Source organism: Colletes gigas, unplaced genomic scaffold (assembly GCF_013123115.1).
Source record: "Colletes gigas isolate AHSC1104 unplaced genomic scaffold, ASM1312311v1 Colletes_gigas_Sc00066, whole genome shotgun sequence".
Lineage (NCBI taxonomy): Eukaryota > Metazoa > Arthropoda > Insecta > Hymenoptera > Colletidae > Colletes > Colletes gigas.
Window position 1 is genome coordinate 414,703 of NW_025106695.1, and position 64,494 is coordinate 479,196.

At 36.9% G+C, this 64,494-nt stretch overlaps 5 protein-coding genes across 7 annotated transcripts; 2 read left to right on the plus strand and 3 right to left on the minus strand.

Annotated features, from left to right (window-relative positions):
* Positions 1-6,739: 6,739 nt before the first annotated feature.
* On the minus strand, positions 6,740-19,392 carry LOC122403627 (zinc finger protein 408-like). Its single transcript, XM_043407247.1, has 7 exons — positions 19,362-19,392; positions 12,138-12,467; positions 10,964-11,107; positions 10,048-10,208; positions 8,617-8,904; positions 8,029-8,269; positions 6,740-7,166 (listed from the first exon to the last, which is right to left on the minus strand). Exons 2-7 carry the CDS (start codon positions 12,465-12,467, stop codon positions 6,924-6,926), a joined length of 1,407 nt encoding a protein of 468 aa, XP_043263182.1. The 5' UTR covers positions 19,362-19,392; the 3' UTR covers positions 6,740-6,923.
* An 824-nt stretch (positions 19,393-20,216) lies between these two features.
* LOC122403628 lies at positions 20,217-21,377 on the minus strand. Its single transcript, XM_043407248.1, has 5 exons — positions 21,246-21,377; positions 21,112-21,149; positions 20,714-21,028; positions 20,359-20,626; positions 20,217-20,283 (listed from the first exon to the last, which is right to left on the minus strand). Exons 1-5 carry the CDS (start codon positions 21,293-21,295, stop codon positions 20,217-20,219), a joined length of 738 nt encoding a protein of 245 aa, XP_043263183.1. The 5' UTR covers positions 21,296-21,377.
* Positions 21,378-21,669: 292 nt separating this feature from the next.
* On the plus strand, positions 21,670-23,830 carry LOC122403631 (phospholipid phosphatase 6). Its single transcript, XM_043407254.1, has 4 exons — positions 21,670-21,855; positions 22,273-22,404; positions 22,548-22,647; positions 22,759-23,830. Exons 1-4 carry the CDS (start codon positions 21,853-21,855, stop codon positions 23,139-23,141), a joined length of 618 nt encoding a protein of 205 aa, XP_043263189.1. The 5' UTR covers positions 21,670-21,852; the 3' UTR covers positions 23,142-23,830.
* Positions 23,831-23,839: 9 nt separating this feature from the next.
* On the minus strand, positions 23,840-45,808 carry LOC122403630 (alpha-tubulin N-acetyltransferase-like). Of its 2 annotated transcripts, none has more exons than XM_043407252.1 (8): positions 44,895-45,808; positions 37,448-37,597; positions 34,832-35,003; positions 28,906-29,047; positions 27,889-27,994; positions 27,696-27,783; positions 27,148-27,194; positions 23,840-25,115 (listed from the first exon to the last, which is right to left on the minus strand). In XM_043407252.1, exons 1-8 carry the CDS (start codon positions 44,996-44,998, stop codon positions 24,821-24,823), a joined length of 1,104 nt encoding a protein of 367 aa, XP_043263187.1. In that variant the 5' UTR covers positions 44,999-45,808; the 3' UTR covers positions 23,840-24,820. The 2 variants fall into 2 exon arrangements, with proteins under 2 accessions (XP_043263187.1, XP_043263188.1); XM_043407253.1 differs by having other exon boundaries at positions 23,841-25,103.
* Positions 45,809-48,187: 2,379 nt separating this feature from the next.
* On the plus strand, positions 48,188-54,092 carry LOC122403629 (probable cytochrome P450 4aa1). 2 transcript variants are annotated; one of them, XM_043407250.1, is made up of 8 exons: positions 48,211-48,263; positions 48,854-48,914; positions 50,120-50,288; positions 50,452-50,829; positions 51,892-51,967; positions 52,092-52,627; positions 52,794-52,973; positions 53,054-54,092. In XM_043407250.1, exons 2-8 carry the CDS (start codon positions 48,891-48,893, stop codon positions 53,239-53,241), a joined length of 1,551 nt encoding a protein of 516 aa, XP_043263185.1. In that variant the 5' UTR covers positions 48,211-48,263; positions 48,854-48,890; the 3' UTR covers positions 53,242-54,092. The 2 variants fall into 2 exon arrangements, with proteins under 2 accessions (XP_043263186.1, XP_043263185.1); XM_043407251.1 differs by lacking the exon at positions 48,854-48,914 and having other exon boundaries at positions 48,188-48,263.
* The last annotated feature ends 10,402 nt before the right edge of the window (positions 54,093-64,494 follow it).

Here is a 64,494-nt window from a genome sequence, read left to right on the forward strand (position 1 = left end):
TATATATAATATATATATGCGTAGAGCGCAAGAGTTCTTCTTTTTTCTTTTTTCGTTTTTTTTCCATTTTCGTTTTAATTTTTATACTTAATACGATGAAGCAAATCGTAAATCCGGACTTAGATTTGCCAGCGCGTACTAGAAAACGGGAACGCGTATCAAGGCGACGGCGACGCGACGCGACTCATCCGTCCGTACAAATTTCCAATTGTGTTTCGTCGACGCGCCCGAAAGGCCGTTCGAACGGGCGCGGTCGAGCGATTTAATTTTCTTTCCTCTCGTGATCGGTTTCTTCTCGTTTACGATAATCAAAAAATAAGTTATCAGAGTACTTTGTACTTGTCAAAAAGCCGATCGATGGTCGTAGAAGCTCTTGCACGTGATCCGGTTCGGAGCAAAGGAAGGAGCCGCGATCGCGTCGATCGCCCTGCCCGCGTAAGTACCGTTCGTCGCTATTCTCCTCGTGTAAGACGGACTCCTTAAAATTGCTCGCTTCTTCCGTACGATTCGCGCGTCGTTAATAATTATAATGTAATTAATTACGTCGTAATTCAATAGCAAATATATTATCACATTTAGATTGTATTAATGTTTAAGACGTTCGGCCGGACGTCCTTCGACAAATTCAGACACCTGTCTCCCATTTGTCCATCCCGGAGCATTCGAATCTCCGTCGAATCTCGCGAGACTCGTCGCACGTTCTAACATCGTTAATTAGTTAGGCGTCGATTCCTCGAAGGTTTCCAGAATCGACCAACCCCGACGGCTTCGCGTGGAAAATCGTCGTCGACGGCGTATCTAAATCGATTCGAAACATTCTTGAAAATTCGCGCGGCGATCACTGAGGATATAATTCGTAGCCCGTGAAATATTGCTTAACGAGAGCATCGCCGGTCGGACGATGATCGACGAAAGCCGGCGGTTGATCGTTCGTGTACGTAAATCTAAGAAACATTAATATAGAATATATTATCGTGTAGTTTATATAAGGTATACGTTAAGACACTTACCATCTACTGCAAAAATTCAACAGTTAAAAGATTGTAACAACTAGTTCGTGTTTCGTACGATACGAACTCGCTCGATCAGCATCACGGTCCGACATTTTTACAAGATCGATTGGCGCGTCTCTAATTAACCGACTAACGAAAGGAAGAAACGAACCGCAATGCTCGATCGTGCGATTTCGCTCGTCGCAGCCTCCGTCTCTCTATTCTCTCATTCTCCTAAAACGCTATTCTCTTCCTCACCATCTGTTGCTTGGCGTCGTATCTGTTTTCTTCCGATCTTCATTTGGCACGCATTATCTCTTATTATTGGCACGACATTTACGAACAATGAGCTTACTAGAATTAATTCGAATAAATCTTCGGACGCACCTGAGATCGATCGTTCGGACGATACGATATAATAAAAAGACCTTTATTACACGCATATGCACCGTATACTAAATACTGAATGCCAATAAATCGTCATTCGGCTCGAGGAGGCTCTACGTCCATTCACGAAAGGCAATTCCTTAAAGCAACGATCGATTACCTATGCTCGTGCGTCTCACATCGTCTCGAATATAGTGATGGGATTCTGATGTCTTTTGACACCGTCGTCGATACATGTACGTTCGAAATTTAGAGTTTTACTTATCAATAACGTCAATCGATTCGCAACTCATCTAAAATTAGGAAAACGATGTCTACTGTCGACAATCGATTTCAACGTCGAGTATAATTAGTAACTTTTTGAATTTGGAATCCGATGTGCTTTCTATAATTCATCGTGCTGAATGTATCGAATATAGGAGGAAGTAACATATACAAAAATAACAGTAATAATCGTAAAAAACAACAACAAGCTTATCCTAACTATATCGATGACAATTAAAGTCAATACTTAACGCTTCAATTTGAATAAGCCCAGAGATGGACAGAATTTGATTCGAATAAAAACTTTATACAATGGTTTACTCAAATGCGAAAGAATTTGACTGAACCAATAACGGAACAAGGGTCGTTTATCTTTCATTCGTTGTACGAAATTCGTCGCTTGGACGAGAATTTTGCCCATCTCTGACTTTTCCCATCACTATTCGAAGAGTGTCCCGGCGCCCGTGACGTTTCCCCGTGAAAAGATCGTCCTCGTGCGAGCTTTTTTATGCAACGTCAACGAAAGGAAAGCGATGACGCGCGCGGCGTGTCGAATACGTTCGCGAAATCTTAAAGGCTAGAAATTATCTAAACGCGGCCGTGGACCAATCGTTCTAAATGGAATAATCAATCGAGCGGTTATCAAAAATAGAATATCGTTATCGTGTACGATACACAACGCATCAGTATATACCAACAATCAACAATCGTCGTTCCGCGATATCATCCACCGCGATATCGCGGCGCGTCCGGTACCAAAAATATTACATCTCACGTAGGAGAGCATCGCATCCGCGTGCATTACGAAAGTCCGAAAAAACGAAAGAGACGACGATCCTCCTCAGCTCTGCCTCCCTCCCCAGCCCTCCCCAATCTACGCGTTAACAAGGGAAGTCCGCTAGCACACACATGTAAAATCATGCATATAAAAAGTGTCGCGAACACGCTCCATATGCCGCCTGGAATAAATCCATCACAAATATAAAGTATCATTTAAATACAATATACATATATCAAAAGCAAGAAAGTATACGGGACCGTGGCGTAACTCGTGGCACAATCGATCGAACGAGGCCACTTCCCCGGTAAAAGGTCGGTGGAAAGCGCGGAATTGATTTTCTTTCGCACGAGGCATGGTTTTCGAGATAATTCGCCTGTTAAATTTGTCGGTTGCGCGCGCAGTTTATTGTTGTCGACACAATCGTTTCCGACAAAATTGAAAAGCGTTCTCTCGAGGCTATTGGGAAACCACCCCCCACCATTCGCGGCTCACGGATGGATGCTGCGTCTAATTTTGGTAAATCATCTATCCCGGAAACCACGAACGCTGATACTAAAGCTTTGAATTTCAGTCAACGCGATTCGTGAATCTTGCTATAAATTGCTTCGTTTTGCGCTTGCATTTATAAACATTGTCAAACGGCATCATTCTTAATATTTTATTTGATTCGTAGTTGATGGAATAATCGAAACTATATGGACGTGTCTTCTGGTAGCTTTGGCCCCCATGATCGATGTGTCTCTTCGCACGATTCTTATTTATGAGCTCGTATTAATCTCTTTAAGAATACTGATACTCTAAGTTATTTTTAACATTGTAAAATAGATGTGTTACACAATAGTGTAGCATAATAACAACGTTACAAGATTGATCAAACATTGATTATATAAAAGAAAATAATTCTTTTCCGAAGAGATCAATGCATTAATTCGTACAATAGATTAAGAGACAGAATTGTATAGACCTTTTGACAATGCAACTTATTAAGCCAAATTATTAAACTCGTTCAGAGTTTATCGTAACGTGGCCAATATTTATAAATACATTTTCAATGAGAATTTTCTCGAAGCCTGGATCCTCGTGCAAAGAAAATATGTTCCACATTTCGGACTTATTTTTATACGCGGAGTCACTCCCTTTCCGGTTGTATCACAATTTACGTCACACCCTATATATACTGTACACGTACGCGTACAGAGAAAAGTGCGTATAGTTCTCTTTAGTAATTTTTGCGATTACCATTACGATTGATCGAATTTTAGAAACGTTATTGTAACCAATGAGTAACCATAACCCATATATATTAATTTCAAAACGATTAATATTAAGAATGAACAAAATACTGCACAGACTGTTAAAATTAATTAAGATAAAACTTTACATAATTTTAAAGAATAAATTCATTACTCTAAGCAAAAGAAATGCTGCATATTCAATCCATTTACGACTAAAGTGAAAATTTGAGGTCTCGTAAAACGTACTAGAACATAAACAATAGCGATTACTTTACATACGATGGTTCCCTCTACATACAAACACGGTGCTGCCTCATTTTCTATGAATATTTGTTTTAAAGGTGGACTATATGTAGCATACAAATCATAAATGGGTTAACAGGTCAGTATTTTTATCAAACGTTTCATTTGTATTCCTATTAAATGTAATTTGACTGTGACTCGATTCTAATTGTTCTGATGCTTCGTAAATCGTAATATTGACCGATTACAAATTAATATTACATAATTGAAATAAATATATAAATTTGTTTCAGTAAGTAAACCCCGTAATTATTCTGAGCAGTGTAATACTACTTCCTGTTTAGTCGAGCATTGAAATTGTTAAACCCATTTTATCCAAAATTGGATATATTAAATTCCAATCGCAGTTTGTATAATATTTTTACGTGGAAGCGTTTCGTACGCGATTCGATCAATCGTAACTGCGTTCCTTGCAGTAATTCAGTCGCTTCGGGGACCGATCTTGATTTTCTGAATGCGAATACAGGCGTCTTGGACGAGAAAAAACGTAGCGTACAATCGCGGCCGTAACGTTGCGCATCGAGGAGCATAGATCCTCTTCCCGTGCCTTGTTATCTTCCCCATAAAATCCGTTACCGACTAGAACGTAGTTATGATACATTAAAAATTGACACACATTTATGTTATATGGATCGGCTTCTGCCTTATCGCCTCCTACCCCACTTTCTTTTTTTTTTTAGCAGAAAATGTACGGTAGAGTCGTCGGGGACGGTCTTCGATCCTAAAGAGGAAAAAACTTGCCATTTATTAATTTCTATCCGACGTTAAGTGAGGATAGAGTAAAGCCAGTGCGCGCATCGGGAATTCGCTTGCAGACAATCATACAACTCGCTGGCTTACACTTTCGACTTAAAAGTTACTTGAGACACATAAAAAGTTACTGTTCGTTGGAAAATCCTGCATTCTGTATTATTATTATTATTATATTATTTTTTTTTCTTCGTATAGTTGTACCATCATTCTAATGGTTAATATAAAAACGTTAAATAATATTACTTGAAAGTATCGTATCGTTTCACATAATTTAGGCGGTTATACTTATTGACCACAGCAGAAAACTTTCGAACCTCTTATCGCTATCTCTATGAAATTTGATAAAATTCTCTCGACTACTCTTCCCTCAGTTAACGAACATATGGTACGCTACACCTGTTGCGATCGCAATACTCCCGTAAGAATAGTACCACGTTTTCGTTACACGCTAAACAGTAATAATAGCAATGATAATAATAGCAATAATAACAATGTATATCGTTATCGATAATACGGTATCAACAATCATAGTTACAGATCGGATAATTATAATACGGATAGAGCTAAATACAGGAGGATGAGAGAGTAAAATTATGTTTGCAAAATAGCACCTTTCACATAGTCCAGAGATCTCGTGCCATCGTCAAATTTTAATATAGTGCCAGTACGTTAAATCAGCTCTGTGACTGGTAAAATTCAACAAGTATTACAGTAAAAATGAACTGTAGTCAACGTTAAACGATATCAAATCGATTATTCGTTATAAGCGATCCGCTTTGAGGTTTTAGAAATTTCGCAGTAAGCAATTAAAACTATTTTGAGGCACGAGCGTCTCTTGGCCATTAATACAGGATAGCAGTCTTTAATAATCGCTGATTCTCTTCGAATAAACGGCGATCGACGCAAAGAGAAACAAAGGACGATGACGCGCCGTAAAGCGTTCCTACTTTCAGTCTTCCACTTAGAGCTGTACGAGAACTCGAATGTACCGAGCAGTTCGTTTCTTCCGAACAACTCGAATACAACACGAGCGACTCGGTTGCTTTCGAAGCGCGCGATTGCGTTTCGAAACGCTCGAACATTTGCTTCAAACAGCTTAAATATTTCGAGTAGCGCAAAAAAATTCGACCTGTTCGAATATATTTATTCTAAATTCTATTTCTCTTTATGCGAAGGGAAAGTCCCGTAAATTTAACAAAACAGAAAGCTCAACAAATTGAAACGAGAACAATAAATTGGAGTTGTTAAAATACTTGGAAATATTGGAACATATTATTAGGCCTGTGTGTTTAATTCGTAATAAAAAAAAATAGAGAAATATATTAAATATATAGAACGTATTTTAAGTAGAAACTTCGTTTGGCAAAGTGAGGTCGTATTTAATAAAAGCAAAACGAAAGAAATTCCTCTATAAATTCCAGTCTACGATTCTAGCACCATTGCGCAGCTTTATTCTCGTTCATCATCGTCTGATCAACGAATGAATTCCGATAATTAAATCGACTAATATAAGATCTCGTTAGAATTTGAAGATTAGATTAAATTATCGATGTTCGCATGCAATTCTCTATATGTTTCCTATTTACTATGGGCAAACCTTATCGTTAGTAGTCAGAAGTTGCACTCTTTTTCTTCGTTACTTTCATCCGTGTCTTCCGTCATGCTTCATTTCGCGTCATTAGAATTATATACAAATCGTAACCGCGACAAAGCAATACTTCAAACGTTTCCAAACAGCGGTGAAAAGATAAATTTCTAAAATATTTATTGAAATCATATGGACGATACTGTTCGAGAATCGCGAATCGTCAACTTCTGACCATTGCGGCCGTCACTGATCCTCCAAACTGACACAGACAACAAATTCTGTTCGCACGTTTGCACAGCATTCGCAGAAATCGATGGCATAATAATTACTTTCGTCTTAAAGAGATTAGGAATATAATTGGAATATAATTGAAACATTTACAAACGTAATGTCTCCTGGTATCGGTTATTGGGGACCTCTATGTCGTAGCGTGGGTTTCTCGATAAAGACGTCGATCTCCAGAGTAGCTTAAACGGTGACGGCACGATTGGCTTTGCCGATGTAAAACCTCATCCGCGATTCTAACACCTAAGTCGGAAATATTGACAAAGTTAGGACGTGTGAGGCGACGACTATCCGCTCGAATCGTTCATGTTCGCTTCTATCGACGAGTTACTTCGCTAGTTAGTGGATTCCGTGTTGGAGGACGGCGATGGTTCCGGACTCTGCACGAGAGGAGTATCTCTTCCGATCGTAGGTGTTAATAACATACCGCGTGGACTGAACGTGTCGCAATAGAGATTCTCCTTTTTGTGGACTCGTCTTACGTGGCTTCGTAGGTTGTCGCGACGGGCACTTCTGTACGCGCAGTGAGGACAAAGGTGAGGTTTCTCGCCCGTGTGCATCCGACGATGTTGAATGAGCTAAAACAAAACAGAGAATATTAATAACTCGTTGTTGGCCAATCGTCGATCTTACAGGGAACTCCTCCGACTCGTACACCTACGAATCTTCGATTTTATATCAACTTAGTCCACGTATTTCGAATAACAAATTGCGTGATTATCATGTTTTACAATTTTACATATTAGAAATGTAGCTCGATTCTACCAAAAGGTGATTCCACCTTCCCCATTCTGTGGCCAGATCCTTTAAGATAAAATCGTTGTTCTTCAACAGTGTAACTTTGGGTCACCTGTCTCTTCTGAATATGCATTCTTCTCAACAAATCATCCTTCAAAGTTCGATAGCTACATACGTGATCTCAAGTCACTAACTAGCTTCAAAACTACTCCAGAACACATCGACGCTAACATGTAAACATTACCTCGGAAGAAAATAATACTATCGTATCCTAACTACAAATTATTTAAAAAGAAATACATTACAATATAATTGCACTTTTTCCAAAACTGGACTTGTATATTAGTTTTGAAAAAAGCCAGCTCAATTGTAAGGGAATACTCTCTTGACCCACTACGTATCGATCGCGAATACATTCGAGGATCACTGACAGGATCGCGTAGTATTTACATAAAGCCATACTTTTGATTAAAAGGCAGAATAGAATGTATCCCAGGTATTCTATAAAATTGTAAAGGTCTGGCAGGGTATCGTTGGATTTACGATCGACTGAGGATTATACGGCTGTCTCGCGGATAAAAATCTAAAAACAATCCGAGTCCATAGATTTCGTTCGCTGTCGTGTTTTGAAATTCTACCCGTTGCTCGAGTGCGGAGCTTCGATGCTCCGAGCTACCCTTTCAACGGCGGGAGAAATATTACCTTTTTCAGTTGGACCGTGCGAAAAATGCAAATGTCGCAGCAGAAATACCGGTCGTCGCGATGCCTTCTCATGTGTCTGCTGAGATCGACTTCGGAGGATCGGTCGGCGCCGCAAACCGCGCAGCTCACCCTGGTCTCTGGCGCTGTGCCCTTCGCGTGGGCCCTTAAATGCCTCTGAAACGCCTTCTCGATGGTGCAGGCGTACGAGCACAGCGAGCAACGGTACTCTTCTCTTTCGTATCTGCGCACGAGAGAGCACAATAAGTCGGGATTACCTGGCATTTCCGTTATCCAAACCTCGATTCGGTATTTTCACTTTATAAGATCGTGCATCGAAGCTTTTAAACTCTAATGCATTGTGTGCAAAGTCAATTTTTCTTCTCTTTAACATCCTCAGATATACTGGGTCATCCTCAACATTTATTCAAATTATTATGTCAATATTAGAAACATATCTTACTGACAAAGGAGACAAGTCATCACTGAGAATTTTGTTTTTCATTACTAATTTTTCGATTCGAACTTCGAGTACTTGCGAATAATAAACGAACAGGCGTCGGTAAAATGTTGTAGAAAAATTTTGAGTACCTGTACCTGACGCGTTGCAATGCCAGGCTTCGTTTCTTCCCTGTCGGTGTCATTCCCTGTGCCACGTGCGCCGCCACGTGGGTCTCCATTTCGCACCTGCTGCTCGTTATGAAGTCACAGCCCGAGGACGGACAACTTTTCGTTTCTCCTGTTTCCGTGCTGGAGACAGGTGGATGGCAATCGACAATGTGTTTCCTTAGCGCCGGTCTCGTCGGTGCAACCACGTCGCAGGAACCGCAGGAGTAACCGCGATGAGCATTGCTCACGTTTGGACTGCTACCTCGCGACCTGGAAATCGGTTGGAACGATGCAAAATTTTGCGTACATTGCGTTGCTGATCGATTGAGCAAATTGTATAAAAGACTCGGACGATTCAGGTTCAATTGCATGGTCCACAAAACATTGTGTGCCAACATTCGGTTTCAAATGACAATATGGAACCATCCCCACCAAGTTTGTATTTATTTAGATAGAGTTCAGTTATTGATTAACCTTGTCCATTTACTTTTTTTGTGCTCTTTTCTTGGTTTATTAAAATAAATAGAATACAAATTACTTTTAAAAAATTTTGAATTTTTCTGACTCTAGTACAATTTGTAGTGAAGAAAATTCGAATGGTCTGTATTAAAACTTTTCCTATATGTTTGTAATTAGCATGAAAATAATTTTAAAACAATGTATCACTACATAATATGTGCTTTATATATGGTTTCAAAATAGCAAGAAGCAAAGTGATTAAAATATGTAATATTTTCAGGAGCATCCTAATATATCAAACCGCTATAATTTTTACGTTCATACGGAAATTTCCATTTAAAACAACGTTGGAAAATTCAAACAGTATTCAATATTCCGCAGCAAGAAAAGAACAAGGGTATCAAAGGATTAAAATGCATTTCAAATTTTGGAATCGGTACGCGCGAAACGCCCATAACTCAATATCGGTCAATATCCTTCGAAGCTTTTGATTTACGATATCATTTATCTGGGATGTTTCAGATATCTGAAACGCCCACGTGTCGTTGAATAGAAAGGACCATTTGCTTTCTAGTTCGATGGATTCGTTGGTTTCATTTTATCGATTTCGTAGCACCCTAAATAAAACCTTGCGTTTGAACGTCATACGTCCGATTTCAGTGAGAACCACACTTGGCAATCTATAAATAAAATAAAATATCTAAACCAAGGATTACGTTTAATTCTCACTGAAATCATTCGTTTATTTTATGTCGCGTTACGAACGACTTCTGGCCCATTATGCGTCCAGTTTTGCCCTGAAAGAGGTCCGTGACTTTACGCAGCCATGCAGCTTATCTGACCCGCCGGGATAAAGAAAAATTTAAACGCCTCGTGTGCCGGCCACGGCATTAAGTAGGTTCTTATGTAAACCACTTTGACTGGAAAGGGTTGGTAACTGGCGAGGATGCATACTTCTCGGTGTAAGACGAATGTTCGCTCTCGGAGTCGCTGTCGGAGGGAATGTTTGGGATCTCTGTAGCTTCGAGGGCCGCCGTCGCCGCAGACAGTCTTCCAAGCATGGCGGTGTATGCTCCGAGGACCCAGCCATTTAGAACCGGTGTGACCGTTCCTTCCTATTATAAAATCGAAATATTAATACGATTGCGTGATTCGTTTAATTTTACGTGAACACCTCTAATACAGTGGTTTAAAAATTGTGGAAGTTGCAAATAAAAATTTCGAATAACGAATGAAAAGCAAGCAACTGTTCGCCCGTCGCTCGTTAAGTAAAAATAAAAGTTTCGATAATAGAATAAAATTATTTCACAACGAGCAAACAAAAATTTAACTGTGCGATCGAATAATGGTTTATCTATTAGACCCTGCGTTGGACGCGACGCTATTAATCGTTTAAACAGTTTCCACTTGCTCGATAGTTTATTAGTACATAATTAATTTGAACAGATTATACAAACGACTAACCACGTAATTGCTGTGACCCGAGTTAACTCGAACAACATAGTCGACAGATAAACAAGCGAAATCACGCTGAGGAAATAATGAAGAGCAAAATGAAAGGAGGAATATAAAATTAAGATTAGAGTCGCTCAATTCTCGAGCAGCTTGACCACGTCGAGACTCGAGTAATTTAATTCGCAACATTGCAAAGCTTCGACAATAAAATCGATCCTTGCTGTGACCGGTCAAATCCCGAAATGGTACTTGAATTAAGTGTTCCTCGCCATTGGTCCATTCTGACCGATTGTTTTGCTAATCGATAATCTCCTATTTCAGCCGCATTCGTTACTCTTTTTCTTGAATTACCTACTTTTACGTTTATTGCAATTCGATGAAATTTAATTTGTGAAGTCAATCGAATTCGACGTACCTTATCGAAAGCAAGGTAAGCCATCGGATCGAGCAGCTTCGTCGAAAGATTATTGTTGGCCGAGCGATGGGAACTGTTTGTACTTCCGCTGTCGCTTTCCTCCCCAGCGTCTTCGTTGTCGTTGGTTTCTTTTGGTACGGACGTCTGTACAATCAAAAAGAAACTAATTGCGTCGTCCAATTTTATTTTAATTTACACGGTGACGTTAATGCGACAAATATGTAACTATACTAAACGTTTTAACCGAATTCTATTAACAAATTCTAATTTGTGTGAAATTTATGGAATAAATTTATGTAGATTTATAGTTTAGTACTTGTAGATAATAGATAAATATTCGATATAACTGCATAGACGTTTTCAACAGAAATTACCAGAGACCATCTTATATTTTAGCCTGTTACCCTGACATAATTCCTTAAATCTCTGGGACTTTCTGCAGTTGATATTATCTAAGAAACATCGGATGTAACTCGTGGTCCATTTGGTAAGAATAGCTGTTTTCAACCGGGATTTAGAAGTAGACTGATACTGATAATCAGTATCCTACGATGAAGCTAGCAATACTACTGGCGAAATGCCATGAACGTCTTCCAAAAGGACACGATTTTCTTTCCGCCGGGAACGACATTAACTGCAAAAATCGGAGTCGTGAATACGTTAAGCTTTTCAGTCTCTATTTCCATCGAATATAAAAGTAACGTATCAGCGTACAGTCATTTCGATTTTTATATAAAATATTCCAAGTGTCGTTTCTCGACAAACATAATTGACATTGAATTATTAAATAAATCAAGCATGTTATGTTTGATAATAATTTTACTACATAAATAAATTTAATATTTCAAGCCAAATTCTGTATGTTGGGGAAAACTGGTAGAGTTGCATAAACCAACGTTTATATAATTTTGTTCATCCATGAAGGGAGGAAAATACGATGTCAAAGTTTGACGATCTATTTCTGAAATACCGTTTGTTACTTGCAAAGACCATTAACACTAGAATTGCAGATAATTATAATGTATTTATTTGTAATTGATAGGTGAAGAAATGTATAATTTTCTAGTTTTATTAGAAATTACGATTGGGTCAATTTGACTGCTTTGGTAGTTCTAGTGTTGATATAATACCTAATAAAAAAGTTCGACGACTCCGTGGGCGTCATGGGGTATACCTGATTATCATTCTCGTCTGGTATTTCGATGTTTCCTTCGTTGTCGTCGCGTGGTTGCTGATCATCGTCCTGCTCAGCATCCTTTTTCTCGACGTCGCCCTCGCTGGAGGCGACGGATGGCTTTGTGACCAGTTCCATGGGCCCGTACGGTGGTCCGGGCGACGTCAGCGGTAACGGCACCATGTCTGGCCGATGAAGGGCGCTCAGGGCGAAGGCTGCCCTCGGGAGCAGCTGCGTCGCGCTTGGCGGCAGAATCGGGTGCCTTCGGGCGAGACGCGGGTCACCCCAAAGTTCACCCGCGGCGTGAAGACTCCAGATCCCATATTCCATCTGGAACCGTTCGCAACTGGGTCAGCGAGGCACCGTCGATGATCCTCACTGGCGTCTGGACGTTCGAGTCACGGACAGACAGAGATTCGAAACGACGCCCGTGCGAGCCGTTTCGCGGCGTCTATTTAAAACGGCCCGCCGATACGATTAAAACGAAACCGAAAATAGTATAACCGTTTAATGGAAAAGGCGATATTCCCTTGTTCGTCAAATTATTCCGCCGCGGTAACCGTTACCCTGGCTAGACGAATTTTAGGGATGAAAGATAGATGAGACCACGTACCGAAAGACTGGAATAGAGTAGCCATTAATAAAGGATAAGGTTCTTCATCTAGCGAGACATCGATCGTTCAATGATCACTGGAAATAGGCGGATTCTGATCAAGTAGGTTCTTCGGTACTACAACTTTGCGAGAAATTGTTAAAACGAATAAATAACCGGATAATATTCGTTAGTTATTGAACTGATTCCGAATTAAGTTCATTTAAAATATTATTTAAAGAATGTCTTTTCATCTATACTACATTCAACGTATATTCTAAGTTTACACGATAATCATATGAACTAACAAATCCTCATGCATTTATTCAAACAAATCACCAACATCGATTTTCGTTAAATGTTTGAACGAGTATTATGGAAGACCGCCTCATTGATTTTGGAGTATGGACTTCCAAATCGGCTTTCAGACGCTGCTAATCTCAACCTCTTGTTGAATACATTACCTAGGATCTTAGAAGATATACCTTTCGTTGAAAGATTATGATGATGAGGGATCAGCTCAATTTGAACGATTTGAACACAGGTCAAAGGTGGTGAATAGAGATTCTCAATTCATCATAACGGCGCAAGAACGTCTATACTGGTAGATGTTAGGGCAAAAATATCGACGACCAGTGATAATAAACGAGGATGAACATCAAGCGCTACCCAAACCTAATTTAGGAGTCATCAGAGCAACTTATCGTAGTTAACTATAATCACTTGATCGTGAAACAAAAGACCTGGAGATGATTCTACGTAAAAAACATACCGAATACCTTCGCCCGTATAATCGCTTCCTAAAATATTTACGAACAATAGGCAGACTGGGTTTCAAAATTATTGTATTCGAGAGACACCTTATTTTTCAAATCATCAATCTGTCGTGCTCTCTTAATGATCGAATTGCTAACCAGAGACCGAAACGTCGAACGTCGATTATCAATAACTGATGAAAATAATTCAAAGCTGTACAATAGAGACGTAATTATCGCGCGCGCATTAATGCGTTTGCTTTCACGGCGATTCCTCCAATACGGTACTTAATGAATTAATGAAGATAATTTTCATAAAATGAAAATGGCCCGTGAGCACGCCGCGATAGAGATTACAACGGATTTTCGTAACGAGGCATGGAAATGCGTGTACAATTTCACGAAGAATTCCACGTCAAACGGAATTACAAGATCAAAGTTAAAAACAGAATTTTGTTCGATCATATACAAATTACAGCTAGAATTTCTTGACGATTTATTTATCAAATATGAAAATGCTTTGGTGACTCGAATATTTGTCGAATGAAATATGAATACTATTCAGATATTAGACTATTCAAATATTATATAAATAATGTATATTATTTTGATGCCTAATTATTCCAATACTTAACTACGAAGAGAATCGAAATTATTGCAAATATTGTGTCAACGTATTTGAATAACAATATTGAAATATTGTTCATCTAATGAGAAGGTGAACTCTAGTAATACACCCATGCTACTTGCGAAAATATCGCACCACTGCATTTTGTCCAGGATTATAGTGTAGATTCGACGTATAATTAATCGAAACGTGAAAAAATTGATCAGACGATTGAAAAACCGATAATGAAGCTTATATTAAAAAAATATTAATGCAAATATTAATTTCAGAAATCTAGAACAGAAATCTAGAAATAAAAGTTGAAAAAATGATGTATCGAACAATCATAAAAAAACAATTAATTTATAACTATCTAGGACCAAAAACAATTAATAAATTCTGTACTACTATATTCAGAAAATTCGCCTGTATTTTTTAAGACCAATTAGAACCTTCCAATATTTCTACTTTTCACGTAATACCTCAATTTTGTCAAAAAAACTCGTGTTTTTCGAAATCTGGGGGTGGTACAACAATTCGATTTCCAGTTTCTTGTTTTCCGGCTCTACAAGGATCATCCAGTGGTTATTGAGAGGCAGAGAAAAAGTTTGAATTTGTTGGACAGCGTAATCTATAGGTACGTCTCGACCATAGTACGAACCGGAAGTCCTCCGAGAGACAAATCCCGCGGTTCGATCGCGACAAAATTTTCATCCGCAACTTAGACCGTAACTAATTGTCGTTTACGTCCCAACGTTCACATTTATTTTTACGCGAAATAGGGAGTAGTATTTAATATTTGTTCCCGCGTAACAAAACGAAGCTTCGCAGAATTTTCACGAGCAGAAACGCCGCGTAATTGCTGCGCGTTTTGTAATGTTTAATAAGCGGGCCCCGCAATGGACAAACTCTGAACTCATTATTTACAAAACTTCGTCTGCGCTCATTACTCGTAAAACTGTCCGGGGAAGCGGTAATCATTTTAATGACCGTTTCGCGTTTAAAAATTTTCCAAACGAACTAAAGGACTTTTGATTGCGGAAGTTTCGCGACACGTTTTCGTTTATCATAGCGGATTTGCGTAAAAATAACGCAACAAATGTCTCGACTAATAAATCCATTGATCCGGTCGTTTTGCGAAACGTACAGTCCGCGGGATGAAAATTTCGTACGTTACGATGGTTATGCGATGAATGCGTTCACAGACAGCTGGTCGATACCGTTGTAAATTTAATGAAGCTAACAATTTTCGGAATCGTGGAAACGGTGAAAATTGAAGCACTCCGCGAAAATAGGTGTACGTGTCCTTATTAATTAAGGAATTAATCAGTTTCTTGCCCGCAAGACTTGTCCGACGAACGAAAATATACCGTCAAAAAACCAACTTGCTTAAATGCTTAATTTTTGCTGATATTTGCAACTCAGACTGAACGATAATAGTGCAAATTGTGTAGAAAAATTACTTTTATTCAAATTAATATTTATATTAATATTTGTGAGAAATAAGGAATAAAAACTATTAGATGTTCATTAGCGGAGTATGTGAATGAAATGAAGGAAAACAAATATGATAGTTTCAAATAATTTCCAATTGCGTTGCGATTCTCCAGTTTGAGACTATCTTCAGACGCATAAAAAAGGATCCAAAAACAGAACGATTATAAACGTAAATCGAAGCTCAAGCTTCTTATATGCTGATTTTAAGCAAAACAAAAAATAAACTCTACAATATTGCGCGTACACGACCACATGAAATTCGACTCGCGTGAGTGGAAGTTGACCATCAGAGTCAGACCAGCTGGACCCACTAATCGTGAAGTGAAACACCTAAAGACAACTCGATAAAATAATGAATTTCGCAAAACCTTTTTTCACCGCTTGACACGAAACCTTACTCGCCGGAAGAAGCCATCAAGTTTGTTTCTTCTCAACATTTTTCACGAAGCAGATGCACTTATTCCCCATTGACGATCGTTTAAGCATGCAAATACGCTTCAGCAACTTGGCCGTGGAGAAACAAGCAAAGAAAAAAAAAAGGTGAAATGCAAAACCGTAACAAACCACCCTTAAGCGATTAAACCATAGTGACAGGTTGAAAAGTAAGGCAATCTTTAGAAATTTTTGTCGAGAATGAGAATCTGTACGTTTTCATATTATATTTCAGGTGATTTGATAATTAGATACTTGTCCATTAGTGCTGCAAAATTGATTTTTCAAGATTTCTCGAAATGTGATGTACATATTTACTTCAAATTTTAATGGTACTTTTTAAAATACCTCGTTTATCGTTTTAACGTGATTCTTTCTTATTATTTCATTTCTTTTCATTTTATATTAAGAAGACTGAAAATTTACGTGAAAAATGAAATGTTTGAATCATAGAATTAAAGAAAATTTATTTGCCCTCTAGAAATCATAAACGATTATCAATTTCTGATAGATGTATTGTATGCAATCTTAAGAGCAAATTTGTTTGAGTTTAACTTTAGTTATTGTCTTATAATTACCCGCAGCTTCGCGTTTAGTTTCCTCCAGTTATGTGCGTGTCGAAAATATGTACATAACAAAAAAGTTTTTAAATTTAATTTCCAACAAATGATATCATAAATACTTTCGGTGTGAAAGCACGTATAAGCTCAGAGTACGTCATACATTTTATAGTTGACATTCTCGGCCCCCTCCCCCTACCATCAGAAATTTTGCGATGTTATATAGCTAATATTTTAAGTCAGTTTACTCTAGGGATACGTTCCAAATTTCATCGCGATAACTGAAGCTGTTTTTTCGCGATACAGTAAGAAATAGACAGACAAAACTAAATTTTATTTGTAATAACAATTTCGCTCACTCTTCACCCTCATTATTCGTAAGGTAACGATATATAACCTATGTTACTCGGGAATAAGTGAGATTTTAAGTTCAGTTGACATTACATAAAACAAACTTTACTCTGTACAGTATTGGTATAGATTATTTAATAAAAAGCCACGATCGGACAGTAGCAACACAACTCGAAGTCAATATGTAACAAAAATTTTTCTTTCAAACATTTTAAACAAATAAAAACTTGACAACCAATGAGTTTTCTAAACAACAAGTAAAATTAAACAACCTCAATATTATTTAATCTTTTTTTTTTAATTTTACTCTCAGTTTAACAAATGTTTAATATGTTGATAAAACAAAAAAAAAAGTAAGAAATTACCCAGTCAATAAATAAATTGCAAAGATGACCTTACTTTTCGATCTGGACCTTGGTTATTCCCCTTAAAACGTATCGACTGCATCGCGAGAGGTTCTTTGGCGGATGTAGGAAGCAAGCTTATCAAAAATCGCTAAACGAAAATATAAAAAAGAAAGGAGAAGAAGAAGTAAATGTTAACCGAAACGTGTCCTCGGTGGGAGTAGAAAAAATGTAATAAAAGATTCCTCTTACGGATGCCCGTCCGGTGGCCTACCGCAATTCAGGCCGATCGTCATTACGGTAAATCATCCCCCGGTTACGGTGGCCCGCTACGAGCAAGAAGCTGCCGATCTCTCCACGTTACCGGTCGACCGGAAGTTACGCAGTAGCACCGCGGCTACGAGTGACGTGCACGCGGGCCGCGAGTCGCGCCGAGAGAAATACGTCCGGATACGTGCTGCCGCAGAACGAACTCGCGAGATTCCTGACCATTGGACCGACCCTCGTGCATGCATACTTTAGCATAACGTTCTCTATACAATATCCAGAAAGAGGGACGAGGGGAACGAGAGGAAAAGAGAGGCAGCGACGAAGGGAGCGCGGGCCAGAGACAGACAGAGATATACAACAACCCCTCCCCCGTCACAGCCGCGTCGTCCTACCTCGCTGACCCCTTCCCATTGCCCTCGCGAATCGATTTGTTATTGTTTTTGTGTCTGCGGTCGTCGCGGCGAGCGGAGCGAGCGGGGTGCATATCGGTGGGTGGCAGCCCGGAGACCGGGTTCGCGGGAAGAAGGGTGGATTGGGGAGAGAGGGGAGGGTGGGTGCCAGTCGCAGCTTCAAAGGCTCGGTTTTCGGACCGGCAGAGAGGCGACCAGGAAGGGCGAACGGGGCTGCTACACCACCCTGGACAAAAGGGGAAAGGCGGTGCGGTAAGGGTGCACTTTGGTAGCTCGAAAGAGATGAACGAATAGTTACACGTTCCTGGCCAGTGGTGTAGCCCTTGTGACCGTTTGCGTTATCGAATTCTCGACGAACGCTGCGGCTCCTGCAAAGAACCCGAATGGAATACCTCTTGTCGCGAATCTCTTTCTTTTTTTCTCCATTAAAGTATATCATTCCTCCTGCGTACGAGGTTACATCCCTTCCGAGTGTATAGAGCGCTATATCGTTTACTGGCCGACGTCATGTCCCCTGACGAACAAAATGCTCTCCTCGACGATGGAGAAATCCTGGCTACGCCACTGGGCTTCACTGCTAAAAAGAGCGAGAGAAAATGGGTGGGAAAGGATGGAAGCTGGCACACTGATGAGAGAGCAAGATGAGGAAACGAGGAGGGAGAGGGAGACCAGGGGGAGGAGAAGGTGGGTGGTGAACGGAAGAAACGACAGGGTGAGAGGGAGGAACCGCGAGGGTTAAGCGTAGAGGGGGTTAGTTGCTGCTGGTACTCCACAGTAAAGAGAGGGAGGGTTAAGGGGAGGAGGGGAGGGAAATAGATCGGATTGCGTGGTCGACACGAGGGTTGGTTGGTATGAGTGCAACGGGATAAAAGAGGGAGCAAAAGTGAGAAAGCGGGAGACAGAGATGCTGATAGTTGGCGCGTGTATGAGAGAAAGAAAGGGTGCAAGACGTGGATTGGTCGGAGGGAAAGAGAAACTCGACGTAAGACGAGGGATACGACGGTTTGACAGGTGACAACCGATCGGACCACTGACGTCACAGATCACTCGCTCGGCCGTTTGCTCGCACGCACAAACACGATTTACCGCACACACGGGCGTACGTAGGAGACGACGCGCGCGCGCGTGATGTGTCGTGTATCACGCCGTTACTCGCGTTCCGTGCACAGCTACGTCGTACATAAGTTTCCACGCCGCGAGAAAAAAAAAAAAGGGTTCCGCACGAGAGGGCGAGACAGAGTGAGAGAGCGAGCACGGGACAAGAGAGATGGAAAATTGAGAAAGAAGAAAAAAATATAGGACGGCGCGATAAAGAGACAGGGAGAAACGGAAAGGGAAAAAGATCGAGAGTGGGAGACGAGAAATTTTTCGGCGGAAGTAAGTAGTAACGTATTTACGATGCTAACCGGCTGATAGCCTCGCGCGACGCCTCTATCTGGTTACCATTACACTCGGATGTATGAAATGCGCCAGCAGCATACACCATCCCCCCACAATAGCCCTATTTATGATTGGGCAAAATTGCTTTCCATGCGCAGAATAAAATCGCGCGCGGCCGAGGAAAAATCCGCGGGGGTTGGAAGCACGCGAGTATCGCGACCTGCGCCGCGCTCCTCCCGACGTGGTTCTTTCGAAATGTCGAAATCGACAACATTTTGCGCCCGCGTCCGAATTACACGAATCAATCGCCGGCTCGAGGACGATCTTTGTTCGTTTGATTTTCTTTGCGGTACGTGCTTGCAAAATTTGGGGAAAAATTAAATATGGCGAGAGGCCGCGGTCATGCGTAGACGACGCTTCCAACCCCATCTTCCAGTTCGCCAATCACCGAATACAAGCTGATTTCACAGAAACTCCACCGGCGTCGCTGTCCTCGTTTCAGAAAATTGGTCGAGATAACCTTTTGTTGAATGTTTCTGAACGAAAGAATGTTTTCAAAAAGTTTCTTTTGTTAAACCGACATTTGTTTTCTTCCGTTTTGTTCGAACGAATGGAAACATTGTTCCAGTAGACAACAACCGCGATCGTTAATTAAAGTTTGTCGTAACAATTTCAAAAATATGGCGTCGTTTGCTTTAGTTGTATACGAAATAATTTCGCTATGAGTGTGGTTAGAATCGTCTGGTATGTTATTTTAAAAATTATAGTAAACTTTGCAATTAAATTTTATTTCAAATTATATATTATAAAATGTTATAAAAATATGAAAATATTATCACAGCGTTAAACATTTTTTAATACTGTTTTAGTTATAGGTAGATTTATGCTAAAGCCAAAGATGCAATTTTCAATGCAAGAGCTTGTAACTCGCCAATTTCTTTTCCTAACCTAAAAGCATAAAAATATTTATTTCGAAACAATATGCAATTAACATGTTAAAAGTCAAATCCACATGTACTGTACCTTTTGTGAAGATTTTCAATAGTGCTATGGATATTTAAGAAATTTGTAATGCCATCATTAACACTTTTATATGTATCAGTTTTTGATTCAATTATAGACACACTAGACTTTAAAGTATCACTGCAAGATTTTAATGTTTGGATTGCTTCCTCCCACTCTTCAGGTGTTTCAGGAAGAATTATATTGCTATATTGAAGTACATCGAAACGTTGCAGAAAAGAATGTAATTGAGATAAAGTATTTTCCAGCTTTTCAATATATTCCCTTTCTGCAATTAAAACAATTACCTTGAAAATACACCTCATGATGTGGTATTTAGTATTTCCAAGATATAAGTACTTATTGTTAAACTTACTTATAGACTTCTTTGCATTTGCAATTTGTTTGTCTATATCATTCTGCAGCATAGTTAAATTTATTATATCTCTCTCTCTGGTTTCTAGTTTAAATAATTTTTCTTCAACATGATCAAGTTCCTTAGCAATTTTTGTTAGCTGCAAGGAAAATGACTTCTTCTTCTTCTGTGTTTTCTTTTCTAAGATATTTTCTATCATTATTTTTTGTAAATATTCATCATAAAGGAGTTGTAATTCTGTATTGTTGCAATCAGCGTCAACTGACTGAGTAGAAAATACAGATAATCTATCCAATAGTGCTTTTCTTGAACCAACTAAATCAATAAACCAAAAAGCATGTTATGTATCATTGAGTTTAATTTTATTGAGAAGCTAAAACAAAATATTTTATTCTTACCATTTTGTGGCACAGCAAAGTCAAATGCAGCCATTGTTCTGTGAAAAATAGTAATTTGTTATGTTATTCTGTGTGAACTTATTAAACAATATTGAGAAATTTTAAGAAGAAGCAGGAAATCTTGTTTATTTTACCTCCTATCATGACGTCGATTTGACGCTCCCATAATACTTTTATTCTGCATATTTTGTTAAGATTTTATATCGCAACACTCCTAATTAAAAATAGCAGTTAAGACTGTTCAAATTATTTCTCGTAATTTGAGGTAGCTAAGCTATTTTGACTTAGCCTGGGTGGACAACTCTTAAGGATTAACTGGTCCGTGTACAGCACCACAGGCGGAGTGCATCAAAACTAAATACGTTGAAAAGATGACCTTAGACCTTGTGGCTCACTCATTGGTTGCAATCTTGGGAGAAAAAATATCGTACCACAACAATAACAGCAAAAGTTCTAGAAGTGACATCTTGTGTTTAGAAAGCAAAACAATTGTGTAACTAGAATTTAGAACCAAGAATTTATCTATTTATAGCATCACCATTGATGTTATTTATTTAAATGACTTAAAGTTGCTGATAACGTTGATTAGTGATTATTTGGTTTATTTGATACGTGGACTAATCATAACGGACATGATAAGAAAATATGTTTCTTGTCAATAATTTTATCAGTGTACTATAGAACAAATTATTTTTAAAAAGTTGATCATCGAGGAACAATTTTTACTAAGAATTCATAATCATGGTTAGTTTATGTCAATCAAGTGAATTATTAGCTTAATTTTTTTAGAAAGCTATTTTCTTTGTTCCAAAGAAATAGATAAGTAAAGTACACATTTTTAGTCATACAATAATTGATCTTTAATAACACATTTTATTTTGAAAGTAGGTTATATAGAATTACATGGGGTATTTTGATGCTCTATCAACTACATTTGCTTTATTTAAAATTAATATTGTACTCTATTATTTTGTTTAATAAACTGTATAAAATAAAACCAATTGTACAAGGAAGTCGTTGCTCTTTATTTTTTGATAGTATATTTTGTTGTTCCCCATGATACTAGTTTTGTTTTGAGAATACATGACAATATTTAAGAATTAAAATAAACTTGACTCTGTCTTGAATTCTATTAATTTAGAAGAAATATTTCTTTAACAGGATAAGAGAGACATTTCACCAATCCTAAAGAATATACTGTCTCTTGACATTCGATTAACAAACAGTTTTGTGAAATATATGGGCAAATACATGCCTATGAAACAATTAAAAGTACATTATTCAGCATTGGAGGTAAGTTTAAAAATGTATTTATAGTTATTAATTAACAAATAGTTTGGTTTTAAAAATCAACTATAATAATGATAATAAGTTCTCTGAGATCATAGTTGTATAAACAAATTGCTATTTCTTAATATTTCTCACTACTTATATAGATATCATGTAATGGCCTAGTATGGTTTGGATCAGTATTGGCTCTGGTTTGGATTCTTCATAATAAAGATTTATATCAAATGCAAGTCAATTTATTATTAGGTAAGTATAATGTTTTAATAATAAATACAATGTCTATACTAGTAACACTAAGAATGCAAAATTTTGTATAACCAGCTTTTATATTAATTAATAAAGTCATTATGCTTTCAGGCTTGGTGTTGGACGTTATTTTTATTGGTGTATTGAAAGCAATCACACGACGAAGACGGCCTACATCCGCCGCAGTTCCTTTAGCAATAGGACCTGATAAATATTCATTTCCATCTGGTCATGCTTCTCGAGCTATGTTTTTACTTTATTTCTTTAACCATCTATGGCCTGTACCTATGATTTTCTTCCCTCCATTAGTAGCATGGGTTAGTGCTACAGCTTTGTCTAGAATCATGATGGGAAGACACCATATTCTCGATATTATCGCAGGCTTACTTTTAGGTTATGTTGAAGGTCTACTCATGAGTTTCTTGTACTTAGAACCACAAACTTGTTTGTATTTAGTATCTTTTATGACTGATGAAAAAGTGAGTGATACGTAATATAATGTTTAGGCTTTGGTTATGTTATTAAGTGTGTTATATTTTAATATGTTTTTAAATGGTGACAAATTATGCATTATGACTTTATGTGGACTGTGTATAAAATAATCACGTTTTTAATTTTTGCAAGTATTTTACAATTTTTACTTCAGATGCAACTATTTAATTTTAATTGTTTTAAAGTGTCTTAGAATATTCACGATGACGCCAGATGTATGCACATTACTTCATCCGCGGATGCGGTACGAGAATTTGAATACTAGGTTTTGATATTATTATGAATAATTGATGATTTACTTTTCAATGTAAATAAAAGAATACTTTTATACCCTAAATTTATGAAAGAGCAGGTCGCTTCATGTGTACCTAGTGTACGAGGTGAGCAACCGGTGGATGACGTGAATGTGTTAATCTGGACTGGATAAACCAAACTTTGGAAGTACCAAATTACGAGAAATATTAGCTACGATATTATTGATGTTGCAGTACAATTGTAAAATTTAAGAAATAAATTTTGAAAAACCTAACCTTGAATAAAGTGAATACCAGAGAAAAGTACATACATAAATTTGAAATGTAAAAAGGAATATATGGGGAATGTTTTATATAATTATATTTAATAATTTGGTTACCATGTTATTAAATAAATTATAGTATTTTGTACTTTAATCATTTATTCTCTTGTCACGTGATATAGTTTTTTCGACAACGATTCCATTTTTATACATACTTAGGTATTATCCCGTTATCTAAAATTCATAGATTTCTACGAATTTAGTACTAGAAGGTACAAAATTTTCAAGGCGTGATTGATAAATATAGACTGTACGAAAATTTTCGTTTGTTTTAATGGAGTATCGAACGCGACAAGATTGAAACTGAATAATAATAAATCTAATTATAGTGCACTATTATAAAAAGAAGGAATGATAAGTTCATTTACATAATGAACTTATATATGACTACATTTGCGGTATATGCGAAACGTCTTGTACGTTTTCGTATAGGTATAAAATTACAAGCCAGCTTACATATGGATTCTACACGATTATTGTTAGTCATGTACTACGATTTGAACTCATTTTTTAAATGCAAAGTTACTAACAATTTCAACGTCATAATTAATCATTGAAATACATTCGTTAGATATTTATACTAGTACAAATACCTTTTTTGCAATCATATTCAAGAGAAGTCTAATTAGAACTTTAGAAATTACTTTATAATGAAAGCATTATTTAAAACGATACAAAAAATAGTAATGAAGTACATTAAGCGAGAAATAACTTCCAAATTTTAATTACCGTGATCTGATACTAAATAGTTCTTAGGTCTCATTTTACATTTACTAGCTTTCAGTGCAGTTTCATAATAATATATAATTAAATAAAGATCAATGTTAATATGTTAAATGTTTATATCGACCGGAAAGTAGAGAAAAACTATTTTTGTCAATTGATATAGAGGTTTCTTTGTATCTGTTTGATAATTGTTTAATCACCATCAAACTTATTAGTAATTACCTTTTCATAAGAATCTTATTACCGAAGGTAAAGTTTTACGACATTGTCACGTATGCAAGTAATAACATTTTTCAACATAAATTTCTTCAAGACAACTAACAAATAAAAAATAATTCTATCCAGAGGAATATTAATTTTTCATTTCTTTTAGTTGTATTACCATAAAGGTGAATGGTAAAATTTAAGGTCCAATCGAGTGTGTTGGTTGGTACCAGCTACTTCTTGACTACACGAGGGAGATGGTTTTATGTTCTTTTCAATTTTCTCCGTTTCCCGTAATATGGTAGCGAGGGGAGTTGGTTGATGGTCGGGTAAAGCAGGTGTTGGTACCGTGGACAGTTCGTTTGTGCGTTGTTTTTGTTCCTCTTCAGAGTAAAGACTTAATGAGCGTGGTCGGTCTGGTTTCAATTGCATAGCAGTAGATGTCCTTGAGTTTTCACTGTAAAAATAACTTTCCATGAAATTATAAGGAAACCTCTGTATAAAATACTGACATGCATTTCACGATCATAATTCCTTTGTCACGTATAGTTTCGTATTGTTAAATTACTATGATTCTTTGGAGTCCTAATAGCTGTAACATGACTCCATTCATTGGGTAAGTGCAAAGTTTTGTTCCAGGTATGATTATCAGAATGTTTTACAATTTTCTGATTATGAAAATTGTATTAACATATCGAGATAAGCAATAACAAACAAAAATTTTACACTCACTTAATAGAATTGGAACAAGAAATTTATGGTTCTATTAATCGACGAATTATTATGAAAAACTTATTTATATATACAGGGTGTTCGGCCATCCCTGGGAAAAATTTTAATGGGAGATTCTAGAGGCCAAAATAAGACGAAAATCAAGGATACTAATTTGTTGATTGAGGCTTCGTTAAAAAATTATAGAAGCATTTTCGGCCACACGGTATATTTTCGGTAAAGAATTTTTTTCTCGAAAGTACGTAGGTTTTCGGGGGTATGTTTATTCACTAAAAATGGTTGTAATTGACCCCCGCAACCGAAAATAATTTTTCCAGAAGAATTTGAAATTTTTTAATTTAATTTTTTAATAACTTTTTAACGAAGCCTCAATCAACAAATTGATATTCTTGATTTTCGTCTTATTTTGGCCTCTAGAATCTCCCATTAAAATTTTTTCCAAGTGTGACCGAACACTTAGGTTTTTTATATTTTATTTTTCGTTTTATACTTTTGCAATTACAAAATAAGATAATGCATTGTGTCTGTGACATTGTAACAGAAAATAGATCATGCAGGGATCACAATTTTTGCAAGTAATGCTCAAGAAATTACTTACTCTGCAAATAAGAGTGAAAGGGACATGTTGCCAGTGTGCAGAGGATTTTGGGAATATTGAACTTGTATTTTCATGGGAGTGGAATCATTTAATATCTGCCAATAAAAAGGAAATAAATGTAAATCCATGCTGAGCATTCAATGCAACTGTTTTAATAATATGGTGCAAATGATGATTCAAAATAATAGTATACATATCACAATAAATAAATATAATGAACATACATTGATACATGCGCAAAATTAATTTAACGTGAAATATGATTTTAATAAACCAAGTATCTGTGCGTTAAGAAAGTGTTGCTGAAACAAAACGATCGAACGGTATTTGCTTCTCGTGTTTATCTTTTAAGAATTAAACCCTTTATAGCATTTTCATTTTTATATTATAACTTCATTTAATAATAATTTAAATGATCTCCATAAATTTCTACAGCTAATGTTTACATTACTTTCACTTACAATAAATGCTGTATCGTTTCAGTCACTGTACAACTGGTTTTTATAGCATCTTTAAATACAATACAGAACCGTGACACGTCGAAAAACGCAAATTCATTATCCTATAGTTAGGTGAGTAAATAAATATTAAAATAGAAGGGTTAATCGTCGAGATTCTAAATATAAAATAGATTTTTACATTATCATTGTTCGAAAATTTACAGTCATATCGTTAAGTCTGTACGACCACAAACAAAAAATTTAAAAATTAGGTAAGAAAAGGTCAAGAAATATCCGTCGCGCGTATTAACGTGCGTTGGCAAGAGGTAGCGTGTACACACGGTGTAAAAATAGTGAAAGCCGCTTCTGTTGCGTATTACCGTGTTATTTATTTTTCTTTTAACCCTTTAGCGACCAGACGAAATATTTCGACTCCTCGATAAACGTTTATCTCACTAGCAAGTTAAATTTGTAATATCATCGATTAAACATCCCCGTCGATTACTGTACATTTAAGTTTACTGACGGTGCAATAATCTACACAGCTCAAAACGTTATTTGTTTAAGACAAACGATCTGGGCGTCGAAGGATTAATCAAAGCTCCAACGTTAAACGTTCGATAGAGGCCTCGCCTCTTCGCGTTTCGAACATTGAATTTCACAACTAATTTATTTAAGCAGCTTGCGTAAATTGTCTACGATCTGGATGACTATCTTTCGATTTTACTCACTCAGTACGTTCGGCGGATGGACCAAGCACAGCAGTGTTATGGATTATCTAGAAAAAAGCGTTAATGCGTCCTTAGTAGCGTTACACCGTACCATAAGAGTTAGAATTTGTATTATTTATGCTTTTACGCAATTATTAATTGGTAAGTTTTCATGGTGAAAAATGACTAAAACTATGAGGATATTTAATAACGTAAATTTAATGTAAATTCCAAAGTTCGCGCTATTTTCTAGGGCGTCGCACTGGTGTAACCCTTTAAATAGGTATCTGTATCTCGAACAGTTTATCGACCCATACTATTTCGGCTGTGTCTCGTTAAAGAAACATATTTCTATGTTTGGCCATCTTCTTGCAATTGATCAAGTTCTGCGAGTAATCGTCTAACTATTTCGCACAGATAATAATAAAAGAACATTCAACTGCAAATACCTTTAGTATCTGTTTCTATTACGCCATTTACAAGAAGCTCAGATATTATAGTGAAACTTAGTAATAATTTATTACACTGATTCGTTGGCGGGTTCAGGTGTTTTATGGTGTTGTACTTACATTCGCCATGGAACACGGCGGTCGTGCCGCGGCGTATCTGCCGAACGAATTGCGCCCAACAAATGGAGAATACTGGACGCCATTCATGCTGAAAAAACAATCTTCTTCATTATGTAGAATATCACAAGGATATTACCGCAATGTTGGAATTATATCTCGTGTTAAAAATATTTAAAATGTTTTACACACGTACCTGGAGTTACTTTTCCCAATATTGTTATGAATGTTGTTTGCTCCACCGATATCGACAGACAGTTTAGGAGACAAGCTATATCTATTTGATCTGACATCCTGGCGCTCTGCAAAATAGAAAATAAGTATGTTAAAAAAGGCATAGATTTAATTACGACACTTTTAATCGAAGGAATTATAAATAGACAGATTTGTTGTTAGACGTTGTCACAAACTACGATTAAGAGCGATCAATTTTCAGCTATATTAAACCATGAAAACTAGAACGGCTCATTTATAATCGACAGGAACAGCGTGACGGGGAGCGTATCGTTTGAGGACAGCTTCGAATCGATCAAAGGAATCGCATAATGAGGTCATTAATCGTAGATAGGATGACATTGACCGCGATTCATACCTTCCCAGGTAAGAATTACCGATTTAGGGCACGAGGTAGCGAAGGACAGATTATAAGGCGACCTTCGTTCCACCATTCTTGTACCTTTAACTTGAAACCAGATCGACAATGGATTCATGAACAGCCTTGTACTTTTACGGTGGTGCCTTGAAGACGAGACGCATCGTTCGGTCAGTTCGATCTTTAGGTAATCAGGAATGGTAATGCAACGCCTCAAAAATAATATTCTCCTCACTTTTGGTCCGATTCTCCATTAAATTCATTTGTTAATATTACTTATGCGTGGAATAATATTTTATATTCCTTCTGTGTAAGGTCATTGTACATCAATTTTTACATCCGTGCGATAGGATAAACTATGGCAGATTTATTTTACTAGTTAATCATGTGCCTCATTCTTATCAAAACTGATCCATCAGAATCTTTTCTTGCGTTAATTTAGTCATAATTTTTTTATTATATTCATAAAATTGAATACGAAGAATATATTAAAAAAAACTAAAATTGTTACCTTTTTTGAGTGCATATTACTGAGTAACATATGCTCTATATTATAGTTGATAGATTAAGAACTTCTTTTAATTAGTTTTAAATTACTTTTGCGTAAACAAGAGTACGTACCATCGTCGAAGAATCCTTGAAAGACTACGAATTTATTATTCTGCGGAATTATTTTCGAGAGGCCGTAGTACTTGTCCAGAAAGGCTAAGAACTTCCCCGAAGGTCTATCGATCGCCAGCTTCACCGGCTTAATGTTTTCCTCCTGGAAATTGAAAGCAACATTAAGTATTAACGGGCTTGTAATGAAAGTGTTCAACTGGAAGATGAATCGGCATTCTCGTGAATGGAACGGGGGAAGAACCCAGGCGTCACGTTAAGACTGTAGGATTTCTATGCGGAGAACTAATGATAACAATGACTTTTGCACTTCCCTCCTTGTAAATCCTGCAAGCATAATATTTAACAATTTTGTTCGCAAATGCAACAACGAGTATTTATTTATTAACGATTTATTATAAAGTATAGTAACTTTGTTTTGTTTTTATTAGAAGTTTTTACCCAATGAGTGGTACTCGTTGTAGCTTTTTTGATTGTGAGATTGTGTTTATAAAGTTTTTGTTCATAAAAATTTTATTCATAAAAATAGTCCCTATTTCATTCAACGCCTATTTTCTAATGTATATCAGACCACGAATATCAGTTTTCTAAAATTTGTTTCAATCGAAAAAATGTTAGTGTTACATTCGACCTTCCAAAACACGTTTTCTGATAAAAGAAACTACCGAGATCTTGGAAAAGATAATGTTGGCGACGTGTTTGAAGAGTACGGAAGGCGAGAAAGAACCTCCCACGCTCGATTCAAAATTGTTTACTGCATAATTTCTGTAGCAAGGTCTTGGAAAAAAATATGAACAGCACCGATTAGAATGGAAGAAGTAGCATGTCGCTATTTCAGTACCGTTACGACTCACGTCAAAACGAAGGATTTCTTGGTTTTCCGGGCAGTCGGAACGACATAGACCGGAACGTACGGTTGAACATAAAGCCAGACGTTAAAGAGAGTAATGACTGGTTTTTTTCGACTTCCCTCCGGCCGACGTCTTGCGCGGTCAGCGATCAATACTCATTTTCTTTCGTTTTCCATAATGCTATCTGACCCCGTTGACATCTCCACGTAGTGGGATTTAACTTTATAAACGGAATCATACATCGTATACGATCTTCTAATCGCCATTTCCCACGTAACTGTACATATAACTGTCCTTTATTGCACGCTATTCGATGCAACATTTGTAGCGTGAGATCCTCTCAATTCACCGCGTATTTGCCACCTCGTGTTCGGAATAAAATATTTAACAAAAAGCAATATTTATGTATTAAGCCAGTTTAAATAAAATTATTAATTCCCATCGATTGCTAAATGGATTATTAGTTTATTTATTGTGTAAAAATCGATGGATCTTTCTTGATCTATCTACTAATTTTTTTTTTCATGATAAATGTGTTTCTACAACAAATAATTCATTTACTCGTTTTATCGTGTCTCAAAGTCGTTCTACAGTCAAGGTTCTTATCAGAAATCATTGATTATAATTAACTTTTAAAAAAAACTACTAGTTTTTTTACAACAATTTTGCGATAAACACGCTAACCGCAAAGAAAAATAATTGTTTTCCAAGAATGTTGGTTTCGTGACTCATACTCGATAAGAAAGAGTTCAGGCTTACGGTGGCAAATTAGCGAATGATCTTAAATAGGAGCGTGACAAAAGGTCGTTACGCGTGGGTGTTGCGGTCGAAGGTAACCCAAAAGGTGACTGAACTTGTTCAAACTGCTTGTTTCGGTTCGAAAAGTTCACTTAAGCCGACTACACACGCTGTCAGGACGCCTAGATGACAATAATATCGATAGATGCTTTGTTATTTTTCTGAATTAGATAATATCCACTGACAATATCATTTTCGAGGACATATACTTTCAGAAAATGAAATAAAAAAAGAAATCAATTTTGTAAGGTTCTATATCTTCCTATATCCATACAGATCTTTAAATAGAGTTTATGGAATTAATATATTGATCATGGATTTTCGAGGATCTCCCTCACAAATCGTATAATTTTCACGATCAAATGTCCTTTTAAAGTATCATATCTAATCTTACTGTAAATCATTTAGTAGTATTTGCTACTGTACTTTACTTCACACTCGAGAATTCAGTAAATGCACGAATACTTTCCTTTTTCTCTAACATAACTTACAAGTTGACGTTTATGAAATTTTCCTCGTGCTCAAGAATTTAGCAATTTCACGAATAGACTTTCCTTTCTCTTTGACATAAATCACGAGTTCACGTTTATAAAAACCAGTTCTTTTCCTTTACGCGATTTAGCGAAGAATATTTGTTTGTTGCTCGAATGTAAATAACATTACTGAACGTGTAAAATGTTTCAATATTATTGCAATCCGAAAACTAAACGTTTCATTAAAAATACTAAAATATGAATATAAAAATTAGCAATTGTAAATCAGTAAATGTTTCTTCTCTAAGTCACGGATAGGGAAAATTGTAGTATAAGTTGTGGAAAAATATTATGATCTCGTAAAAACTAAAAAAAAACATGTACAGGAGCGAAGACGATAATATCGTCGAGCGTAGGATGCCAATGGTTCAGGAATGACCTCGAGTGATCCCTTTTTGGGCACTAGAGTTTGAAGGGCTAGGTACACGCCCTACGGCTGGCACGCATTGCTGGCAGAAATCAGATATGCCATATTGTATTACGTTTTAGTTTCTCTTCAGAAAATTTTCTGTATTCGTATTAAGAAAATTAATAATAAATTCTCTGATCGAGAATTAGCAGGTGTTGATAAACGATAATTCAGATTAGCAAATTAAAAGATAGCATCAACATTTTGATTGCTACGTATGGATGACAAGACTTGTCACTTTGGAACTAAAATAATTAATTCTCAAGCTGAATTGTTAAAGGAAATAAATTTAAATAGGATTCATGAATTTTAGCGTGGTTACGAAGATAAATACTGAGACAAAGCCTTTAATTGAAAACTAAAATGATTGCACAGAGTGACCAAGTTCTGTTTAAGCAGACGTCTGCTGCTGTTCTTTAATTAGAATCGCCTTCACAGTTTTTATACATTAGTGATGTCTGTAATTCCTGATTTCTTAAAGAACCTACATAATTGTTCACGGCACCAATGCTATTTCTTGCAGAACTAAGAAAAAAAGATACAAATTAAAACGGATTATCCGTGTCCGGATTAGTGAGACTTTAAGGCATTATAATGTTAATTAAAAACAAAAAAAATAATGCCAAAAATACGCTGCAAATGTACAACGTTTACTTAATTTATTTAATTTTCCTTGATCGTTTTTAATCATTAATAGCGATTTTTCGCGAAAGACAGTTTGAGAAGCGCTGCATTAGCGAACGAGAACTCCAATGGTTCAATACACTGATAAGTATGTAAACATTACTGACATTGCTCGAACACGATAGCGAAACTTACGCGTACGTATACACAATTACAGATATCAAATAACGTTAACAGTGATAGCGTTGGTTCGAAACGTGTTCAACAAGATGATGCTACGAAGCTTGTCTTATTGCTCAAGGTAGCAATAAAGTTTGAAATTTGGCACAAATGTTTATCGAGACGTACTGTCGAACATGTAAAAAGTCCTGTAAGATAAAAAGTGTGGTTTTATCGTTTTCTGTAAATGTTTCGTGGACTGTTGATTGTATGGCGAAGACAGTTACTATCAAAGTTAATGATCACAATATTTTCTAGAAAAAAATATAAATAAATACAAATAAAATAATATGTTAATAAAACTGCTTCAAACAAATCTTTTTTTTAACGAAATTATCAGTTTCTTATTTCTAATTCCATTGTACCTTTTATATGCTCAATAGTACGTCTCAATAAATATCTCTATCAAATTTTAAAACTTTCCTATTTAGTCTTTTTATTTGGAATTCGTTAACTGGATAAAGAATTCCACTTCGAATAGTCCCTACAGCGTATATTTTTAAAAAACTCGGAAAACATTTGTGGACCTACGTTTGTATGATATTTTGTCATCGACGAGACAATTTGAGTACGACGGAGGTAATGCTTCACCAAACAATTTAGGAATACAGAGTACACACCGAACGATTTTATTTTGAGCAAAAAAGGTATTGACGAAGAGAAGACCAAACGTGGAAAAACGGCATTGTAATAAACGTCGTTGAGGAGTTATGTATACCAGACACTGAAAAATTTCCGCTATTTTTGCATATTCTTAAAGTATAAAGTTTCGAGGACACGTTCCTAAAATATTACGTTAAACTCTATATAATTAACCAAGTAATACAATTTTACAATCGCGTTTTTCAGCGAATTCTTTTTAGTATTTACCATCAATCAACATTAAAATTTCGTGTCCATCGTTTCTTGAACATCAAATTCAAATAATTTGCGTAGGTCTATTTAAGGTTAGTAAAAAGGTTTTAGAGAGTTTTGAACAAATGGGTTATTATGTCCAAAAAAGGCCCGGCGACTCGTGTACGAGGCCAAAGAGAAATTTAAAAAAGCACGAGGGAATTCATATTCGTGGTAGTGGCTCGTATCCTAGATTTTTGTGCCTCATTGTGTTATGGTCGGTGCACTGTTGTCGGAATCACAGCAAGTGCTGTCGGCTTAGCGACACGTGAATTTACATCATGGTCTCATGCACTGGGCTATTTACGATTGCCAGCTTGTACGGTACTTTTTCGTAATTAATGCTTATTAGCCGCACTTCGCGATGTTTTATAGAGTTTACAATTAACGCTCGATGTGCGCTCGCTTCTTGTGCGCCTGCTGAAAAAAATTCGAGTCAAGAGAAATTGCAAAAAATTATGCGAATCAACAGAAATCACGAAACTCGAGATGCACAGCAACTCCGTGGAAATCGCATTGCAGAGTTCTTCAGCGTTAGCTGGAGCATGTTCTGTGTTGAACTATTTTCCTTACGCGTATTAGGGACAAAAAAAGATTTTCTCTTCTCAGAAAATAATTTGTGATACTTCGTTGACATTGAGATTTCTTTGTTCGCTGTTAAATTTCGTTCCCTCGCGATCGTTTGCGAAATGGCTGAGTTTCGCAATGTCTACGCGGACAGGAACGTGGTAACAGCCTCGTTTTGTACAACGTTTCCATAGAAGTAGTTTAGATCAAGATCGCACGACGTCTTTCTGCTTTTACTCGGGATGTAATTACGACTCGTTTGCACCGTAAACGCGACTATCCTGCGCGGGCGGATAGCAACTTTGTGCACCGGACGCGATCCGTTTCGCGACGATGTTCCTCGTGTGATTATAGTCGAGGCAAAATCAGTTGACCGTTCAAGGCCATTTCCTCAATCGCGATCACGCCAATCGCGAGGAAAGTGGGGAAAAAGGAAACCGGTCGAGTCGAAGATACTTTCTTTTCAAGACTGAAGTTTTCAAGATTTTCTAGTCAAACAAGTATTTTTTTTTTATGAAATCCCTTAAATGGGATAAAATAAGGTGACGATGTTGGATGAGGCACATGAATGCTTTATTGAACTGTTTTATTACGTTATTTACTCGTTACTAATTGTAAGTGATAGTGCAACGAACGAGGTTCTCGTACGAGCAATTATCGAGGTACTACTGGATGAAACAGATCGCATACCACTTTTAAGTTGTGATCAAGCTTATTTACAAAATATTATACCCCAAATTATTTGATAATAATTTCAGATTCCGATACAACTATATCGCTAATTAATTACAAATGAAACGAATAATTAATTTATATATAAGCAATCCCAGACTCTGATGACAAATCCTGTATATTTTTTCACATATTTATATATCTCCTAGTGTCTTACTGCCCCTTTGTGCTTCCCGTATCCCACGTATGCTGAGAGGTTCGGAGGTGCATAATAATTGAATTACCATAAAGATAGAGGGGAACTTAATAGTCAATCGGTGTACCCTGACTCGGTGAATACGCGTAAAGCCCTAATTACTTACGGACAACATGTACTCGTAGAGAATATTCCCGAGACCCATGCGTTGCCGAGACTCATGAACGTAAAAGTCCAAAACGCACCTAGGCTTCAGCTGGTAATGAGTTCCTGTCTCGTCGAACATGAAGAGATTCTTCGATCCAGTCTTGAGCAAACCCACCACGCAGCCCAGTCCGCTGTAAAATCGAAGCAAGGTTGTAACATTACACGATGATGATTCACGATTGCGGTCCACCGTTCGAGGCTCGCCGTCATTAGACGTAGATAGAAGTGGTTCACGGATGATGCTTGGGTGCATCTGTGCACGGCTGAGTGAGTCAAAGTACTTAATAACAGCTAAGAACTGGATCGCTTTCGACGTCGTGACATTTTCGTGGCGAATAACTCGATATTTGCTATTCTCGTTTAGCGCTGCTTCTGCGACGATCTTCCACCGAGGAATCGTCGAACAGAGGATGATGTAGAAATTTAACCCTTTGTGGACGGTGTATGTATATGCTAGACAACATTATTTTACCATTTTGGACGTACAAATTTCTTTAGAAACCTATCATCACAAATTGCCAAAAAGTATTTCCTTAATACCTATGTAACGACATTTGATAAAGTAATTTTTGGATAAAAATGAATTTTCTGCGTTTTCCTAACGTTCGTACTCGATACATGACAATTAATACATTAAAATTGTTTTTAGTAAGAAACAAACTAGAAGTTTGAATTATTGAAGAACTATTTAATTACTGAGGGAATTCTTGCCACTTTTTGTTAGTCATTATTACTAGAACAAGCACTATCGAATAGAAGCAAATTAAACTTGACTTCAATATTGACAAATATCAGATGACATTTTCATTTAAACTTTGTAATTGTACATCTAAAACAAAACATTCCATCGATGAGTATTGTATGTTCTCGAAGTTTCACCTCAACTTTTTCAACGCCCTGAAATAATGGAATATCTCGTGTAATACAAACTTTTTATTCGTCAAGATACCTATCAGCTCGTATATATTTCCCAGAATGACGAAGTGCTTTAATGGCTGACATAAAAAACTATTTGCTTCTAAATTAATTGGATCCTTTGATCGTGTTCTCCACACTTTCTTAACCAGTCGCTTTTCTTTAAGAAAGTTGTTGAAAATTCCAAATGCATACAAGTAATCCGCAAGAGCGAAGTTCAGTGAGCAAGACGAAGAAAAAAAAAGAACGCAGTTCGTTTGTTGCAAGTTTTTAGAAGTATGCTGCACCTTTTGTTTCGCTTACTATATTCCTCAAAACAAATTTCTTTGTGGACATCTTCCAATAAAGAACGTGCATTTCAATTCTTGAGAAAGAACAGTGGAAAATGTTTCTTTCGGGTTGTTGAATAACAATTCTGACTTATTAGCTTCGAAATAAATACTACAAATTTTGTTGATACAACAGTCCACGTAGTATAATCTCTGTGATAAAATTAAAAAAACAGAGAAGAATATCAACCATATTGCTAAAACTAACTTCAATAACTGGTAGAAGATCGAGTGTATAAAACGTCTATGGACGCCCTTTATTTGTCAGGGCTGTGTTTATATACGAGTTACCCTAGTTCTGGAAGGTGTGACTAACAATAATTCGTACCTGGACGAGATCGATAGATTCGAGAATTTTACGAGCGGAACACGCTATCTGACTTCCTAATCTATCGGCAATATCCAAGATTGACCGTTATAATGCAGCGTGTAACGCAAGATAGACGATTATATCTCGAACGAACCCGCTTCGTCATGAAGACGCCGATTATAAGAGAGTCTACTCTTAGTAATTAATTGCGTGCATCGTTAATGGCCGCGCGAGTAACTTTATGACCCGGTCATTATTACGGAACGTGGTACGCGTGTGTGTGATTATCAATTTTCCCATCGAAAACGACCGTGGAGCGGGAAGCAGCCTAGAACAAATATGAAGCTACGGGTTGGCAACATCCATCGCGAAAGGATTCTGCGAGGACGCGAACGGTGGGTTTCTGTAGCCAAGGCGACACCAGACACGACATATCGATCCACCGACCATTTTGCACGCCACGAAACCCCTTATCCTGGGAAATACAGCTTCCTTTCTGCTCACCGGCTGGCTTCGAGTTACGTTTTTTAAAGGGGACTTCGTTTCAGCACCGACGGTTTACCCACGGTTTTGCGGAAGCAATTAAATCGAGCATTTAATTCGAGTACAGACGCGCTCAGAATTCTTTCTTTCCGAAGAATAGATCCTTTTGCTTGTTCTTCTATACATTATCACAAGGTAGAACCTCTTTTTGATCGAATTATAATTATAGTACCGTTTAATCAGGACCGATCGATGATCGATTTCATTCGAACGCGAACATTTTAAAGAATTCTTTCGTTTAGCTAATTAATTGAGTACCATTTTACTGCAAAGATAAAGTTTTTTAGTTTATAGAATAAAAAGTTAGAGTAAACAGAGATTTATAATTAAAATACATTTAATTGTTTCTGTAACAGAAATTTGAGATACTCGATGTAAGAATCATTTTTTTATAATATTACGATTTCTTAGTTTTAAATTTAAGGGTTATTATTACAACGACAAAGAGTTTACTGTACGAAATGTTTGAAAAACTCACTTGTTGGCTTCATTGTCCACTAATAAGTAAACCAAATGATCCGTGTCTCGAAGTTTTAGGGAGCTGGTTATTGGTTTGTTCAAGCCCTGAGCCCTCGCTGAAGCCTCGCCCATGTCGTCGAGGACTCTGCCCAATTGTCTTTGACATTCGCTGGAATAAAAAGTTTTTGGAATTTACTTACATTTTTTAACGATAAGCGCAATTAACGTATGAAAGAAATCAGTTGTCTTAAATAACAGTTATTATAATTCTATTTTTTATATGTGTAGGCACATATCTATATAATTTTCATAAATTTTGAAGCTATACATTCACAAAATACATATACAAAGTGATCCTAAAATACGTGAAAATTTAGAAATAAATAAATAAAGTATAAAGAAGTATCACATAAATGTGAGACGAATGTTAATGCTAATTTTCACACTTTATCATACTATTTTTCGCTGTAACTTCAGTTCATCTTAAACACGATCTTATCTAATTTTAATTCGATAGTTCCTCATTACTTAATGTACGTTTTTTTCCTCTCTTTTGAATTAAGTCTACCAGAAAGTTCTGGCCGTTACCGTACAATTATTTCAGCTAGGAAAAAAGTGTTTTATGAAAAGTGTATTGTTTTGCCATCAAGATAGGAAAAAGCTGTTAACATTAACGAAAATTACATTATTTTCTTCCAATTAAAAAGCCGGCTAGAATTGTCTGGTAAACTTAATAATCATTCTCTTTTGGTATTTTTAAAGATAATTACAAACTCGTAAAACGTTGAATAGAAATGATAAATTGCTTGTTACGATTACGATCAAATTTATTAATTCCAATGCAACAAGATTCGCGCCTAATAATCTGGTTTTTATCGAAAACGCAGTGGAAACGATAGCGTCAGTTCGCATTCAATTGTCTGTTGGTTCCCATGAGCCTTTTCTACCGAACACGGTGATTGGTAAATCGATTACACAATCTGATTATACGCCGACGCTTCGAAATTAGCGTATGACTCAGCGACGCGACGCGGCGTTGTGTGTTTTCTAATTCCGCATACCTGAAACCGAAGAAACTAAGAATCGCGTTAAAGACGGACGATACGTGTAAGGTGCGGATTGACGCAAATAGGACGTTTTAAAATGGCAACGATTCATCGCGTCTGTCCATGGACGTTAAACACTGTACACAGACTGTATCCTATTCATTTTTTTTTCGCCTTACTTACACCAGTTCTCGCTTACAAAATCGATCATACCATAAGTTAATGCGTTGTAAGGACCGACCCAATTTCAGAACTGGATCCGAGCCAATCGGCCACTTTACAATGCAAATTGTGATGGATTATCCGTGCACTGTAATGTTTTCATGAGGCATTGAAACAGTGGCGAACGATGATGGATCATCAGGCACTACATAATCGTTTAACTCCATTTTCAAGTTTCACGTGACGCAAGGGCATACGATACTTTATTTACATGTATAGAGTAGGGTAAAGTGAGGTAATTCTGACCACGAAATATCGTGATCGTTTACCCCTATTCTGAATTATCACGTGTCGCAAGGGCGTACGATAGTTTAGTTACACGTACAGACTAGGGTGAAATAGGGCAATTATATTACCCCCAATATAAGACAAAATAGTATATATTACATTCAACTAATAGCACATTTCTGCTTTGTGCTGAAGCAAAAAGATTTTTAGAAATCGTTTTTAATAAATTTGATTCTATCTGTTGTATCTTTTCTGTGGTCACAACTGTTTTTGAAAAGGTCCAATCTAATCTACTATTCTAAGTTATCATTTTTTACATGATAAGCAATCAAAGAACTTTTTACGAATATCGTGTATTTTTTTGTTTTTAAAATAATTTTAGGACAATATTGCTTCTATCAACATAATACATCTCGTTGGTTATTGATAATGTAGAAAGTATTCAAAAATATTCCTGCAGTTGGTCGAAATTATCCTACTTTTTGTTTAATACAATTTTCAAATTCTGAACACCTATTTGTGTCTTTTTAAAAATCCAACAATTTAATTATTGTTTCCAAAAGTTTAATACACATTTGTTTTGATTAGTTTGTTTCTTTCTTATTAAACACTATAAATTTCGGAAGAAATGCTGCTTCACAAATTTTTTAATATTCTTTTCGAGCATGTTAAATGATTCATCTTTTACGCAGAAGAGATACACATCACACAAACGTCTCATAAACCCAACAAATTATATGCATCAATATTTCTTATTTACTTATCTGAAGTTGTGAAATCCATTAAAACATTCCACGGTAAATAAAACTTAACAACTGCGATAACGTTCATTCCGAGTAATATACTGGGTGGGGCACTTAAAATAGATAACCTAGATAATTCGTTTATTTTTAAAAACTGTATCAAATCGTTCCAAAGCATGTACCGCTGTTTCGAAAACTTCGATTACAATGTTGAATATAAATGTGGAAATTCTTAAATTGTTACACTCGGTGTATTTTTTATGTTTTGTTCCGTTGCAACTATCAGAAGGTAAATAAATCAAACAACTTCCATCTCAAAAATTCTTTTCCATGTTTAAAAATAAAGAAGCTATTCAGGTAATATGTTTGAAATGCTTCACCCTGTACATTCGATACTCATTGACGATACTAAACGCTGTCACGCTTTAAATTCCGCATCGCCGTTTTATCAGCAATATTTCATCTCATCAAATGCAACAGTCGCGGCAAACTTGTATTAATTAGCGTAAATCCGACGGTCGAACGTCATTGGTAACCAGTAAAACGTGAAACACACGGAGCAATTCGAAAAAAAAGATCGAGACACGAGATTTAATGTATCATGATGCTTTCACGAGAAAAAAACAAAAGAAAATCGTTTTCATGAATATGTATCGCAATCGTAAATTATTATGACGATCGACGGTGAAATCATCGCACTCGTTTTCTAAAATGTCTACGAACCTAGAGGGGAAACTGCTTTCGACGGTTTCACCGATGTGTTTTAAAGATTCGTGAATTGCGTAAATAATCGCGATCGTCTGAATGCAAACTTCTAAACACGGAACACGATCATTCCGCTAGCATTTTATTATGAATGAGAATAGTTTCATTACGCGAGGCTCCATAAATAATTTCCGTTCGAGCAACAACCCGCGAACGTAAGTACCTATTACTTTGCTGACATAACATACTTTGTTCTAACAATACAACCGAGATTTAAATTGGCACGATAATGTAGCATGCGATGATGGAGAGATTGCTATACTCATGGTTTGTACACGTGGGACTGCATCATGCGAGATTAGAGGGAGACACTCATTGTTTGATCTTCTTTCCAGTTGATTAATCTTACGAAAAATGTGCAAGAAATATTACTTTATCGCAGAATAATGATTATATAATCTGTAAAACATAAAATATTTATGAGCTGTTAAAGAAGATTCTGTACGTATTATTTAGTTTTGGGGGAGGAAATACTTTTTGGTTATGCTATAAATTAATAATACCATGTACAGTTGCAACTATAGATGTGATAGAAGCGTATTGTGCATAATAAGACAAAGTAAAACAACGTAAGAAGTAGGAGATTATGCAAAAAATAGAGGATGGTTAATCGAACAGTAAAACGGTCACGTTAAAGTTTACCGCGTTTACTTTTCACGTTCTACGGAGTATGTGTATCAAGCTATGTGGGTTAATGTTATGGGTGATCTTCACTCGGGAAATATTACGTACAAGTTCGATGAAGGATCAAGGTGATCGAGGAAGTAGATTTATCGATCGTTCTCGTTCGACGGAATGCGTGGATGGTTACTTGCTCTCGTTAGTGTAATAAATCGACGCCAATCAGAAATAGTTTCTAAAGAATTTCGAAAGTATTCTATATATTAGTTTTGCCAACAAGTTGTACTTTCCAGTCTGTTGCATATTGATCGATAAGGAAACTGCATTCCTCTGAACCAATTTATCAATGAAAAACAAATATTTACTTTTAAACGATATCTTAACATTGAAGATCAAGTAAATGTAACTACAGAAAATTAGTGTTAATAACCAGCAATTATATTAGTTTTTGATCTATTATTTGTCCAATGAAAATTGTAATTTTTGCTCCAGTTTTCCTACTGCAGAGTGTTTGTAAGATTCTTGGCTATTTATAATGATAAATTTTGGATTTCTTCAATATAGGAACGAATCTGGTTTGCTTAGTATTCATAGTATTGGTTCTCACAATTTCTGGATTGTACAGAACATGGTCCCACGATCGCGAGGGCCTCTGTGCCTGATCCCACGATCCTGAAATCATTTGTGTCAGATCTCACGAATTCAAAGTCCGTCGAGTGTTGGGTCCCATGATTCCTGGTATATCTGTATCAAGTCTCACGATTGTCGTCTATTTCTGGTCCCACGATTTCGAAATCAGTTTTTAAAATCCCAAGTAACGCTGGGATAATTCGAACAGACTACTATTCTGATATTGGACAAATACTCGAACGTTACTATTACTAAAGTGTGCCAATTTACAACAGTTCTGTTAAAGAAACGAAAAGAATTGATTATTATTGAGAATTACAGAGATTCTTAGCCTGAAAAAGTTAGATCAAGGAATACGAACGAAGAAGCCAGTGTAGTCAGCGGAAGGTAAGGTGAAATTGGAGTGGGAGGCGAGGAATCAGCCAGCCGTGGCTTACATTCGGTTGCATTTGACCGACGAACAGGCTTTGCAGCGAAGGAAGACGCACAGGAATTGTGGAATAAGATGAAAATGACCTACGCAGGACCAGAAAATTGACACTGGAAACGATCCGAGGCGGTAAAAGTGTTGGGTCCCCTGATTTCTGGGTCGTACGTATCGAGTCTCACGGAGTTCTAGATCGCTTGCATTGGGCCCCACCATTCCAGGGTCGTGTGCGTTGGGTTCTGTAAGTCCTTGATCGCTTGTGTGGGATCTCACGAGTCCGTAATCGCCCATGTTGCGTCCCACAAATCCGAGGTCGCTCGTGTCGTGTCTCACAAATCCAGGGTCACCTGTGTCGGGTCCTACGAGTCCAGGGTCATCCGTTTCAAACTGTATTAGCCTTAAGACGTCTATGTTGTCTCCTATGAATGGAAGGTATCGACACTTCTCGTTCCTAGACGTTAATGACTTCTCCTGATTGAGATTTCTCATTTGTTAAGATACCGCGTTCGAAGGTTGACATCATCGGTGTTACAAGTCTCGAAGACTACGCAATCGAGATTCCATAATTCAAAATTTACTGAATCAGCTGTCTGTAGGATGGTGATCAGATAATCCCAGGGAAGATAACGATCGCGATTCTAAATCTCGATGGTAACGCGGGCGTAATCTTTTCAGAAGCGTGAATTCGAGGCATTCTTCAGGTATGATTTTTTTATTGCGCCCGAGGTATATGAGCCAGAAAAGATATATCGTGCGAGAAAAGCGATAATTATTATCTTTATCGTCGCGATCGAATAGCTGGCGAATAGGGCGAATAACCGCGGCACAATTTCATCACAGACTTCCGCGAGCGTTGCGAGTCATCGCTGAAGAATTTACGAACGTACAAAGTTAGTTTCCTAGCTTGCGAAATAGAGGTGCAACGGGATATAAAAGGCTCCAATATCGCGTGAACAATTAAAAAGGTAAATACAAGTCGTGTAAAATTAATTTCTCACGATGCTCGCGGGATACAAACGAATCACAAAGAACCAAGTGCAAAGCTGTTTTGGAGTGCATTATTTTCAGCCCACTAGTCTCGTTCTGTACGCCCACATTACGAAAGAACAAAATGATTAAAGGTACGCGGACTTACAAGGGGCATACAAGATTCGAGTTTATCAATCTCTTTATCAATCTTCTGATGGCATCGAAAATGAGTGTAGCATTATTTTCAATACTTTGTTATTTAGAATGGGATCGTAAACTGTATTTGTAATTTCATAATTCAAATATTTGTCGTATATTTTTGGTAATACATGGACGAAAATAGTAAGAAATATATTATTATAAGTTAAAGTTATTCTCTATTTATACCAAGGAATAATTCGAATTATTAATAAAAAATGTACATAGCAATGCACGCTGGTCAACAGAATCTTATTTAGTCAGGCATGTGCAGTGACCGAGCAACTTCAGATTTGAAATGGTAGCGTTGTTAGGGTCTAATCAGGAGGAAACTAGCCGGTTTTCTGAACTGAATACTAGATAAACGAGTAATACACATATACCAACGCGTCAGCGTTACGTATTTCGCGTTGATCCTGTTCTCAACAGGTGTAACAAGTTTTATTCACTTTTTAGTTAGTTCGTTGGACAAATAAAATTTTATTCAACGTGCCATTAGTTATTTATGCTGTTAATTATTTTTTCCGTTTCCAGATATTAATGACGCGTACGTTGTTTATTATTTGTATTATTCTTCCTTCGTAGTATTCGTTATTAATTGCTCACGTTGCCGTTTGCATATGATTTGTTGCTTATGTTATTGGTACTGATAAGAATTTTAATCAGAACTGACTTCGTAAGTCCTAATTATGAAATATGCAAGATAAATTACAATGCAACGCGTACATGTTACATAATAAACATCGAGTAATGTATATCGATTGTGAGTACAGTTGGATTATTATTCTACATCTACATAATAGATGTTGAGAATATTATTTAGCTACTTCTTAAACATCTATCGTTACTAAATTATGAATCTTCATTTTTGTTCGTTATTTGAAATTAAGTCATTGTAATTATCCTCTGTTTGTTGCGTATTTTATCGTCTTTTTACAGTTTAAGTAGAAAATTTGTACTATGTGCGCAGCTTATTAGTAATTATTAATACGTTACACGAGTTACACGAATTGTAAACATTCACAGAAGCACAGCTGGAAGAGGAGGTTATTATCAAGATGGATAGACGCCGAGCTTTACAATAAATATCAACCATATTGCAAAAAAATTTTCCACAGAAATGTCTTCGATGAATTCGAGCTAACGCCAACGCGTGTATCTGTTTCATTGACAATTTACTTTCGCCATCGTTTTACCGACAATATCGGCCAATGCGACGGTGTCAATGTGCTAGAACGTGTCGGATGCAGTTTATTTATGTCGCAGCAGGGAGAACCGATTATGTTCCGGGAAGTCATCGAGACGCAAGAATGACTCCAAATGACCATGCTTGTGTCATCGACGCAAAGTGAAAGTTTCATGCATGTTCCATATTACAAGATAACCTTGAAGATGACGACCACGATAAACAACACCTCTTACGGCGTATTGGTTCCTCGTATCGCATTATTTAACATTCGTTTCTCGCGAATAATTTCCAAAAATTTTAGATACATATAGTCTGCTCTGCACGATTTTGTTGCAATTGGAATAATAAACTTAAGAAAACGAGCTCGACCATGATAATTGGGGAAAAATAAAAGTCAAATATCAAGGCGATAATGAAGTGGCGCTTACTGTAATTCACGACGATCGCCTTTGAAGTCTTCCGGGATGAGAGTATGCGTGACCTTGTTGATCTTCCTGGGTAAGAGTTTATTTACGTTGAACTTGAACTCCATTTCGACGACAGATTTTCCACTATGCCCGTTTTGTCGATTTTACGTTTTACGGCGACTATACGTTCGAGAGAACCGATTCTTAACCTTTCAAGGCCTGTGTCACCGACGTACCACCTTCCGAGGTTTTTCGAAACTCTGGGCTCGAACGATTGTCCTGAATATGGCGGTCAATAGCACCCACCGAGACAACTTCACTGCGCGTTTTCCGGCGAAACCGACTGTTTTCTTTTATTACTGTTCCTCCGTACCATTCGTGTCACGGCAAAGTGCGTCGAATTGTCAAACGATTTAACTGTTTTGCAGCGTGTCACGCTCGCTGTCACATGAATTGTCGCCCTGTCACGTGGCTCTGCGCGATGACATCTATTTTCGTTTCTTGATGTCACCAGCCCGAGTTTACTCTACGCATCGTACGCGAGACAGAATCTATAAAGTCCTCTAAAACGGTGCTAAAACAATCGGCGTTTTCGAGACAACGGCGAACGCTATGCGCGAGACAACACACGGTTGTTCAGATCGATCAGGCTTCCATGACTCTGTCCTCCTTCACGGCTCGTAGCCGACTGATATCCATCCGATGTTGCTTTTCCACTACCACGGTACGGTTGCGAGAGAAGTTAGGTGACATGCATTGCAGTGTCTCCGACAATCTGACAGCTAACCGATACGGTTGTAAAATGCTCCGAAATCGTGAATGTCAAAAATAATAACGCCTCACGGTGAACGGCACGGGTTTTAGAGAAAGAAATTTTATGACGCGATTAACAAATAGAATTTAACGTTGACACAGAGTTTCACCTGACGAATCGCTGGAAGTCTCACAGTTTACTGGCGAGCGGTACGTTCAATTTTTTCCTGAAAGCCGCGAGTCGCGCCGTGATGCGCGCGCAACCGATGGTCGTGGACCATGACGCCGAGCCACAGTGCGATGCGTCAAAATTTGTCGTTCTTTCAAAATAATTCAAATTCTTTAATGAAAATAACATACTGATAACTGCTAATAATAGCATACTGTATAGTATGAAATGAAAGTGTGCACGAGATATACTATTGCACGTATAAGCTATTAAATATCTATTAAAAAGTTATTAATAAATTAAAAATGATGTCGTACTTACTAATTAGCAATTGTATGCTGCTATAACTAAAACCATAACTTTAAATTAATATGAGTTTGTCTCGAATTAGTTACCCGTTGCTTTACTACATATGTGATTCCATTTCCGAACACCAGATGTCGATAAAACACAGCTCAGTATTGATGCAAGTTGTACTACAGACGAGCTATACGAGTAGACCTTACATCCATGTATTTTTTCGGCCCATTTGTATGGGGTCCTAGAGACCCATTACCATTTTCGTGTCACTCGCAACGTTACCAACAGATTCAGAAATGAATTTTAATTCTTTCCATAGTCAACTCACATGGATTTACGCAAAACTACAGCTCTTTGCCTATCAATACTATTTCAGTGAATAGTTTCTCAACTGACCGCCATGTATGTGAAGAGGACGCTAAAATCACCTCCGAATTTTCAGGTCGGTATGGCAGTCACATTGGGCCACAAAAGTCCATAAGGTGAAAGGTGTACTCGTATACTTCGTCTGTGATTGCACACTTTAATTAAGGGGTACATACTGTATCGATAAAAGTTAAATTTTAATTTTTTCAAAAATTTCTAATAATATGATGAATTGATCTGTCTTTTAATTCAGAAACAATATTCCACAGAGATTTGGAAATATTAAAATATAATTAATCGAACACAAGTACAAAATTACTAAAAATAGCTAAATTATAATACTTACAAAAATACCATAACACTATAATGATAATTATTAAGTATAAAGCTGATGCTAATAAAACTTGTATATATTTTAATTTGGTCATTAACAATTTCATTGAATATATTGGTCCAATATTGAACAATGATACCAAGTAAATGTTAACACTATTGAAGACATGTTTTCCTCCATACCCTTTAAATAGAATTCTTTTCTTATGATCCAGGTATGGCAAGCCTAGTTTCAACAGACTATTGGCTCCTTTGACTTTCTATGGAAGTTGCATGAGCGTTACCTAATCTAATCGTTTAACAAGCAGATGTATCATCTAAAATTTGTACGCGCATCCATGGGAAATATAAAGTTGGACATAGTGGGATAACGATGTGTAAATAAAGAATCTGGAGAAAGTAAAGTTCGACACGCATAAATTTACGTTGTCCAAATACTTTATGTATCCGAATAATATTTAACCAATTCGAATAATTTGAATAGAGTTTGAACGTTTGTACATCTTTCCAGGTACGAGAAGGACACCGATTAGACGTAGATAGTTATTCACAGTTCGCGTCAATTTCATTTCGAACAACAACTTTGACGCGGTATGCAACAAAAAGAAAACACAATAAGAACAAATTGCAAGGATAACAGTCGCATAATAAAATACTTGGCACGTCTTCAAGTCGAATCGTAAGATCGCAGACTGATACACACCGGGTATTCTGTAAATCGCAGTTAATTGTATTCGACAACCAATTTGCATATTATAAAGAACTGCAAGAGGAAGAGGTTTCTACAACACAAACATGATACAACATACATTCCAAGGTTTTCCTATTTTGCGTAGCTCAATCAAACTACTTTTCACGTTAAAAATATATCAAATAATATACCATTCATTTAAAAAAAAAAATCTCAAAAACAAGTTATACATATGCCTTTGATACCCTTCGAGAAATAACGTGTAAAATGCTACGTGATTATAGTGACTTTTTAATAATAATATAATTATTGCTTAATGACAAACTTGTTTTAAAATGTGACTTAAGTTTACAGTTACGTTGTGAAAGATATAATTTTGACAATTCTCTCCTGTCAAAATTTCGTCTATCAATTACTAACAAAGGCAACGCGATAAGTTATTCTATGGGCAAAGTTTTTCGAGGTTCTTTTCTCCCAGGGCGACCCTGACAGGAAGGATGCGCGGCAAAGCATCATCTTTGGTGATCGCCTCCCAGGAGCTGAGCGGGAACGATATTTTATAAAGCACGCCTGCACATACCGACGATACGTGATTTGCTTGTGAACTGCTTGTTAATAGGCATCGTAAGACACCTCATACTCCACCATTACACCTATATAAACAACTACAAGCCATCAGTGAGGGTTTAGTTGACCGATCACTCCAATCGCGAGTGCAGAGGTGTTCGTTACGCTTTGTGACATAAAGGGCTATGGTATTCCTATGGTGTTCATCAAGGTGAGATAAAATTGGTCCAGTGAATCCCCGGTAACGTTTGAATAGAAATAGTACGGGGAAAACTTTATTTACTGCGTTGACATACGTAAAAGCTAGACTGCATTAGCGAGACAACATTTTATGATTCTTTTCGAACGATTCTAGTGAATCTGCGTTAACTAAAACCGACGAATGTGAATTTTGAACGCGTATTTTGTGACCGAATGGCAGAGATCTTTCTTGGAAGTTTGCACGACGTCAACAAACAAAGTCGATTCATGAACGATTCGTTCGGCTACTCGTGTGTTTTAAAAATATTGTTGTTTTTCTGAATCAGTTGTGAGAACTGTCGAAAATATGTAGAATCGGTGTATTAATAATCGTTGACGCGACGCAGTTAGTAAGTGATAAAGTTTACAGTTAGATTGACAAATTTTTACGTGGCTCTCGATGGTCAAGGTGTGACGTATTCTAAGTACTTACGGACTTTGAACAAATCTTGAGTGGTCCACGCGTATCTGGTGGGAGCAGACGCTTAAATAGCCTGAATCTCTATGGGTACGCCGAAGTTCCATGTCGCGGCTCTAAACATTTTGTCAAATGTGTTCCAGTGTAATGAAATTCTAAAGAAACGTATATTGTGGGAATATGGTCGTTACAACACAGCAAATTGTAAGTGATTCAAAATCATCTGATTGCACATTTAATAGAAACAATTCACGCGAAACAATCGTCACGATTATTTATGGTTGAAATTTAATTTTTTTACCATCTCAAATGAAACTTATACTATTTTGTAACGGTCTAGTATTTTGTCACGTTGTCATTATTATTATTATTATCGAAATTCCTTCTTCTCTGTTATGAGAAATTATTATTCGATCGGCATGTATGCATACCGATAACACGTCTGAATAAGCCAGTTAATAAAGGATCCATCTAGAATAGTTAATGCGTCGAAATGAATGTCTCTTACAGACACATGCTAGTCAAATAAAATGATTTCTATTTTGCATATTTTTTAAGACAGTTAATTCAATAATACAAACGTTGAGAATGCGTACTCGTTTCATGTCTAAATAAAAATTGTTTGTATCTTAATTTAAACAGTAATCTGTCGAAATAATCGAACATTAAAGTAGCGCTACCTTGACATTTATTAGCATCGTATTTCACTTTTTTATTTTAAGTACATTCCAAACACGCGATGCCCAGACACACTAACGATCATAAAAGAAATTTTTCTAGCAAAACGGGAGGTCCGATAATAACAATGTAGACGTGTACACGTTTCCAAGACTCCGATTAATCGTGCTAATTTATTTTTCTTTTGTCCGCAAACAGGGAAACAAACGTCGAAATGATTAACCGAGACGTGATAATAAAAGCGTCAACAGTAACGGCGGGAAAACAATTTATGTGTCAGTGATCTTTGAAAAAGTTACGAAAATAGTTTGTGCGTTGAAAATTTATTTTGGTTGTATTTGGAATTTGTCAAAGTTTACAGTTCAAAACTTATTTTCTAGTAAAGAATAGTAAAGGATCCTTGCGTAAATATTAAAATAACGATACTGGTACGATGCAGTTCGAAAATATAACAATTTGTTTTCTTTTCTCGATGTTGCAGGAAAAGTTATTTATATTTATATAAATATAGAATATATTTACAAATTAGAAATGAATAAAAGTGGAAACAAATGGAATTTCAAAGATAAATAGGTCAGAGCAGAAGTAAGTTTTGACAGATGGTATCAACGAATCCTCGAAATTGTCTCGATAAATGTTATTTGTACACGCATTCGATCGAGTACATAATTTTATGAAAATTTATTACGAAGCATCGTCGTGTTCATCCAAACATTTTCTTGCTTCTTTAGTGGGACCAAGCACCAGGTGAGCTGTGGGCTTACCTCGCCATTTTGGCCAGTATCTACGTTCTATACGTTCTGAAAAATTACATTCGAACCATCATCTTTGTTTCGAGTCTCAATGGTCCGAAAACTGTACCGTTCCTCGGGAATGCAAAGTGTGCTCTCAAAGATAATCGTAAGTGAAAAATATTATTATTATGTTTTCTAATGAACTACACTACATCCACACAATTATCAATAATTTTCCGAATTTTTCAATTCAAAATGTTCCCTTGGTAACAACAGAACATTATCAAAATAGCGACGAATACCTGAGAAATTATTAAATATCGTTCCAGTACTTCATAGATTGGCACACGAGAATCAAACTTATGGTCGTATCATCAGGATATGGCTGACAGGACTCCCGTACGTGATGCTTTTCGAACCAGAGGACATGCAAGCGGTTCTCAGCAGTATGAAGCACACGCACAAGATATTTTTCTACAAACTACTTGACAATTTCCTTGGAAAAGGCTTAATCACGAGGGACGTGCCAACCTGGCGAACTCACCGGAAGTTCCTACAGCCGGCTTTTCATCTTCATATTCTCGAGAGATTCACAAGTACCTTCGCCGAATGTGCGACTAACTTGATGAACGACTTCCTCGAAAAAGACAACCAAGAAATTAATATCACTCCTTTCATCAACGATTCCGTGTATGACATCCTGAGTGGTAAATATTGACACATTTTTTCTACCAAGAAGAATATTCTACAGATTATTAACCTGTTAACTCTGCATGCCTACAGATATTTGTCTCTAATTTCATTACAACACTTGGATTTCTTTATTGCATTCGTATTTGTTGTAATAGTGATTAAAAGAAGAATTTTTTCTCAAATTAACTTTGCTGTTCTTCGTTCGATCGGTCGAAGAATTTCTTTCTCTCGTGTCGTAATGGAGAAATATTGGTTGATCGCGAAACTTTTAAGCGTACAATTTATATTCGTAGCACGAAGGCTTATATCATAGGTGTTGGGCACACTCTAAATTATTTGCATTCTTCCTGCTATTTCGTTTCCCGTTATTTGCGAATTAATTATTCAAAGGCACGCGACGTACAATAATAAAAGGCGCAGCTTCTGTGAAGTTACCTGTGCCACCTATGATTTGCAATATTGCACGTAAATGCACTTAGGGTATGAGTCAGTGTCAACATTTTCCTCGTCGAAGAATCCGATCTTTTGCAATTCATTTATCGTAATCGGCAATTCTTGACAACATGCTGAAATGTTGCATCACTTTTACTCGTTAAGTGATTTTACGTCAGACTAGACAAGTATCCAATATTTTCGAAGATTAATAATACGTTTCAATCGATATTCTGTCGATATCTGTCGCGGACTACGGTTTCTATACGTATGAAAAGTGGTGACATCCTAACTATGTGGTTTCGCTAACGTGTCAATAATATGTACGTGCTGTCGGAAACCAGTTTTACCATTAAAAGTACACAATGAATTTGGTATTCATCGTGGTATCCTGAAATCTAGTCAGGTTTCAAACAGTCAATGTATGCTAACTGTTTCATCAGGTTGCAAAGATGCCTTGCTTTCAATATCAATTAGCATGTGAATCAAAATCAAATACACAATGACCGTGTCTGCATCGTGAGCTTTTATTGAAATGAAAAGTCTGCTTAGCATAGCGAGAATATTCGAGTGTATTTTAGACATTGCACTTCGCTACCGTGGATAGTTAAACAATGTTTGAAGTCGTCAGTGATTGTTTACAGAAACTGTCTTGGGAATAAATCGAATGAGTCGACGCTCATCCGGCGCAGCAACGGACGACGATCTTCCTTTCAGAAAGTGAGAATCCAAACACGTTTCCGTAGTATTTCGTACGACCAATAACATCCTCGTTGCGATAATTCGAAAGACAAACGGCCAAAGTTTCCACGCGACAAAATGAATATTCGAAATTTTCTTACAGAGGGCAAATCATGTTTTTGTATCGTTTGGTGAGGCCTTGGCTATTGATCGAATGGATTTATCGATTGACCAAGCACGGCAAACAAGAGGAGAAGCAACGAAGAGATCTCTTCGATACCTGCTTCAAAATGATGAAAGATAAACGTGAGCAATTGAAGAATAAAGACGTAAATGCCAGTGACGAAACGAAGAGAAGTCAGAGAATGTCTCTGCTCGAGTATATGGTGGAGATGAACGAGAAAAATCCTTGCTTCACCGACGAAGATATCGTCGAAGAATGTTGCACGTTCATGCTAGCCGGCCAGGATTCAGTCGGTACTGCAACAGCGATGACGATCTTTCTCCTGGCCAATCATCCTGAATGGCAAGAGAAGTGCATAGAAGAGCTCGATAATATTTTTGACGACGACTCAAGACTGCCTACGATGAAGGATTTGAAGGAAATGAGATGCTTGGAAATGTGTATCAAAGAGTCACTCAGATTGTACCCCAGTGTGCCGATTATAGCGAGGATACTTGGCGAAGATGTCAAAATAGGTATGTCATCGATGTTTATTCCAATATAACAAAAGCCTTATCGAGATTACGTTATACTATAAAATTTATTAGTTTTCGCCAAATGTTGCCTCGTGTTCGATTCATTCGTGAATATTGGTTTTAGTTTGAATTTATTATATGAAAAAAAAAAAATGAAAACTTGTAGGAAAACACGTGATACCGGTGGGTTGTGGTGTGCTCATATCCCCTTACAGCACGCATCGATTACCACACCATTTTCCCGACCCAGAAGCGTTCAAACCCGAACGTTTCAGTCCAGAAAATTCTGAGAAAAGGCACCCGTACGCTTACTTACCCTTCAGCGCTGGGCCGAGGAACTGCATCGGTAAAATAGTGTTTAAAATAAATTTTTATTTCCACAGTTTCTGCAAACGCCTTCCTTGACCGTTGTCGAATGTTTTTTAGGGCACAAGTTCGCAATGCTCGAAATGAAATCCATGATCAGCGCGATCCTTAGGAAATGTCGGTTACAATCGGTCCCTGGAAAAGAGAAAGTGAGAGCGAAATTTAGAATGACGATCAGAGCACAAGGTGGACTCTGGGTTAAAGTAGTGGCACGTGATCGAGTATCGAAAACCGGTTTAGACAATTAATTTGGTGTTTCTTAATGACCCGTTTGTAGTACGGCGGTTATAGTTTTGATGAAAAAAGGATCTAACTAATCGTACGATTTGTAAACTGTAAATTATTCGATCTTTTGTTAAGTAAAAAGCATCTTTTTAATTGACGATACCTTAGTACAAACAATACGATATTGAAGATATCCTTGAATGGTTCCTTGCTAAGAAACCGGGACGTAGAACGGCACTGGGTGATGTAAAAAAACCAATTTTTGTTATGTTAAGGTGTGACTGAACGAATAAATGATTAACGAGTGTATGTCGAAATAAATAATTTTATAACGATTGAATGTGTACTTCATCTGAAACTGTTACGAGGCTTTATTATATAATAAATAGAGTAAAACTTTGCTACATAGAAATTGTTTTTTTAACGATTTTTTTAAAATTATGAAAATGAAATAAATGTTCATTTTTGTGACTCATTATTAGGTAGAGTCCTGAAAGGAATGTAAGATCTATTGTTCCACCTGTCGACTCTCTTTTCTTAACACGTGTGAATACGCAAGTTTTTAGAAAATGTTATTTAACGGTCGGTGTTGAATACGTAATCCTTTCTAATACTTTTGTCTGCGATACTATGACGGACAAAAATGATGTACTGGACCGTCAATCGAACTTTCGGTCCATTTACCCTGAAGGCAGTAGAGTAGGGGTCAGAAAACTTTCTCCAAGAAGGACCGGATATTAAATATTTAGGCATTATTGGTCAGGAGATAGAATGAAGAAATGTATCCATGTAACATAGAAGCGAATATTTACGAAATACAAAACACAATATAATTTGATAAGTTAAGAAACACCAGTTCGTTGAACCTCATCCTTTCACCCTGTTTTCTTTAATGATGTTTATTATGTTCTTATTCACTTGACTTTGTATAGCTCTTCTTTATTACGACGAATAAAATTATTTAAATTAGAAACGACCTCATCAATGTCAATGGTTGCACGTACAAAACCTATCTAGTTAAATATTAATTATTCCCACCTAAACGCGATGACATAATACTTCTTTTTACAAAGTACCTGCCTGTAGTGGCAACTAACGAAGTAAATTCTCTGCTCGTGAATCTCATTTCTTATCGAGCTTCTGTATAATGATAGTACTTGAAATACTGGAGCCAATTATATAGGATGATACATAACATTAAAGTTAAAAAGTTTCTTTCGATGCTGCTGCCTGACAGGAATGTTTCATTCTGAGATATGTTTTGACAAGCTTTCTTTTGTTATTTATTTCATTCGTGTTTCATATTTTCGAGCAGACCACTATAGCATCAACTTAATAAATTTCTTCATTTTCAATAGTTTCAACTGTTATGGTCATTATAATTCTGTTAGAATTACTGATACAAATTTTGTGTAGTCAATGTATACAAGATCACGATCGAAAAGTTAGTGAATTGTCAGATCGATGTTGAACACTAAAATTTTGTGTTACAATTACTTCTTCCAGACTTTCTCTCATTTCATCCATTATGTAGCTGTAGTACGCAGTAGACTTGGCATTGGCATCAATGCATATTATTACATTCTATTTTAGTACATGGATGGCAGCTTCTAATTCAATTAGCTGCTTTTAAATGGTACGTGAAAATTTAGAGTACAAGGATATGCAATTAAAGTTATCAGGGTTCCTCAACGAATACCATATATTAATAATTATACTTGTTTTTAGATATTTTATATATTCCTAATGCAGACCTGCGGCATGTGTAATACAATTATTAATTATATGACAAATAACATGAACAAATTAGCTGCGACATTCTCATAGAATTTATCATAAATATTACGTTTCCACCAGGTCCAAATCAATTAACATTTCGATCGGTTTGCAAATCGTAACTCTTGCCACGTTTAATTTCAATTCTCATAATTGATAACACAGTCGAGATATACAAATAGATCTTACATTTAATTTATTTCTAGGGCCCCATTTCTCTGGGGCTTCAAAGTCCCATTACCAATTTCGAATCACTTGCAGCATTACCAACAGGCTACAGAAAACGACCATAGCGCTTATTATGGTAGGATATGAAATTTAAATGAAATTACAGGAATTCTTTTATTTTTCAACGAAATGAAAACAATAGCACAGAGAAGATATATTTTAGACCGTACAACGCGTAAATAATTTTTCATTAAAACTTCTGTCGATATCGCATCAAAAGCAAACTTCGTGAATTTGCTGATGTTACCGACGTTGACGAACGAGGTAAAGGAGTTAACTTTGGTAACGATGCTCGATAGCTTTACCACAGACGAGGTATATGAATAGACCTTTCACCTAATGTAATTTTACGGCCCGAGTTTCTGGAGTCCCGGGACCCCATTACCATTTTTGTGTCACCCGCAACGTTACCAACAGATTCAGAAATGAATTTTAATCCCTTTCATAGTCAACTCACATGGATTTACGCAAAACTACAGCTGTTTGCCTATCAATACTAATTCAGTGAATAATTTCTCAACTGACCGCCATCCATGAGAAGAGGACGCTGAAATCACCTCCGAATTTTTCGCTCAGTATGGCAATTGTTCGAACTGACGTACAAAAAGACAAAAATTAACGAGATACACTCATCCAAAGTGGAACAAAATGTTAAAAAGATCATGCATCAAATTGTAAGGGAATCCTCGTAAGAAGGCTTTAATCTTCGTAATGGTTTTAATGGGTCGATGATCAACAATGAGTAGCTTATGGTCAGTGGTGGTCAACAGTGAGGTTGACATCAAGGTCAGCGGTCCAGTGAAGATCCAGAAATGATCAAGAGGTGGGACCAATCGAAATAGTTTCTGTGTAGACGAGACAGTCTTACCTGTTATCTTCAACTTTGGCTCTGACTGGTCTCCCCACCCTTTCATCACCTTAGACATATAAGCAGGGTCACTGCGAAGATTTCTTCAGTCGCGTCGCGAATTCGGGAGTGTACAAATAGCCAGAGGAGAACCGGGGACCGCTGCTGACCTCTGCTGGCCGCTGCTGACCACAGCTGACCATGACTGACCACTACTGACCACTACTGACCAGTGCTGATTCGCGTTCCTGCCACTACTGACCACTACTGACCAGTGCCGGACGGTGATGACCAACGGTAAGAACTGTTTAAAAATTCTCTCCCTTCTTCTATTCTATCATTTGATGCCAATTTTGCTTCAATGAACTGATTTTGCCTTGTTTATCTAACCGATGTTGCTATAATATGAATATTTTCTTACTTTACAGCTGGCCCTTATGGTAACTACCCTATGTACTGGCAACAAGTAGTAAGTCCACTCCACTTATTTATATTTTATTATTTTTATTTGTTTGTTTGATGTGAATTCAACTTTATTTATCTATCTGATTTTATTTGGTTATTATGAATGTTCCTTTTCTCTGTTTCTACTTTTACATTGTTTTGCGAATTTATGTGACTGCTTCGATATGTATAATATTGCAGGATATAATAATATAATATTGTTTTCAATCATACACTATATTTGTTTCTATACAAATTCATGAATTCATATTTTTACGTTCTTGCTCGAATTCTCGTAATATTCTACGGAGGTACTTTGTTTGATTCTTCCATTTCGTTTGATTGTTTGGTGTTGATTCAACTTGGTGTCTCGATCCAAGTTTCTTTCATTATTAGGAGTGTTCGTTTTGATATGGATAACATTGTGTCGATGCATATACCGTATTTGTTTCGATGTCTCTGACTCGTTTTTTCGTTCGTGTTCGTTGTTCGACACTGATTAATATAAGATTTTTATTTTTACTTCTCAGCTAAAATTCTTGTAACATTTTGCTAATATACTCTGTTCAATTCCCTTTAGCTAGGTGATAGATAATTTTAAAGTGTTTATTAAATTTCCTACCATATCTCACTAATATACATATGAGTTTTGATTTCAGTTTAAATTTGGATTAATCGCAAGGACATCGAGGGAAAACGCCACAACCGCCGAGGGACCTTTAATTCCAAGTTGATTAGTCTTAAGCTTCGTCGCGAGTATTAAAATTAACGTCGAAGCCTTCTTTATTATATGTATCTCCGCGTCCTACCAAGCAATTATTCAATAAGTAGCTTGTCTCTCGCTCGTTCCCTCGTTCCTAGCTTCGGTCACCGCTGTTTCATCGATTGAAACATGTGATCGGCCGTGTAGCTGATCCGAAAGATCTAATCGCCTTCCCTTTGGTAGCTCGATCGAGGGAAAATGGTACTTTGCTGGAAGGTGTGGAGTTTCCGTATTCTGCGGAAACGCATACCTTCCAGCGAAAGTCGACACTGTTTCAGGTACTCTCTCTATGTCAGACAACTTGAGTCGGGTCCTTCGGGCTCCCGGCGGGTTGCATTGGAGCAATGGAGACCTTCGATTCGGAGTCGCAGCCGTCCGTTATCCCATAGAGATCTAGTTAGCAAGGGCAGTAGGTTCGATCCTCGGATCCGCTGCACGGTTCAGCGTCGCGTCGCGTCGCTTCGCGTGCCCCTCAAATTAACTTCGTCCCTCTTTTTAACCAAATAATTGCTTGGTACAACTAAACCAGAACATCCAAGGAACTTTGTTTCCTTCTATCGTCCGAATTTTAGTTTTAACTTGACCAGACTTGAGCTTCGACGTTAATTTTAAGTCCCTATTGTATGCGTCTCCCAATATTGCCAAGTAATTATTTAACAAGTAGCTTCTCTCGACTCGTTCTCTGGTTCCTAGCTTCGATCACCGCTGTTTCATCGATTGAAACATGTGATCGGCTGTCCAGTTTGTCCGAAAGATCTAGTCGCCTACCCATGATGGATCGATTTCTAGAAATAGAAATCAATCTACCAAGGGCAGTGTTGATTCGATCCGAAGATCTGCCGCACGGTTCAGCATCGCGTCGCGTCGCGTATCCCACAATATAGCTTCACCCCTTTTCAAACGAAATAATTACTTGGTACAACTAAACTAGAAGATCGAAGGAACATTGCTTCCTTCTATCTCTCTAGTTTAGTAATCCAGCTAAGCTTAGCTAAAAGGGAGATCGATGGAACTTTGATTCCATCTATCTCCCTTCGGGTCTCCACTCGCAGCAACCTCCACGTGGTGAGACCTGGGGATTATTATTTAGTATGTAATTAATACAATTATTAATTACATAACAAATAATATGATCTAATGGCTGCGTTCTTCAGAAACCATTCCATTTGTCGTAACAATCGCGAAAGTATTTCATTGTGTATTAATTTCTCACAAAAATTCAGATACACTCGTCAACTATAGATCGATTTAGGATTAGATCACAGACGAGGTATAGGATCATTTCAAATGATTGATTTTAATGAGTCCGCGTTTTTTTAAATTACTAAACAAAGAGGACAAATAGGACAGGATGCTCAAATATTTTCAGATTTAAAAATTTAAAATTCTATAGAATTCATTTGGTTGTTCAGACTCAATCGTATTAATAGTATAAATATATGAACGCACGTCCATTAGCATAGTAAAAAAATGTCTTTTTTTTAATAGTTAAAATATGATCAGGGGAACCTAAAACGTGTATTTCTTAAACGAATTACAACGTGTATTACAGTCTGCCATCTGATAATACTGCACTGTCTTTTTCAATCCCTCCCATAGTCAATTCACATGTATTTACGCACACGCTACAGCTGGCTGCCCATCAATACTAATTCAGTGCCTAGTTTCTCAACTGTCCGCCATCCATGTAAAGAGGACGCTAAAATCACCTCCGAATTTTCAGGTCGGTATAGTAGTCAGATTGGGTCACCACAGACGAGATATATGAATAGACGTTTCACGTAATGTAATTTTTCGGCCGGAGTTTCTGGGGTCCCGGGACCCCATTACCATTTTCGTGTCACTCGCTACGTTATCAACAGATTCAGAAATTAACACAAGAGGAAGTAAGACAGAAAATAAAATTACATAAATTTTATTATTTTTTAACGGAATTAAAGCTGTAGGGTCCATCATTGGACATTAATCGATTAATTTCATTGGAGAAATCAATCGATTAAGAGTATTTAAAAATTTCAAGATTATTAAAATTCATAAGGATGTATTTCATTGATACGTACACCGCAAATTCTCTATTTTTTATTTTAAATTGTAATACATCATTTATTAAAAAAATAACTCGGCAGAAACGTATTTGCGACTCGAAATCAGTTTAATCAGACTGTGCATCGGGGCCCCGGAAACTCCTCATTCCTCGCTTTCGCAAACTATGCTCAATTGCGTGTACGTGAGCTCGTTGAGTTTCGGAAGAGCCGAGAAGAACAGGCTGATACTCGCTTTCCTTCTCGCTCTTGCATCGCTGACGTTTACATTTCTCGAAAGCAAGCCTGGCATCGCCACCCGTTCGAATCGTTAGTAAACGACAAAAGCCATCGTGACTGACAAACCTTACATTTCTCGAAATCGGACCTGGGCGCTTTTTGAAGATTCATTGACTTTCCATACGAAGCGACCATGCGTTATATACATATACATGTTATACATGCTAGGAACTATAAGTTGTATAACTTTCGTCGTATATCTACTTTCTAATAACATGGGAAAATTTTAAAATATAAAAAAATGTAAGAATACTGTAGAATTTTTGCAATGGAGAATTATTGAAGGAAAATGAATTGATTATATACATATGTATATATCGGACACATCCCTCGCAAACACGCTGCAAACATTAATGAGAACAAACCTGCAAATCTGTCCTTTTTTAAAACCCCGCAACTGATTTTTGACTCGGAACACGTCCTCTTCATTTAGCAATTATAATAAACGTAGACTCATAAAAAATTCGTAAAAATAACAAAGTTATAGCCATTTAGAAGGAAGAGTACCCAACGGTTAATAATCATACAAGAAATTTTAAATGAGTTTTTCTCGAAACCATATTTTCGAAATTGGCTGACATGATATCACAAATTCATATTGATTAATGGATTTGAAATTTATAGAGACATGCCTGTATGTTAGAAATTTTGCCTTTGACGGTTCTGGGGTAAGTCCTGTGCCGTTCCTCACAGTGCTCTTACCGGAAGGTCCCACGCCTTCCCCATTCCGTGGCCAGATCCTTCAGGACAAAGTCTTCATTTTTTCCAGCAGTACGACGTCAGGTCGTCTGCCTCTTTTAACTACTCTCTCTCTACTCATAAACAATCAATGCCTCGACACGTGCTACCTGGAGACCCAACTCGGTCGTCCGCTATCGCGTCACCCGTTGCCAGCCCTGTTTAGTCTCATTCGCTCTTTAGGCCACATGCACCCCAAAACTCTGTCATAAATGTATCGTAGACTGAGCGTCCTTCAGTGGTCCTTACATTCGACTCTTTTGGAAAATACATTGTCGCTAGCGTTTCTGGAAAACAAAAGCCGATCCTCTATTTCGGGGGAATGTCCACGCGTCGCGTCCAACCATTGTTGCCGTGGCGAAATCGACTTTTTTGCCTTCGCCTTCGAAAAAGATTAAGTAAAAGAGTTTCCCTCATTGAAAGAACAAAAATTTTCCAGTCCTTTATTTTCAGTAGGGGCGGTGTCAACTTCCATTCATTTTCATGATTGATTTTAATGAGTCAACGTTTTTTTAAATTGCTAAACAAAGAGGACAAATAGGACAGTATTCTCAAATATTTTCAGATTTAAAAATTAAAAATTACAGTGAAATTTATTCGGTTGTTTAGACCCAATAGTATTAATAGTATAAATATATGAACGCACGTTCATAAGCATAGTAAAAAAATGTCTTTTTTTTAATAGTTAAAATATGATCAAGGGGTCCTAAAACGTGTATTTCCGTAAACAAAATTTTTGTTTCATTATGGTATTTTGCTTATACGCCTACATAGGTCGGAAAGTCAAAAATGCCTGGGCAGTCGAGAATCTCGGCTCAAGATTATGCGAGATCGAATTTCGGCTGTGTTAAGAGCAAGAAAGATAGACTGACATTCGCCGCCTTTCTCGAATCCTCGAAGAGATACGAAACGCCAGAACTCATATACAAGGAGGTTGGTATTAGTGTGTGTAAGTGGTGGGGCAGCTCCCTTTGGGCACCGGTCTGCCATCTGATAATACTGCACTGTCTTTTTCAATTCCCCCCATAGTCAACTCACATGTATTTACGCACTCATTCTGCTGGCTGCCCATTAATCCTAATTCAGTGCCTAGTGTCTCAACTAACCGCCATCCATGAGAAGAGGCCGCTAAAATCACCTCCGAATTTTCAGGTCGGTATGGCAGTCAGATTCAGCCGCGAAAGTCCATAAGGTGAAAGGTCTATCCATATATCTCGTCTGTGGCCCTACTCACCCTATGCCAGATCATGCGTACGTGAGCTCATGGAGTATCGGAGAGTCGACAAAGGCAAACTGACACACGCTATCTTTCTCGATTCTCCGAAGCTGCCCGAAGTAATTTCGGACCGTCTCGTGGGAGTCGAGAGAGGAAGACTCATTTGTGCTTTATGAACTGCGGTAACTAAATATCAATTTTTTAATTTCATCAAACATTTCAATACCTACTCGACTTTTTTTCTCGACAGTGGGAAGGATTTTGGGGGTATTTTTGCTCCTAATATGATTGTAATTTACCACCGCAAACAAATATACTTGTTTCAGAAGAAATTGAAATTTTTTTTTTTCGTCGAAAATCTCTGGCACCCCCCCCTTCCCTTTTTTTCGAAAAATTCGATTTTCACTTTTGACAAATTTACTCGACGATTTACAGATAAACAGTCTAATACGTGTCTGTAGGTACCCATGGGACGTATTTCAAGCTCTGTTTCAAAAAATAATTGGAATAAAATAACATTTAATTTCATCAAAAATTTCAATTCCTTTAGGAATTTTTTTCTCGACAGTGGGAAGGATTTTGGGGGTATTTTTGCTCCTAATATGATTGTAATTGACCACCGCAAGCAAATATACTTGTTTCAGAAGAAAATGAAATTTTTTTTTTTTCGACGAAAATCTCTGGCACCCCCCCTTCCCTTTTTTTCGAAAAATTCGATTTTCACTTTTGACAAATTTACTCGACGATTTACAGATAAACAGTCTAATACGTGTCTGTAGGTACCCATGGGACGTATTTCAAGCTCTGTTTCAAAAAATAATTGGAATAAAATAACATTTAATTTCATCAAAAATTTCAATTCCTTTCGGAATTTTTTTCTCGACAGTGGGAAGGATTTTGGGGGTATTTTTGCTCCTAATATGATTGTAATTGACCACCGCAAGCAAATATACTTGTTTCAGAAGAAAATGAAATTTTTTTTTTTTCGACGAAAATCTCTGGCACCCCCCCCTTCCCTTTTTTTCGAAAAATTCGATTTTCACTTTTGACAAATTTACTCGACGATTTACAGATAAACAGTCTAATACGTGTCTGTAGGTACCCATGGGACGTATTTCAAGCTCTGTTTCAAAAAATAATTGGAATAAAATAACATTTAATTTAATCAAAAATTTCAATTCCTTTCGGAATTTTTTTCTCGACAGTGGGAAGGATTTTGGGGGTATTTTTGCTCCTAATATGATTGTAATTGACCACCGCAAGCAAATATACTTGTTTCAGAAGAAAATGAAATTTTTTTTTTTTCGACGAAAATCTCTGGCACCCCCCCTTCCCTTTTTTTCGAAAAATTCGATTTTCACTTTTGACAAATTTACTCGACGATTTACAGATAAACAGTCTAATACGTGTCTGTAGGTACCCATGGGACGTATTTCAAGCTCTGTTTCAAAAAATAATTGGAATAAAATAACATTAAAATTCATCAAAAATTTCAATTCCTTTAGGAATTTCTTTCTCGACAGTGGGAAGGATTTTGGGGGTATTTTTGCTCCTAATATGATTGTAATTGACCACCGCAAGCAAATATACTTGTTTCAGAAGAAATTGAAATTTTTTTTTTTCGACGAAAATCTCTGGCACCCCCCCTTCCCTTTTTTTCGAAAAATTCGATTTTCACTTTTGACAAATTTACTCGACGATTTACAGATAAACAGTCTAATACGTGTCTGTAGGTACCCATGGGACGTATTTCAAGCTCTGTTTCAAAAAATAATTGGAATAAAATAACATTTAATTTCATCAAAAATTCAACACCTTTTGGAATTTGTTTCTCGACTCTGGAAAGGATTTTGGGGGTATTTCTGCTCCTAATATGATTGTAATTGACCACCGCAAGCAAATATACTTGTTTCAGAAGAAAATGAAATTTTTTTTTTTTCGACGAAAATCTCTGGCACCCCCCCTTCCCTTTTTTCGAAAAATTCGATTTTCACTTTTGACAAATTTACTCGACGATTTACAGATAAACAGTCTAATACGTGTCTGTAGGTACCCATGGGACGTATTTCAAGCTCTGTTTCAAAAAATAATTGGAATAAAATAACATTTAATTTCATCAAAAATTTCAATTCTTTTAGGAATTTTTTTCTCGACAGTGGGAAGGATTTTGGGGGTATATTTGCTTCTAATATGATTGTAATTGACCACCGCAAGCAAATATACTTGTTTCAGAAGAAATTGAAATTTTTTTTTTTTCGTCGAAAATCTCTGGCACCCCCCCTTCCCTTTTTTCGAAAAATTCGATTTTCACTTTTGACAAATTTACTCGACGATTTACAGATAAATAGTCTAATACGTGTCTGTAGGTACCCATGGGACGTATTTCAAGCTCTGTTTCAAAAAATAATTGGAATAAAATAACATTTAATTTGATCAAAAATTCAACACCTTTTGGAATTTGTTTCTCGACTCTGGGAAGGATTTTGGGGGTATTTCTGCTCCTAATATGATTGTAATTGACCACCGCAAGCAAATATACTTGTTTCAGAAGAAAATGAAATTTTTTTTTTTTCGTCGAAAATCTCTGGCACCCCCCCTTCCCTTTTTTTCGAAAAATTCGATTTTCACTTTTGACAAATTTACTCGACGATTTACAGATAAACAGTCTAATACGTGTCTGTAGGTACCCATGGGACGTATTTCAAGCTCTGTTTCAAAAAATAATTGGAATAAAATAACATTTAATTTCATCAAAAATTTCAATTCCTTTCGGAATTTTTTTCTCGACAGTGGGAAGGATTTTGGGGGTATTTTTGCTCCTAATATGATTGTAATTGACCACCGCAAGCAAATATACTTGTTTCAGAAGAAAATGAAATTTTTTTTTTTTCGACGAAAATCTCTGGCACCCCCCCCTTCCCTTTTTTTCGAAAAATTCGATTT

Excerpts from the sequence above, each read along its gene's own strand:
- LOC122403627 (XM_043407247.1), bottom strand. The coding sequence starts at position 12,467 with ATGGAATATGGGATCTGGAGTCTTCACGCCGCGGGTGAACTTTGGGGT. Across the intron at positions 11,108-12,137 it reads CAGACGAGAATGATAATCAG|ACGTCCGTACCAAAAGAAAC; the intron begins GTATACCCCATG and ends TTGATTGTACAG. Across the intron at positions 8,270-8,616 it reads TTGCAACGCGTCAGGTACAG|ATACGAAAGAGAAGAGTACC; the intron begins GTACTCAAAATT and ends TCTCGTGCGCAG.
- LOC122403628 (XM_043407248.1), bottom strand. The coding sequence starts at position 21,295 with ATGCAGAATAAAAGTATTATGGGAGCGTCAAATCGACGTCATGATAGG. Across the intron at positions 21,029-21,111 it reads CTTTGCTGTGCCACAAAATG|TTGGTTCAAGAAAAGCACTA; the intron begins GTAAGAATAAAA and ends TTATTGATTTAG. Across the intron at positions 20,627-20,713 it reads AAATGCAAAGAAGTCTATAA|AAAGGGAATATATTGAAAAG; the intron begins GTAAGTTTAACA and ends TTTTAATTGCAG.
- LOC122403631 (XM_043407254.1), top strand. Across the intron at positions 22,405-22,547 it reads TACATTATTCAGCATTGGAG|ATATCATGTAATGGCCTAGT; the intron begins GTAAGTTTAAAA and ends CTACTTATATAG. Across the intron at positions 22,648-22,758 it reads GCAAGTCAATTTATTATTAG|GCTTGGTGTTGGACGTTATT; the intron begins GTAAGTATAATG and ends TTATGCTTTCAG.
- LOC122403630 (XM_043407252.1), bottom strand. The coding sequence starts at position 44,998 with ATGGAGTTCAAGTTCAACGTAAATAAACTCTTACCCAGGAAGATCAAC. Across the intron at positions 37,598-44,894 it reads GGCGATCGTCGTGAATTACA|CGAATGTCAAAGACAATTGG; the intron begins GTAAGCGCCACT and ends TTTTTATTCCAG. Across the intron at positions 35,004-37,447 it reads GTGGACAATGAAGCCAACAA|CGGACTGGGCTGCGTGGTGG; the intron begins GTGAGTTTTTCA and ends TCGATTTTACAG.
- LOC122403629 (XM_043407250.1), top strand. The coding sequence starts at position 48,891 with ATGGTCGTTACAACACAGCAAATT. Across the intron at positions 50,830-51,891 it reads CGTGTATGACATCCTGAGTG|AAACTGTCTTGGGAATAAAT; the intron begins GTAAATATTGAC and ends GATTGTTTACAG. Across the intron at positions 52,628-52,793 it reads TGGCGAAGATGTCAAAATAG|GAAAACACGTGATACCGGTG; the intron begins GTATGTCATCGA and ends GAAAACTTGTAG.